Genomic DNA, 64,493 nt, shown 5'->3' with positions numbered 1-64,493 from the left:
AAGCTGTTCACAATGATTTGTCCTCTGGGGTTTGGGAAATCCTGTATGAAATGCTGCAGTAATATAAAATCTACCTCCTTCGCTCAGAGCCAATTGTATTCCTGTTCCTATGTCTTATTGTAACTGGGGAGAGCTGTGGTTGCAGAGTGAGCTGTGTATTGTTCCTGTCACATCGCACTGGGTAAGCTGGGGGGGGGGGGGGGGGATGCATTACGTTGGTGCTACAGACTCTCGCGACCTTTGTTCTACTTTCCCATATCAAGCAGGGAAACTGGCACAGTCCTAATAATAGTGTGATAAACAAGTCAGCCGCACCCTGTGTGAGAGGTGCCCTGCTCCTTATGGGGGTGATTCTGGTTGATTTGCTCGGGTGCGAATTCCCACCCTTGCGAGTCATCCTAACCCCGCCTTGCGAATAGTGGTACGCCGGCCCACCATTCGCAAGGTGCGTACGTTCGCACTGGCCACGAATGGATGTTTTACATAAACATCCATTCGCAGCCTGCGGGGGAACACCCGCATCATTCGATGGTCGGCGACCATCGAATGATGTGGAATGTGCACACAGATCTAAGGTTGCTCAGAGCACATTCTGAGGGAAGTGGGCGGGCAGCTGACATCCGGTGTGGCCGCAAGTTTGGATGCGTGTTCGTGTTTCAACGCAACAAAATGCACATGTGCAAATACTAAACATCGGACGCGCGAAAGGACCTGAATAAGGTCCTATATGTGTCTGCATCTCAAAAGTTAACTATCGGAGCTATCGGACGATCAATATGGCTCATACACACAGAGCACTATCGTCACCGACATCGTTCAGTGACATCACCTGCCCCCACTGCCTCGTTGATGATATAGCATGCAGCACAGACACCTGGGAAGTAGGGTTGTTAAGGATGCACTGGAGCGCTTATCCTTAAGGATAATCAATTTATTATTTATTTATTTGCAGTTTCTTATATAGCGCAGCAGATTCCGTTGCGCTTTACAATAGTAGACAGTGATAAAACAAACTGGGTAATAGACAGACTTGGAGGTTAGAGGGCCCTGCTGCAAGCTTACAATCTATTAGGTATGTGTATACATTATAAAGGATATCGCTCAGAAGAGCCAAAATAAGCAATATCGTTGATACTATCGCTTAGTGTGTGCTTAAAGCTGGGTCCACACTAAGCAATGTCATTAGTGAACGATATCGCTATCGATATCGTTCAGTGACATCACCTGTAAACCCCCCCCCCCGACAATCATTCAGTTGTTGACGATAGAGTCATATATGACTCCATGTTCAGACGACGGGGAGGATTGTTAATGACTCGCGGAAGCGTGCATCGTTAACGATATAGTGGGTAAATTGCACCCAGCTTTAGTCCTGCATTCCCAGAGGTAAAGGGATTTTTGGGTGCAGTATGTGCGTTCTGGGCTCTCCCATTATAGATCTTCTACTGCTCTGCCCGCTTCACAGCACTGACAGGTATATAATGCTTTTATCCTCATCCTGCCCGCTTTACTAGGAACCGGGCAGGATGCAGCAGGGGTGTATCAGCTCCCCTTCCAGGGCTTGGGGGGGATTGCTACTATTTTAGGGAGTCTTCTGCAGAATGAAGGAGGGTAGGCAACCATGATCCAAGTAAGTAGCAAAGGCCTACCGATTACGTCTGTGACCAGCTCGCACGTCCCTGTCAGCAAGGCAGCGGTGAGCGGCTTCCCTGCCCGTCTCAGCTTCAGGGAGTGGGGGCAGCGAGTGGGGGCTGCAGGAGAGGGCGGCAGAGGGCTCCGACAAAACGACTTACTTCAAAAGCACCTGCAGATTTTACTATTGTCTGTGATATGGTTATGGAATTGTGGGTCGACAATGTCAGCATTGACAAGATTGACATGAGTTTTTTCGCAGGGTTTTTGCGTCTTAATGTAATGCGTCACCTTGCATGATTTGCTGCGGACACACTATGATAATCTAACGCTATGCCCACTTGGATGGTAAAGTATGAACAAAGTCGGTATAAAAAACATGAAAAACTTGTTTTGACCTTTTCAGTGTCGACCTTCTGTCAAAGGGCCACAGTAAACACAAAGGGTGTGGATGCCTTGCCTACATATTAGGGAATAACTGAAAAACTGAAACAAGAGAAATCATTGTGGCTCAAAAGAATTTGGGTATGTCAGAGCTGTAACTAGGCGTGATCTCATGTGGAAGGGGCATGGCCACATAATAGTTTCCCCAGTTCAAATTAAGCCACACAGTAGAGGCAGTTATTCATATTGCACCGCCCAGTAGTGCCTCTTACTCATGTTGCACCACACAGAAGGGCCCCTTAATCACATTTTACAGCACAGTGGTCCTCCTTATTTATTTATTACCTGTTAGTTATATAGCGCACACATATTCCGCAGCACTGTACAGAGAATATTTGAACATGCACATCAGTCCCTGCCTCAGTGGAGCTAACAATCTATATTCCCTACCACATGTACACACACATACACATTCATTCTAGGGTTAATTTTGTTGGAAGCCAATTAACCTACCAGTATATTTTTGGAATGTTGGAGGAAATCTGAGTACCTGGAGGAAACCCATGCAAGCACGGGGAAATTATATAAATCCACACAGTTAGGGCCATGGTGGGAATCATACCCATGACCCCATTGCTGTGAGGCAGTAATGCTAACCATTACACCATCCGTGCTGCCTTATTCATGGTTTGCCACACATTAGTATCACTTATTCTTGTAAAGTCACCGTTAGTCACCTTACACCACACCTTCCCCCTTATTCATGGTACACCACACAGTGTTGTCTGTTATTCATGTTACACCATACTGCAATGCCCTTTATTCATGTAATACCACACAGTAGTGCACTTTATTTTAGTTACGCCACACAGTAGAGACCCTTATTTATATTATCCTACACATGACAACTCTATCTGATTCTCAGGGAGACTCACTGAAATCGTAGCTTACTCCCTTGAGTTTAAAAATCTCCCTGATTGCACCTACTCCCCTTACTGTATGTAGCTGTTATATTCTTAGGGTAATAAAGGAATATGGGATCAGTGCCATTTCACTGTATTGGTTATAAGGTACAATTATCCGTATTGCTACATGCATTTTAAAAATGGTTTCTTGTGACCATTTGAATTATCATTGACAAGGAGAACTAACTGTTTTGGGACTCATTTACATTTGGATGCCTCTCATGTGTAGCTGTGCACTTATAGGAGTTCCGTATACAGGGTCCCTGAATGGCTTTTTCAAAATGAAGCAATTATGCATTATCCCACACATTAGTAAACATTATGCTACACAGCAGTACTTCTTATACACATTACGCCACAGAGTAATACCCCTTATACACATTGTCAAACAGTAGTATACCTTGTACACATTACGCCACAGAGCAGTACTCCTTGTACATATAACACCAGAGCAGTACCCTTTATACACATTATGCCACACAGTCTTACCCCTTAAACACATTATGTCACAAAGTAGTACTCCTTATACACATTACGGCACACAGTAATACCAATTATACACGTTAGGCCGCAGAGTAGTACTCCTTATACACATTACACCAGAGTAATACCCCTTATACACATTACACCACACTGTAGTACTCCCTATACACATTAGGCCACACAGTAGTACTCCTTATACACATTATGCCAAAAAAGTAGAACCCTTATTCACATTACACCACAGTGAAGTACCCCCTTTTCACATTATGCTCCTACTGCTAGATTAGTATAAGGAAAGGAGGAATGGAGACATAGAAATTCAACTATTAAATAAAAAAAAAATATTTATTTTATAGCTGAATTCTAATATTCATCCTCCCCCCTCTGACTAAGCCTGATTTAGGAAAACTGCAAGACTGGTGTATTTTTATTGGTCTTTAATTTAGTAGTTAACTCTAATGTGCCGCACCTATCCCTACCCCTATCCCAACTCCACCCCATATGGGGAGTCACTGACAGCACTCACCTGGCTGCCTAGGCAGCCTCTGCCTTGCTGACAGACTTTGAAGCTGGGTACATACTAGGTGATATATCTCGCTAGTGGGTCTTGGGTGTGAACACCCGATATGTCGGTGAACACTGTCATTCACAGACATATCATATCAGGCAGCTATGCAACACAGCCCATGGCCAATACAGCTAATGATATATCATGGCATCTATGTTTGTGTATGGTGATCGTCCAACCGCCCAAACACTTGCTGCAGAGGCTGACGTCACAGCTGGGTGGTCAAATCCAAATGCCTGCCCAGGTAGATAACATCCGGAGTGTTTATATTTAACTGTATCAACTGCAGTGTGATTCCACCATCCTAAAGGTGCCCATACACTGAGGCGATTTGGTCCAATTTCAGCCTATTGCGACCAATCGGGCCGTTAAATCGGACCAAATCGCCTCTCCCTGACATGCAGTCGGGTCCGATGCGCGGTCCCGTGCACATCGGACCCGACCAGGTGGTCGGACCGGCTAGCCGTCCGACCACCCGTTCTGGGACCTCCCTCCGGACGATGAAGTGGGCGGGAAGCAGGGATGCATGCGATGCATCACAACAGATCGCATGCGTCCCTGCCGCCGGGAAGGTCCCAGCGGCTTACAGGGAATCGTGTGTTCGAACACTGCTGCGAGACGTTGCAGCAGTGTTTGGGCACCTGTGTACTCGACGCTGCCACTGTCTGTTCCTGGCACCCAACCATTCCTCCTCAACCAACCTACGTGTAGCTGCATTAAAGTCAAGGGTATGCGACCAACAAAAGACACGGACGCCACTGACGCCAACTCGGAATCAGCCCCCTTGTGCTTGTATCCTATAGATATCCTATATCCTATAGATATAGATATAGATATCCTATAGATATCATTTGCAGTTTTGGCTATAAGCAAACCATCACACCTATAAAAGGATTCAGTATTGAATCCCGGCTCGCCACGCAGCGGGCCCGGTGCCTTGCTACGCTCGGCACACTAATTTATTCTCCCTCCAGGGGTGTCGTGGACACCCACGGAGGGAGAATGTGTCGGCATTTCGGCGGTCGGGATTCCGGCGTCGGGATTCTGAACGCCGGGATCCCGACCGCCGGGATTGTAACTGCATCCCCTATAAAAATATGAACTAGTAATAAATAAGAATAATAGTACTAACAAAAACAATACAAACGACTGAATACTAGAGTAGCACAAATTTGTATTAACACAATGAAAGTAATCTGAGTGACAGTTGGAACCCCTGGCCGCAGTAGACGCAGCTGAATGATATTGCTGTTATCTGTGTTCTTTTCCTCTCCTGCAAAAAGTTTGTGTGAATTTCCACTCCCAGTGACAGAAGAAAAGGGGTGTGTCTTGGTAGATGTTTGCTGGTTATGCACCCAATGAGATCCCTCGGCCCTTCTCACTGGCTACTAAGGCACGAGGGACCCGGTCTCGTACTTGTTTACTGGCTGTGGTAGAGAGCTGGAAAAGACTGTACAAATGTCACTCTCAGTTCCTGGAAATGCCTGTGGACAAAAAAGGGAAAGGCTGGGGGGGGGGGGGGGGGGGTGTTGACGTTAATGATGCCTGATTGCCTAGCACAGTCTGGCTTAGGTGAACTTGTGTGTTGCGTGTTTGTCATTCATGAACTTAAGGTCATCTTGTTTTTGTTACACTGGACATAGTCTTATCCAATGTCCTTGTTAATACTAGTGATGCAAACAGGACATGTTGGACAGATCTATGCAAGCAAAATGAAAGACAACATAGAACACATAGGGGCCAATTCAATTTGAATTGTTGGGCTGCGAATTCGCAGCCTGACCGATTATCAAACGACGAGCATGTGCATGGTGCGCAAGGTGATCGACAGCCGCTTGTGGGTGGCATGTCAGCATTTTCTGGAAGTGTCCGGCCTCGGCCCCCTGCTAACTGTAGCTGGCTAGGGATGACCATTGTTTCCATTGCCATAGATGGTTGCCATAGATGTCAATAGTGCAACTGACCATCGATAGTGGCATACTATGCAATGGATGTCCATCAAAGTTTTTACCTATCGATGGTTATTTATTTTCTTTGACTGATTGGCCTGTGGGACACTTAAAAACATGGGGGCGGGGTTTCATGGGTGTTGGGGGTGGAGCTATGCTCCGTGTCCCGACCCCTTAGGTATAAAAACCTTGTAATCGTGGACATCATACTTGCATTTATCCTATTTACAATCTGCCCTTCCCAGTAATGACTCTCAGATATTTTAACTTGCACAGTTCGCAATCAAAAGTTTAGTGCCCATGATGTTTACAGTATAAATGTTATGATAATGGGAGAGTTTAATGATAACTTGAATGTTTCCACTTTGGATTGATATCAGTTATTTGTCTGTAGACAGTGGCAATAAGAAGAGGCGTCTTGTTCCGCAGACAGAATCAGTATAAAAAGAGGCAGTGCTGCAAGTATTAGTGGTTCTCTGTCTTACTGGGCGTGGCTTTGTCTCATGGGGGTGTGGTCACATATATAGGGGAGTGGCAGGTGGTCTGGGAACTGGTCAGCTGACCCCGATCACTCACATCCCATCTCGCTGGGAGTAAGACAGATATAGGCTGCCAACCAACATACAGGCTATATACTGATGTAGCCATACATACCAGCATGGAGGCGTGAATAGTGTGCCTGCGTCTATGATGCGTGCATTAATGGTGCAATCGCCACCTGGAAGTCGCAACCCAGCATGTCATGCAGCTTGCTGCAATGCATATGCAATTACAAATAGGGTTAGGCTGGGGATGGGGGGGGGGGGGGGGGGTAGGCTGCAGGGGGGTACGGTTAGGGTTAGCCAGCAGGGAAGTGCAGTTATGGGTAGGTAGTAAGGTAGGGTTAGAGTTAAGGTGATTTGGGCCTAATTTTAGCAGATTTCTCAGACCTAACCATCGCAATCGTGCTAAAACTGGCCAAATCACACTAGTGTATGGGGGCCTTTAGGCTGCAGGTAGGGAGGGTCAGGGGTGGGGAGAGTTAGCTGTTGGGATCCTAACTATCACAATGCAGCTGTCAGTCTTCTGACCACCAGCATACAAAGCGCCGGACCCTGATTACCATTTTATAATGAGAATATAATATCAGATTTTAATTTCACATCTGGGAAAACAGTCGGTGGTATTTACTTGTACAAGCCCCCTTTAGAAAAGTCTTCCACGTGATTTTTTGAACACTGTATAAAAAAAAAATAGACATTCATTTTTCGCTGTTAGGCTGTAATCATACATTAGAAAAACCCTTGAATACAATTGGTACAAATCTCCATCTTGTGTACAGCAGCAACAACAACAACATGTAGCAAAATCAATATAAACGTGAGCAGAGGAAGAAAGCAGCTATCAGAACGAGCGGAGCGTTCCTGCCAGCCTATCAGCACGAGCGGAGCGTTCCTGCCAGCCAATCAGCAGCAGTTCACTAGTGTTGGCTTAGCCAATCAACTTCCAGTGTTTGCAACTTCACTGAAACACACAGAAATTATACCTGCCACAGGTGTACAAGTGTCTCTCTGTGTCCCAGTATGCACAATGGCGTAAATTGTAAGCCTACATTGGCCTACTCCCATATTCCCAGATGCAAACAGCCATTCCAGACAGGGTAATCCTACATAGGTAATCCTACATCGCCCAAGATGGCTGCCTCGCCTGGTACCTTGTGAGGGTGGATAATACAACCCAGGGCATTTATTACCGAAAATGCCTGCAACATTCCTGCTGTATGCTTACTCTGCACTCAAGATTGTCTGTATGGTTGTCTATTGCTGTATTACTTACATTTTCTGTACTTAGTGCATTTTGATGCCTGAAAGGCACATTGAGTCCTGTTGGAGAAATGGGCGATATATAAGTAAAATTATTATTAATGTGTGCGCATTGTGCCAACTCGCCCCTAACTCAGCCTCCATCACATACATGTAAGTCCAATAAACACTAGGCTATAAGCTGAATGATATCAGCAGGACTCCCAGGCAAACAAGATAGCGTATACACACTAAATCAGGCATGTCCAGACTATAGCCCTCCAGCTGTTGTGAAGTCCCATCATGCCTTAGTTTTGCTATTAGGGAATTCTAAAACTATGGCAAGGCATGCTGGGTTGTGTAGTTTCACAACAGCTTGAGGGCCACAGTTTGGACATGCCTGCGCTAAATGATATTGATAACAATATTGTTCAGTGATGTCGCCCATCTCCGGCTCCTAACATGTGCAGCACATACTTTTTGAACTGTGCGATGGGATGTGCATGGGAGCACGCATCGCACCTGCAAAACGCACCGTGTATGAGCACCTTAATTCTGACCCTCCCACAACTCTGTGACAGAGACAGGCTGATCGAGGCCGGAGCTGACATCCCCCCATCCCCAATAAAAATGCCTGGGCACTTCTTTGTTTTCTCTAACACGCCCCAAAATGGCTATTTACCACCTGTCAGTCAAATTGTAATGGGATTGTGATTAGATCCATACGCTATTTCTGTCAATGTTTGGGCTGGCACATGCACGCTACAATCTGTATGCATGCGGTCATTCGATAATCGATTGCAAATTGGCAAAACGGAGATCAACTCTGTATCAAGCCCATAGACAAGTTTGAGCTGCATAATCAGACACGGGTGGGGTTGTTCTCGACCCACGGGAGCGCGGACATGCGCGTTGTCGATATTGAACGTACACATTGAGCGATATTACAAATGATATCGCTCAGAAATGAGCGGTATCGTTTGCATTATCGCTTAGCGTGTATGGGGCTTTACACCTGCCCCACACCAGGTACAAGAGGTCCGTCTGATACAGACGTCCCCATGGTTCATGTGCCACTCAGAATAGGACACAACTCTGGCTACATGCCCGCGACACCCCGTGATACTTCTGCCAGATGGTTCTGTGGCCTGCGTCCGCAATGCCACTACTCAATGGATATACGCCCAATTCGCAGATATTATTACTTTATTATTATATTGAATAACGACTGAATGAATGAATGAATGAGTCAGTGTCCAGGCTGCCAGCTCCAGCAATGACCGGTCCTGTGTATTGATTACTATGGAGACAATGGTTGCCCTCAGGGCTGACATATGTGCACTGTGGATGCTGCAGGTGTAATAGGAGATGAGGCCGAGGGATGAATGGGACGTGACTGAGGGGGGCTGGGCTGAGAGACCACCGCCACCAGCTGATGCAGCTGCAGGGCAGGCCCTCCCCCAGAGCGGCAGTGATGGGGTTAATAACACACGAGCGCTCCAATGAGCCGCCCGCTGCCATTACTGTGCCTGGCAACAACATCCCCCCACCCCGCCCCGGCCACGCGCGTCTTGTTTGCGCCGTCTTGTGAATGGAAGGAGCAGCTGTCAGTCCCCGCCTTCCTGCGGAGGTGGGCGGGGATTTCGGTGTTGCACCGCCCCTTGGACCTGAATAATAAGAGTGAGTGAGGGGTGAGTGGAGTTAACAGAGTGCGGGGATATACCAGGACTGGCCGGTGCCGTTCTCTCTGCGGGATCTGACGGGACGGGACGCCGGTGCTGTAGCTGCAGTGTTCGCAGTGGACAGTCATAGATTGCACATGTGTCACCGCCTCCGGTGGTTGCATCATACTGGTAGTGAGGAGCAGCAATAGCGCACCATCCAGCCGGGCACCGAGCCTGCCATCTGCTGTGTGCCACTGACCCTCATCCCACTGTCCTGCTGTGCAAGAGGTAAGGGCTGATCTACTAGGGGGCACGGGGCACTGACCACATTACTGCTCATTAGGAGGCACAGTGCACCAGCCACCTTACTGTGCATTATGGGGGGGCACTGACCACATTACTGTACATTATAGGGGGACACGGGTCACCGACCACCTTACTGTGCATTATGGGGGGCCACTGACCATATTACTGTACATTATGGGGGGACACGGGTCACCGACCACCTTATTACTGGTCATTATGGGGGGGACACGGGGCACTGACCACCTTACTGTACCTTATGGGGGGGGGGGGCACTGACCATATTACTGTACATTATGGGGGGACACGGGTCACCGACCACCTTATTACTGATCATTATGGGGGACATGGGTCACTTATTTATTTATTTATTTATTTGCAGTTTCTTATATAGCGCAGCAGATTCCGTTGCGCTTTACAATAGTAGACAGTGATAAAACAAACTGGGTAACAGACAGACTTGGTGGTTAGAGGGCCCTGCTGCAAGCTTACAATCACTTACCACCTTACTGTGCATTATGGGGGGACATGGGTCACCGACCACCTTATTACTGGTCATTATTGGGGGACACGGGGCACTGACCATATTACTGTACATTAGGGGGGACACAGGGCACCGACCACCTTACTGTGCGTTAGGGGGGACACAGGGCACCGACCACCTTACTGTGCGTTAGGGGGGACACAGGGCACCGACCACCTTACTGTGCGTTAGGGGGGACACAGGGCACCGAGCACCTTACTGTACATTAGGGGGGACACAGGGCACCGACCACCTTACTGTACATTAGGGTGGACACAGGGCACGACCACCTTACTGTACATTAGGGTGGACACAGAGCACTGGCCACATTACTATGCATTAGGGGCTCACTGACCACATTACTATGCATTAGGTGGGCACAGGGCACTGCCCACATTACTGTGCATTTGTGGGGGGGCACTGACCATATAACTGTGCAATTGGGGGGTGCATGGGGCCATGACCATATTACTGTGTGGGCATGTCCACCGACCACCTTACTGTGCATTAGGAGGCACAGGGCACCGACCACTTTACTGTGCATTAGGGGGAACACAGGGCACCGGCCACCTTACTGTGCATTAGGAGGCACAGGGCACCGACCACCTTACTGTGCATTAGGGGGAACACAGGGCACCGGCCACCTTACTGTGCATTAGGAGGCACAGGGCACCGACCACCTTACTGTGCATTAGGAGGCACAGGGCACCAACCTCCTTACTGTGCATTAGGAGGCACAGGGCACCGACCACTTTACTGTGCATTAGGGGGAACACAGGGCACCGGCCACCTTACTGTGCATTAGGAGGCACAGGGCACCGACCACCTTACTGTGCATTAGGGGGAACACAGGGCACCGGCCACCTTACTGTGCATTAGGAGGCACAGGGCACCGACCACCTTACTGTGCATTAGGAGGCACAGGGCACCAACCTCCTTACTGTGCATTAGGAGGCACAGGGCACCGACCACCTTACTGTGCATTAGGAGGCACAGGGCACCAACCTCCTTACTGTGCATTAGGAGGCACAGGGCACCGACCACCTTACTGTGCATTAGGAGGCACAGGGCACCGACCATATTGCTGTGCATTAGGAGGCACAGGGCACCGACCACCTTACTGTGCATTAGGAGGCACAGGGCACCGACCATATTGCTGTGCATTAGGAAGCACAGGGCACAGAGCACCTTACTGTGCATTAGGAGGCACAGGGCACCGACCACTTTACTGTACATAAGGGGGCACAGGGCACCGACCACCTTACTGTACATCGGGGGGGGGGGGGGGGGGACAGTACAGGACTCTGGGTAATGATCACATAACTGCATTTGGGGAGGCACAGGGCACCAACCATATTACTGTGCATTAGGGGAAACACAGAGCGCTGACCACTTTACTGTGCATCAGGGGGCACAGGGCACCGACCACCTTGCTGTACATCGGGGGGGGGCACAGGGCACCGACCACCTTGCTGTACATCGGGGGGGCACAGGGCACCGACCACCTTGCTGTACATCGTGGGGGTGGGGGGCACACTGACCACGTTGCTGTTCATCAGGGAGGGGGACAGTACAGGACTCTGTACTGACGACATTACTGTGCATTAGGGGGGGGGGCACATGGCCCTGGCCATCAGAGTACTCATTAGTATATTTAGAATTCATGGGACCATTAGGGTGCTGGTCTCCCCATATGTAACCAGGATCTTGCACCTACCATGCAGTGGGGGGTGGGCTGACTTCCTGAATATACAATGCTGTATGTGCCTACTACCCTCTGGGGCACACACTTCGTGTTGGTAACCAAAGGCTGACCTCCCTAGTCTAGACCGCTGGTGACTGTCCACAGTAGCAGCATAGCGGTATACCTCAATGATAGTACTTTGTCCTTTGCTATGTTTGGTTATATTACATAATATCCATCTGTGGCTTATTGCACCGTATAACCGCTGTAATGTCCTTTCACCATTACCAGCCAGCTGCAGAGCATGACCCGTTTCCCCATTAATCATTATCTGTGGCCTGCTGGGCTTCTGTACAAGAACATGTTTGACGTTGAAAGTCACACCCTGTTAATTTTGCCTTAATACTCCCGTCCTAATCATTTATAGTGACCTGGGTTCTGAATGATGTTCTACCACCTGGGGCAGTGTTGCATTACCTGTGTGTCACATATTGGCATATGAGCGTTCTGTAACTTTGTGTGTATGTAATGGCTGTGGACTGACTCAGTGCTGCTCTTCTCTCCAGGTGATCTTGCCCATTGCGGTACCACAAGATGAAGTTCGCAAGATTCCTGCTCAAAAATGCTGCTCTGGCGAATGCCCCCAAACAGATAGAGCGGTTCAGCCGCTTCTCGCCGTCTCCTCTCTCCATGAAGCAGTTCATTGACTTTGGTAAGCGTTGACCATTTGTGCTACAACCTATTCAATGTCCGTCCATTTCTGTAACTGTCGGAATAGATTCCAACATAACCTGCCATAGTTCTAGCATACCATAATGCAAAACTATGGCAGGTCACGCTGGAAAGTGTAGTTCCACAGCAGCTGGAGGGCCGCATGTTAAATACCCCTGCTAGAAGATTTTCCAGTATGTTGGAGGCGTTTCACACTTGACCTGGGTTGACCATGAATCCAAATGAACTTTATGGAGGAAATCTGAATAGTCAAACATTTCCAAACATCACGAGAACAAACATGACTATTTCATTCTGGTTACTTGATACTTGCCTACTTCTGAAAAAACATGTCGTGAGAGTGTGAAGGTGACACCTAGAGGCGTTGACGTGTACTGCAACGTCTGAGAGGCGCTTCATACAATCCCTTACATCCACATGTAGATGAGCCCCAAAACCGTTAGTAAGATCTACTGCGCTTGTTGAAGAAAAGACACTGATACGTGTCAGGGCTTGTTCATGTATTGTGTTTTACACGTGGATCCATATAAGTGGCCACGAGAAACCTCATTTAAAATGCATATACCCATAGAGATTGCTGTTCTTTATAACCAATGCAGGGAATACCACTGATGATCCCGTTTGAATGTGTATAGCTCTGATTTATTATTTTTTTCTTCCCACAAATTGTAAAGCTGCACAATGCTGGTTAGGTGAAAACGGGGAGATTTCTAGACACTTCAGGGAGTCAGGGAGATTGCTGCTATTTTAGGGAGTCTCCTGCAGAATGAAGGAGTGTAGGCAAATACGCTTCACTTACTTTGTGGGCTTGGTGAGTTACTATCTGGTCCTAGGTTCTCGCTTCTCCTCGCCAGTGCGTGCCTAGAGCAGAGGTTCCCAAACGAGGTCCCCCAAACCTCCCTTAATGGTCCAGGCTTTAAGTATATCCATGACTCCGCACAGATTCATACCTCCCAACTGTCCCGAGTTACAGCGGGACAGTCCTGCTATTTGGAGACTGTGTCCCCCCCTGCGGGAGACAATGTCCCACGGGTGAGGGGGCAATTAGGGGAAGCCATAGATCAGTGCGATTGCGCATGGCATCTCTGCAGTGCATGGAGGGAGCTGGGGTTGCCCAGTCACTAGGGGGGTGATGGAAACACCCCTGAATTATGCAGCACTAGTCCACACCCCCTTGTGCCATGCCCACTCTCCAGAATGGCTCCGCCCTCTTTTCAGGACTAATACGCTTTTGGTGTGGAAGGTCCTGATTTAAGAAAGTTTGAAAGCAGATGGTAAAATCCTATAAGTCATCTGTGGCCAAGTATGAATATATTTAAAAAACATGAACCATGAAGGTGCCGCGAGGACAGCATTGGGTTCCCTCTGACCTAGAGAGTATGATCTGAGATCAGATATATTAATAGCGCTTTCCCTGTGTTGTGTCTTATTGCATGATGTATTTATAGCTGGATTCTGAATGGCCAGATATATTTGTGTTACATTTCATTTCCCGATTCAGGCTCAACGAGAATAGCTGTGTGGTTCCTTCCCCAGCAGTAACGCCTAATCCAATCCTTTTTCTGGGTGTTTTTAAAAGAAATGAATTTAAAGTATACTGGAACCTGCAATAAAAACCTATTAAGACTAAATGCAAAGCAACAATACAAACGCATTTTTTTTTTTTTCTCTATACAAGTCATTTTTAGGCAAGGGTACAGCTGGGAACGTATGGCTGCCCCAGCATGTTTGGGCTGCTCGCTCCAAGTTGTTTTTCTCTCTTGTCTGCGGTACCAGCAGCGTCCTGTAGTCTCTCACTTTCCACTCCTTGCAGAGTAAACAAGATGTTCTGTGCTGACATCTGCACATACCGGCACAAAGCAGCTTACATTGTCCTGTTATCCTGCACTGTGTTACTAACATTGGTTGTGTTCTCTGGATGATCAGTAACGCTCCTTCTGGCCGTACGAGTAGCGTTTGTTGTCGATACTTTATAATATTCAAGCTTTGAACCATTTTCCAACCACTGATCATTTTGGCTCCGAAGTTCTGGGACCAAGCACACACCAGTGGGGGCGAGATGCAGAATAGTCTCATTTCACTTCTACAAATAGTTTGTCAGGCGTGTCCAAACTGTGGCACTCCAGCTGTTGTGAAACTACACATCCCAGAATGCCTTGCCATAGATTTAGCATTCCCTAATAAAAAAACTGTGGCAAGGCATGATGGGACTTGTAGTTTCACCACAGCTGGAGGGACATAGTATAAACATGTTTTTGTTAATAATTGTTTATATGTTCGAAGGGTACTTGTGTAGTTTCATGGCGCCGTGCGTCTGAGTCCCCTTGCGGGGCTCGCTTCGCTCGCCCGCGCTGCGGGCTCGGTGGCTCGCCACGCTATTTAAAATCAACTCCATGCCAACATGGATAGTGGGGGTATGAACTATCCATGTTGGCATGGAGTTAAGTTACTTTTTTTAACATAGTTTGTGGCGAGCGTAGAACCCGTGAAACTACACAAGTACTGTTCGAACTAGTTCCCAGTCTTGTAAACTGACAAATATCCGTAATGTCAGCGCCGGGCACCATCTAGTGTGAAAAACACTTTAATTCTCCTCTTAGAGGTGAGGAGCAGAGTTTGACTTTCATCATCTAGCAGGCATGACTAAATTGTGGCCCTCCAACTGTTGTGAATCTACAAGTCCCATCATGCTTTGCTATTAGAGAATGCTAACACTATGGCAAGGCATGCTGGGATGTGTAGTTTCACAACAGCTGGAGGGCCACAGTTTGGCCATGCCTGTCATATAGGATGTGTCTATGGGTTTCTATGGGCGCACCCACCGTTTTTATGGGCAAGTACATGTAACGCCTGGTGTCCACCACGGGATGCCCCCTTCCTGTCAATCAGGCAGCAAGGATCACTGCGGGGGTCTGCATTCGCGCCTATGCGCAGGTCCCCCACGATCAGGGACGGGAACTAATTTGATCTGAATCAGACCCTAAAAGTGTTCTAAGACATTACACAGCTGTGAATATTCGGGGGTGAGGGAGGTTTGGGGCGGTCTGTCTGCATGCTGGAATATTTCTTACGGTGGTCAAAGTCCACCTGCAAATGGTCTTATCTGCAGCTTGGCTAGGCGCACAGGTTATCAGTATTCTGATAACACCTCGTCCCCTGGATTTTAGATGTTTGATGGAAGTCAGTTGCGGAGAAGGAAAGTCTGTGTACCCTCCCACAAAGCAGGGACACTCCATCGAAACTTACACCAGCCCGATGGCAAGTGAGATATCCCAGATGAGGAGTTCTGCATCTTCAGACGCAGTCGCTTTTGGTGACAAGCCCCCGTCGGCTTAACCACCCCGTTACCTCTTACAAACTCCACCTAAAAGCCACAGACCCTGCGTCTGATTCTGTTCTGCATCTCTGACCGGTAAAGACTCAGATGCTGACATCACCCGATTGCGTGCAACATAAACCGCTGCAACCACCACTTTATCAGGCCCAACGTGTCATCCGGGGGAGTTTATAGAATGAAGTACGGGAATTACAGAAACCTTTTTTTTTTTTCCAAAAAGGCCAAACCTGGGGTTTTGGGATGGGGAAATGTATAATTTTCCGGCCTGAGCGAGGTTTTACTTAAATAACCCCCTTGAAGTTGTTTTTTTGTGTTTCCAGCTGTACTCTGACTACACCCGCAAATGTTTAACTAGGCAATGATCACTAAATACTTTATTGTGTAAGATACGGTAAACAGTCACGCATTATGTAACCTGCTTTTCTATGAAATGTAATCTTGGCAAATGTTCCAGCCTGGATGTGCTGCTGTGTGTGCAACAGCTCCTTGGTATTACACCCCTATGAGGGCAGTTCTGGAGTTGTTGTATCCCAGATGGGTTAAGGTTAAAAACAGGGTCTGTTTCTTCGAAATCCATCGTTCAGTTGTACTTCCAGCCTAAGGAATGTCCTGACGCTGCTGCAGTACTTGTCCCAAGTTTTCTAGGGAACATTCTCTGCCTGATAAACAGCAGATGTGATTCCCAGCTGCTGACGTTCTCGGATGTGTTATTAAGATCTACTATTCCGGATTTGGTGCCTCGGTAGTTAATAACCGGGCCACTAAATTCATGGTGCTCTGTGCCTCAGCGGTCTGCATGTTCCCTAGGATACTAAGGTGTCTTAGATGCCGCCATTGTTTGCACCAGCCTTATGGTAGGGGGATACGGTCAGTAGGCCGACACTTGAAAATGACGACATGAGTTTTTCGCATTAGCGGGTGGTTTTTCATAATAGTGTGCCAAGCGTAGCACCTTGGACACTGTACCCTCATACGGTGTCCATGTTGACGTATGTCGACATAGACACCAAAAAAAGTCACCACTGTCTACCTATTGTGTCGACCGTTTGACCCTGACGTTATGTCTATTTTTGTCATGTGTCGACCAATAGTGGTAGACCTATTGCCTGTCGACGCTCTGACCTGTACCCATGGTAGGGGCAGACTTTTCGTTTGGATGGATTAGCGAGCTCCTCAGGTAGATTCGGTGCAGTCGGATACGCTCAGTTGAATGTCCAGGGCTAATAGGACTTATCACAAGCTTTCTGTATGTGAACCTGTGGAAGTATCGTTAACGTGTCTTCAATCTCATGAGGTATCATCCCGGCCTCTGACTCCCCCAGCCAAGTGTTTTTACTTAAGGGATTCAGGGTCAGAAGTGCAACAACAACCCTCGCATAAGAGAGATCACAGTTCAAGTGCGGTGCTGGGTGACGGCAGCTATTTATCAAGTTCTGTAGCGGTGCACTGTGGGTGATCTCTCCCGCTATCACTTACTGATAAGGACTTCTGCATAAACACAATACCATAAATTATTGTTTCTCATCCTGTTTGATTTCATAATTCTCACAGTATAATATTGCAGGGTGTGATGAAAAAATAACTCCATAGCTATGCATTTAGGAATACGGTTTGCAGCTGCGGCCGGTCCCAAGCTTTTCCCGCTTTTGCCTTTTTTATAAAAAAAAAAAAAAACATTTCTACATTCTAATGAAATATTGATTCTATTTATATTTCTGCTGCAATCCTTACCTTTTTATAAAAGGCTTTCCTCAAGGCACGCCTAACCTTTCAAGTTTTAAGGGTCTCTATGCTTGAGCACAGATGGGTAACTGAGGTAATTAGTTCTCCTGTGTGTAAGCGTGGAATACCTAAGACCTGGATGGTTAGGGGCGCCTTGAAGACAGGGTGGCAGTATTCCTGGTGAAGTTACAGGCTGGTTTTGAAAAAAAAATGACAGTTGTGAGCCTATGGGCTGGTATTTTATCACTTGCGGTGTTCATTCTAGCACCCGCCATCTTTGACAACTCATGCAGATCTTGTTCCCTGCCTGGAGTGTCGCTGTCTGTGTGTTTCTAGCACAGTGTGGTCTGTATATCAGCACTTATATGCAAGCCAGACCTGCGCTAGAAACACCACAGCAGACAGCGACACCCCAGGCAGGGAACAGGAACTGCATGGGTTTTCAAAGATGGCGGGTGCTAGAATGAACACCGCAATACCTTGTATATGGCTGACAGAATGCGTGATGTGATACATCTCCTTAGAGTCCTCTAATAATCCGGCCGCACAGATCAGGCAAAGATTAGGAGCGATGTCCCCAGTGTTCTATAAATATACAACTAAGCTCTTTCTAGAGGGATTCTTGTCTGCAGCTGGTCAGGTTCACTATTGTTATACCAGTAACATTTGCTGTAATGTTATACGGTACAACATGGCCGTTTTGTGCTTCTAACACTGTATAATGCACTGTAGAAAGTCCGTGGCACATTATATTACAGCATTGAGACAGGTTTCATAGTCTGATCTTATTTGTGTGAAGTTTGGACAGAGAATATAAATTGCACCTGAACCTCTTTTATCAGGGGAATTCCAAGTATACATATACATGCTTTTACTGGTATTAATGAGCCTAGTTATTGATGGAGACCTTTAACGAGCAGCTGCAATGTAAGTAATACTACGTTTGCCCTCTACTGAATGAAAGGTCAGACTGGCCAGACTGTATAGGAAGGGTCCAGGTATTCGGGTTTGAGAAGACCAAATGCTAGTGTGACATGAAATCTGTTCACCTCACCCAGCGCTGGAACATGCATTAGGTGAATAGGGCCCGCGGACTGTGATCAGCCACTGGGCCCAAGTGTAATTGCCCCAAACCAGTATCTTGTGTCTTTCAGGTGTTCACTTAACCACCTACGTTTCTGTCTGTCATTTAGGATCAGCCAATGGATGCGAGAAGACGTCTTTTGTTTTCCTGCGACAAGAGCTACCTGTACGACTGGCAAATATAATGAGGGAAATCTACATCCTCCCGGACCCCCTGCTTGGGACCCCTTCTGTACAACTCGTGCAGAGCTGGTAAGAACAAGGAGCCCACACACTGTATCTTTTCCATTGCCTTGCGCACCCAAAGCGCTGTTTCACTTCCCGTTGTGTTGTGCGGTCTCTCCCCCAATGTAAAGTGCTGGGAGCTCTTTATAAGTCCCACAAGCACAAATCGGGGTTAAGAGTTTGTTGGTCTCTAATTGAACGGCACCAAACCATTTTACCCAGTAAAAGAGCCTGCACCACACGGTCCCAGGGGTTATTGAATCTGCCCCTGCGTTCCACCTCTGGACAGAAAACGTGTGCAGCCAATGAGATTAATGTGTCGCACTACAGGAGCCATTGCATATAAACCGACAGCATTGTACATCAGCGTTCTAAGTTTTATTGATGTACAAAGTTGAAGACTGCACAACATGTTGATCTCATTGTGCTTATGATAAGGTACAGTAACCCGACAGCCTGCTGTAACATTCTTCCACGTGTACATTCCTATGTGACTTTCTAGGAAAGAAAAACACCTTTTTTTTTTTTTTACTTCAAACACGTTCCCTGAAAATGTGATTGGCGTTAGGTATATTGCAAAGAATTTAGTTTTTCACACCACTTAAGGGGACAGACTCTAAAACGCTTGTGGTCAAATACAACAGTCCTCAGTTTTACTATGTTGAACAGTCCCTTCTGGGCATCCGTTGGCGCTGGAGGTCAGGAGCGGTCAGATACATTCTACTCTATGTAGCTTTAGGGGGATATTCAATCTCCCACCGCTATTCCCGACGGGGAAATAGCGGCGGGGCCCTATTCAATGCTGTCTTCCCTGACTGCATTGAACAGGGATCTTGGCAGCACGAGCCCGACTTGACAAGCAGTCGGGCACATTCTGCCGGGAATTGTCGAGCTCCCGGCTTCAGCTCAATGATTTCCAGCCGCTTCTCTTGGCCACGCCCCCTGCTCGGCAGGCGGGACATTGAATCCCGCCGGCCCAGAACAGTACCGCGTCATGGCTAAGATGCTAAGTTACATTATGTTCAATTATTTGATATATATTGCAAAAATGTATCTGTCGAAGCACTTTCATAAGAGTTGTTTCCTGCAGGTGACCGGATTTGTAAGACATGTCCTAGATATGTTGTCCCGTGTATAGGCCTGTATCTTATGTCCTGCTTTGTTTTATAGTGTATGTCATGGTCCCTTTTCGAGTAGCGGTGGGTCCGATCTCCGAATTAATTTTTTGGCCACATCTTATCATGAACCACCTTATTTAGGATCTCAGAACAAATTCACGTTGGGGCTTGCCAATGTTTAAATAAAAAAAAGTTCTAAAATAACTTTAGGGGACATCTTGGGGCCATCGGGTGCTTTCAGTTGGTGTCACTGACGAGTGCGCACTGGCCTGTAAGATAGTGTACGCTCTCACAAGGCAGTTAACTGCTTGGCACAAATGTTACGGGGACAGTTTGTTCCCATTTCCTTATCTCAAGTCTCTGAATTTAGTTGGGTTATGTCCAGGTAAACGTGCCAACAAATTGGCCAAAAAGTCACCAAGGAAGGCTGTCGCTGGGAGGCAGGACAGGATAGGCTGTGGCTCAGTGGGAGGTTTTATTATTGTGAATCCTGTAGTTGGAGACTTTGGACAGTTGGACTGAACCAAGTTTGCACAAGGCGGGAAACTCCTTCTCGTTCCAAAGCCTGCTTCCATTTCTGTGTATGCCCTGTCCTGCCTATACATAGGTCACAATTTACCTCATGAAGTATTGCTATATATTTTATTTCCTTGTAAACCAAGTTCATTCTCATGGTAAACATTAGAGCAATGTGTACCCGGTCGGCATCACGGACGATGCAGGAGAGTGGTGAGGGATGGCACACTGCATTTGTCAATAGGGCATCACTATTGACGTCTTCTGATTGGCTCTCCAGCAGGGACGGTCAGAAGACGTCGGTAACGATGGTGGAGGCACACAGGTTGGCCGTACACACTAGATCAGACATGGGCAATCTATGGCTCTCTAGCTGAAACTACAAATCCCATCATGCCTTGCCACAGTTTTGCAGGTAGGGAATGCTAAAACTATGGCAAGGCATGCTGGGATGTGTAGTTTCACAACCGCTGGAGGGCCACATTTTGGCCATGCCTGTACTAGATGATGGATGTGGTCTATATATCGTTCCGATCAGCCCTGGATCGATCTATTGTCTAGTGCACAGGTTCTCAAAGTCTGTCCTCAGGACCCCTCAAGTGCATGTTTTGCAGGTCACCCGACAGGTGCACTCATTACTGGCTGACACATTTTCTAAGATCCACAGGTGGCGCTAATTATTTCATTTGATTCTGGGAGGAGGATTACAAAACTTGCACGGTGTGGGGTCCGACTTTGAGAACCTGTGTTCTAGTGTGTACCCAACATAGGACCTTATTCTAATTGATTTGGGCTTCCTCGCGGAGGACCGATGGTGTGCAGATGCATTTCTGCGCATGTGCGTACACCGATGGTGAACATTCTGTACACCGGGTGGGGGGGGGGGGGGGGGCGCCGGGCAACACCATTACCCTATGGGAACGCCCAGTGTTTCATAGGCGTTCTCATGGTAATGAGGGGGGTGCGGGGGGCGGCGGGCACTGCGGGCGGCATCCGATGGACTCGCAAGGCTGCGGATTTCGCAGCCTTGTGAGTCAATCAGAATAAGGGCCATAGTGTAGATCTGCACAATGTTACACCTATATCTGTTCACCTGGACAGCAGCCAAAAAGTTGTTAATGCTCTAAATAATCCCTATTCTTCATCGCTGAGGCATAAGGCATTGTGTCACTGCCATTGCTGGTTTGTAGATGTATCCTATTGGGTGAAAAATGCTTTATAAATAACATTATAACTATCCCACAAAAATGGCAGCCTACGCTGCATGCATTATTGCATTTACTTTATTTTTGTGCCTTTCGTCAGGCAACAATGCACACGACAATAACATAGTTAAATACACTTACCCACTCGCCCCTGATCGCGGTCCCAGCCACAACGTCCCCGGAGTCGCGATGACGTGTAAGTGTATTTAGTTATGTCATTGTCATTTGTATTGTTGATTAGAATATTATACTGTAAGAAAACATGCCATGCAATCCACTCCTAATAAAAACATACTACTGTGTATTGTGTGTACTGAGCATTATATGTTTTGTCTCCCAGGTATGTCCAAAGCTTGATGGAACTAATAGAATTTGTGGAAAAGAACCCAGATGACCAGAGGGTTCTGTCTGAGTAAGTGTTTGTGTGTGTGTGTGTGTGTGTGTGTGTGTGTTGTCGCTCGAGGCGCAGGAAATAAAATGTCTCAACCGTCCGCTGGAAGATCAGATTAATTTAGGGAACACAACGTGCTTGTTTACACCACAAGGAAGACATTCATTTCACTTTCTCAGGTTTTCAGAATGTTCCATTAGCCATTAATAGTACATGACAATGCACTGGCGCACAGTATCCATTGCAATGTGTTTGGGAACCTGAGATTAACCCCTTTAGCAAAGTCTCTGAGGTGCTCCACACCAGGACTGGAGGGGTAAGGCAGGCACTTGGGACTCCTACCTTTAGCAGGAGGGCTATTAATATGCACATACTGTGTGCACCAGTTTCAGGAACTCCCAGCATCTAAAGGTGTAAATAATCAGATGGTGAGGAAAGCCCCCCACCCCCTCCCTTTGTGTACATCAGCTACTCTATTTGTGGAACCAATGGATAAACACCTCAGGCGTCCTCTTGGTTGTTAACATGGGAGAGTATTAACATCCCAGCACGTGTGCTAATGTAGGCGAGGGGATTGCATACAATATTAGCTGGCTACCTCTCACTTTTGATTAAACCAAATGAATCACAGTCCTGAATCGTTCAGGTACAGCTGTGTCCTTCATGTTACCAACTAGCGCACCTTGATAGCCAATGCAACCTGGGAGCATACGCACTGACACGGGCACGATTCGCTGCGGACACCTTGCACTTACCATAGATCGGCTGTAAGATGAAGGAGGATACAGCTGTTGTTTCCCATTTTATTTGTTTTCCCAAGATACTTAGATAGGCAATATATTCTACATCCGCTAGTTTCCTGATAATTATCTTATATATTTTTTTCCCCTCTTTAGCTTTACGGAATCTCTGGTGACCATCCGTAACCGCCACAACAACGTCGTCCCTACCATGGCCCAAGGGGTCATCGAGTACAAGGAAGCATTCGGCGTGGATCCGGTGACCAATCAGAACGTCCAGTACTTCTTAGACCGTTTCTACATGAGTCGCATCTCCATCAGGATGTTAATCAACCAGCACAGTAAGGAGGGGTTTACTTTGTGCAGCGGACCTAATTTCACCCATTTGAGCACTTGTTGGAAAATATTGACGGGTTGTCTGGCGTGGCTGCACAAGTTTCACGTGTCTGATCAGATGAGGCTTTTAATAAAGATGTCCGATCAATTTGTGTGTGTGATTGGGCAGTGCGCCACTGTGATAATCATTATGCCCCACTTTTTGCTTAGCAGGGTTACTGGGTATAGTATGCTGGCCCCTAGATGATCTGCATGTTCATTAATATAGCTTGTAGTCAGTGACTTGAGTAACGGTGACTGTATTGGGTTGAGGCATCTAACGTGAGGTAGTTTTTATTAATGTCTAAACCAGGGATGGGAAACCTTTGAGCCCTCTAGCTGTTTTTGAACTACACATCCCAGCATGCCCTGCTACAGTTTTAGCATGGCCAAATAGAAAAGCTTTATCAGGGAATGCTGGGATGTGTAGTTAAACAGTTGGAGGGCCAAAGGTTCCCCATCCCTGGTCTAAACGGAGTTAGGAAAGTAACAATCTGATTGGCTGGTTCAAAAATGATCTGCACATACTCTGAGAAGTGGGGCTTATGGACTGGCTATGGTTCTTACAGTGGGGGAGTTGTATCAAATCTTAGAGAGAAAGTACCACCCAAATCGTCAATTTTCAAACACTGCTTGTAACATATCAGCTAGGAGCTGATTGGTTAGAACTTATTTGCAAGTTTTTGTACATCTCCCCCAGTATGAGGTAAAAACTGTTTACTGTTAATACTTCATATGGTCGGATACTTTCATGACAGCGGCAAGTAAATGATAAAACCTGCTTACATCACCATTGCAGCGGCTATACGCCGAAACAGCCTGCTATGCGGAATTACTATACTGACTAGGGGCATTCTGAGCCTGCCGATTGTACAGTGTCACTGGGAGCAAAGATCAGGAAAACAACATTGTCTGACAGGCGTGTAGAGCAGAGTCCAGCGCACACCCTGCCCTCATTGGCTGGTCTTGCTAGGTGGCTCAGTCTGTTTCCAAGAAGTGTGTGTGTGTGTGTGTGTGTGTGTGTGTCTTAACACGGCAATGAAAAATAAGTTCTGCACCCCATCACCCGATCTGTGCTTGTGCAAAGCGTATCCTAATTAGCAATGCTCAGGTTTGCAGATAAGACTCGCCTGCGCGCATTGCCTAGTTAGTCATTCTATAAAACTAGTTGTTATATATTATTTTCCATTTATTTCAGCACTACTGTTTGATGGAGGAACTAACCCAGCCCACCCTAAGCACATTGGGAGTATTGACCCAAACTGTGACGTAGTGGAAGTAGCACATGGTAAGTTGCAGACATTGGTTTCCTAGGGCAATGAGGGAGTGGTGTATAATACTTGAAAGTCAAATAGGTTTTTTATTTTTTGTTTCACACCATACATTGCCTGCCAACATTGTATTCTGTGACTGATTGGGTGGGTTGCTGGAGGGTTGCCTTTTTTTTTTTTTAAATCTGGAAGGGTTCTTGACATTCTAAGGAAGTAGATCGTTACATTCATATATTCATAAATCTGTTTATAATTGAGTCCAATAATTAGCACTCTATATGTGCAATGATGAGGCCATCATGGTTAACCAAATCTATGCATTTACAGTAACCACCTACATCTAGCCTCCTTTTGTCTCAGACCTCTCTTTTAGTGGCGCAACTCTGTAGCACCAGGTGTGTTTTGTGTTTTTTTTTTTTTTTTTTTACATTAACCTGCATAAGGGGACTCACAAGCAGCTTCTGCTGATTAAAATAATATGCAGCATGCCTATATTCTGTGCGTGACTGCGGCTGTGTCTGCATATGAATTGCTACATTACAGTGTTTTCCAGGTAAATACTGTAGCGTTCCCTTTGTTAAGCAGATACAGTCACACACCGACTATAGGTACTTCGCATATTTTAATCAGCAGGAGCTGCTTGTGCGTCTTTGAAAATGAGACTCTGTAGTGCCGGGCGTCTTTCTATTAAACAGTCACAGGGCACTCCCGTGTTCTGTATAACATGACTTGTATCGCATGGAGGATAGATGTATGTGGACACATTTGTAGCAAGCAAGTTTTCTTACAATATGTTATTTCGAATGCCTTTAACAATAAGTATATTAATATATTTCAGATGCCTTTGAGAATGCCAAGATGCTATGTGACCAGTATTACTTGGCTTCTCCTGAACTGAAAGTAGAGCAGACCAATGGTAAGTTACCTATATACTGTATATGGGGCACTGGGATCTGTACTACATTCCGGGTTTTCCTCTGCTCCGATTACTGGGCATAATGGTTACCACACATGCTAGTTATCCCTCTGTGGCCCCAGCTTTATAAGCTGTAACAAATGTGCCAAAGTGAAATGATTTTTACCCAATCGGGGTATTGTTAAGCAATACCTTAAAGCTTCACTACCTCCTAGAAAATTACCGCGTCGCTCCCCCTTCCCCTCACCTAGCGACAGGCAGCCATTTTGTGGGAGGTACCCAGTTTAATCCCATGTTTACAAATGTGGGGTATGTTCCATTGACAGGAAAATATTCTTATAGGTCAGAAGCTCCCAAACTTTGTCTTCCAGGACAGTAACAATCCAGGTTTGAGCAGTGGTGACGTCATTAGAACTTCAGTCAATTTGATTTAACATTGCTTCCCTTTAAATCTGGGGCTGTCACGATGTTTCGAGAACCTATTTTAGAAACAACTGACTTTGAGGATTGTGTATCTTTAAGGGTTTGCCCATAACCGTGGAAAATGTGCTTTTGGGTCTATGAGGGGTAGAATTATTAAGCTAGCGATAAAGTGTCTGTTTTTATCACCGGCCAATCAGCTCCTACCTGTCATTTTTCAAACCAAGCCTGTAACTTAACAGTTAGGAAATGATTGGCCGGTGATAAAAACCAGACACACTGGGGGAAATTTACTAAGATGTGAAATACACTTCACAGGTCATGTTGCTATGGGCATGTCCAACGTTGGCCCTCCAGATATTTTGAAACTACACATCCCAGCATGCTTTGCAATAGTTTTAGCATTCTCTAATAGCAAAACTGTGGCAAAGCATGCTGGGATGTGTAGTTTCACAATATCTGGAGGGCCAACGTTGGACATGCCTGTAGAGGGTGAAAAAGAAATAAGAAGTAGCTTCTGATTGGTTGCCCATAGCAACATCACATGTGAAGTGTATTTCACATTTTAGTAAATTTCCCCCTTTATCACTTCACCGAGCTTAATAAATCTGCCCCATAGTGAGGGGATGGTCATAACAGTTGTGGCTACTATATGGGGATCATTGATCCCACATGATAGGCGGCACTAACCATGCCATGGATATTTTGAATGCAGCACATAAAACATCATAGGCAATCTCCTCCTGATTTTTGTTTATTCCTGATTTTTTATTTTATGTTCTAACATATGTAATTTTCTATATCTTTTTATTTATTTTTTATGTAGGAAAAGCACCTGGGGAGCCAATAAATATTGTATATGTTCCTTCTCATCTCTACCACATGCTGTTTGAACTCTTCAAGGTATAGTTTATAGTAATTTTAGAGCCGTATAATGTTCTCTGTGAAAAATAATAAGGGTCAATTTCTGGTTGTTTTTTTTAAAGTAAAGAGAATTGTACACCAAACTCTTTAACCCTTTGGGCAGTATTCAATGCGGGTGGGAGTGCCGGCGAGGGGGTTAAATGGCGGGGATCGCAGAGAACCAGTGATCTTCGCCATTTAACCCCCGCGCCGGCCGCTTACCGTATTCAAAGTTCCGGGGGAATCCTCGCTGTCAAAGGACAGCAAGGATTCCCCCAAACAGCGAGGCTCTCGGCTAATACAGGGAGCCCGCTGCATTTAGCCGCGAGTCCCCCTGCTTCTGCGGCAAAATGCGTCGATTTTCCCCCTCGCTCCAAAAAGCGAGGGGGGATCGGCATATGCAGGGGGTCAGTTGAATACCGCCCTTTGAGTGCCAACATCTCTGCGAGAGATGTGTAAAATATCCGCTGAAAATGCCGGCGCCGCTCACATTTGTTATATAAATTCAAATAAAAATGTTTTGTAAAAGATTATTTCCTATATTTCCTATATAAGGTAACATTACAGGTCATTATGGTGAATACAAAGGTTTTCTTGGCAATTTTCACACCTATTTTGACAAATTCACTTGGCACTCAAAGGGCTTTTTGTATTTGTTAGTATAAGGTTTATGCTTTGCTATTTGAGACCAGGCAAGCCATGAGACATGTGGGTGCGGGCGAAGGGAGAGATCTGCAGGAGGATGCGATTTTTGGAGGACGAGGTTTAAATGAAAAATTAATATTTGACAAAATTCTAACAGCTTGAGCGGAAACGCTGATTCTACAGTATTTAATTGTTTTGTTTTTTTAACAATATGTCTGGTGCAATCCAGCTCGTCAGCTGCTGTGATTGTGTCATAGATCGCTCTGATAGTACACCGTCCCTATAGTAACCCCAGAGAAATGCTGATGTTCTCTCTTGTGGTTGGCGGGTGGTGGCTAAATTTAGTACATGGCTGTGCAGAATGTTATATGTCCGTAATAACCCCACAGAGATCCGTTCTGGGCGTTTCCCGATATATTTGTTACTAGTGCTTGTGGTATTTGCTGTAAGTTCTGTGGTTTTGTTCTACTCACTGTATGTAATATATTGCTATGCCTACAGAACGCCATGCGGGCCACTATTGAGAATCATGAGGACAGCCCCTCTCTGCCACCTATTCAAGTCAATGTCGTCCTAGGAAAAGAAGACCTCACTATTAAGGTATCTATTATAATGTATGTACTTAGTGCTGCTCTATACAGAGAATGTGTCACCTCTGTCCCTGACCCATTGGCGCCTACAGTCTAAGGGACTGATTCAAATTGCTGTTCAGCAGGGGTGGCCAAACTGGTCCTTTAGATTTACCAACATTCCATGTTTTCTAGGCCAGATGTGGATCTGTAGAATGTTGCATTTAGTAATGACTACACCTGTGCACCAGCTAGGGAGTCTGGGAAATGTGACCGTTAGGAATGATTGCACCTGTGCACCAGCTAGGGAGTCTGGGAAATGTGACCGTTAGTAATGGCTACACCTGTGCACTAGCTAGGGAGTCTGGGAAATGTGACTGTTAGTAATGACTACACCTGTGTACCAGCTAGGGAGTCTGGGAAATGTGACCATTAGTAATGACTACACCTGTGCACCAGCTAGGGAGTCTGGGAAATGTGACTGTTAGTAATGACTACAGCTGTGCACCAGATAGGGAGTCTGGGAAATGTGGACGTTAGTAATGACTACAGCTGTGCACCAGCTAGGGAGTCTGGGAAATGTGGACGTTAGTAATGACTACACCTGTGCACCAGCTAGGGAGTCTGGGAAATGTGGACGTTAGTAATGACTACACCTGTGCACCAGCTAGGGAGTCTGGGAAATGTGGACGTTAGTAATGACTACACCTGTGCACCAGCTAGGGAGTCTGGGAAATGTGGACGTTAGTAATGACTACACCTGTGCACCAGCTAGGGAGTCTGGGAAATGTGACCGTTAGTAATGACTACACCTGTGCACCAGTTACGGGGTCTGGAAAACATGGACTGTTTGGTAGATCTCGAGGACCAGTGTGGCCACCCCTGCTGTTACAGGGATTATTAGGATATACAAGAGCTGTTCAAATGTGGTTCATGCGTGTCTAGGTCACAGGGTGGTACTTTGTAACTACGTGGAACTTTCCAAAAATCTTCCAGGTTTGTCCCTTTTTGTTTGTTTTCTTGGCACAAACAAGCTGGATCTTTACTCCACCTCAATGGCGATAAGCTACTGGTGCTTCCAGTGCAAATAAAGTTATTTTTATGCCAACAGTGTACACAGGAAAGCAATATCTAATATGGTACTTGTGTACTAGCACGGCGCCCATCGCATCGCAGACCATAAGGCATGCGATGGTATGCGATGCGACGAGATTGGCACCCGAGGGTATACAATTTAAAATTGTATACCATTGTATATGGCATACAATGCGATGCGATTTTAAATTGTATAAGCACCCTAATGGGGGCATACAATGTTAAAAGCACCCCCACTATGAATGTGAACCCGAAGCGTGGCGAGCGCAGCGAGCCCGCAAGGGGCGGCGGTACGCGTCCTACGACCTTTTCATACCCCTACTATCCACGCCGGCATGGAGTTGATTTTATATAGTGTGGCGAGCCACCGAGCCCGAAGCGTGGCAAGTGGACGCAGAATACATGTAAAGTAATACGCGTCCCCGCCACGCTTCGGGCTCGGTGGCTCGCTGCGCTCGCCACACTATATAAAATCAACTCCACGCCGACGTGGATAGTGGGGGTATGAAAAGGTCGGAGGAAGCGTACCGCCGCCCCTCGCGGGCTCGCTGCGCTCGTCATGCTTCGGGTTCACGTTCATAGTGGGGGTGCATCTAACATTGTAAGCCCCCATTAGGGTACTTCTACAATTAAACATCGTATAGGGGGCTTTTACAATTTCAAAGTCGCATTGCAGTGAATCGGGTATATGGCATGCAATGCGATTTATATGTTGTGCGTCCAAATATCGTGGGCGCCGTGCTAGTACACAAGTACCTCTAATATGTATATATTTATTCAGATAACAAGCTTTGAACAGTTAATGAAGTTGCTTTGATACCGGTGGGCGGGGCATTAGAACACGTGGGTGTGGCTTAGACGTAATTACTGAAATGGCGGCCATTTTTCTATCCCAGTTTTCCCCTTTTAACCTGTATTATTCATTCTGTTTTAGATCTCTGACAATGGAGGAGGTGTTCCTTTAAGAAAAATAGAACGTCTGTTCAGCTATATGTATTCCACCGCTCCACGGCCGATGATGGACAATTCACGCAATGCACCACTGGTAAGTGACTTGTGGTCCAGTCTTGGGCCCTTATTCTGATCTGTGCGGCCGGAGCCGCATACGTTGCTCCGGCCGCACAAACCAATCCCCGCCTACAATACGGATCGCCACGGCCGTCCGTACGCGGACGGCTGGCGATCCGCATGAAAATGGTGGGGCGTACGCCTCCACCATGGTGGGAGCTGCCCCCTGCATTCGATGGTCGGCGACCATCGAAGGCAGGGCCGCACGCTCCACCAGCTCCCGCAAGCTTAGACCACACGGACAATCGTCCGTGTGAAAGCTTGTATGGGGGCGGAGAGCTGACATCCGGCGATGTCAGCTTTCCGCCCCCATCACTGGCGTCATAGCCTCATTACCATGCATACGCCCCGCGTTTGCATGGGAACGCCCATGAAACGCTGGGCGTATGCATAGGGTAATGAGGCTATTAAGCCCCTCACGCCCCTATACGCCCCCTTTGCGGCGTATACATTTTTTGTGCGGCGATTTCCCCTGCACATGCGCAGAGTGACCTCTGCGCATGTGCAGAGTGAAAACATCAGCGGTACGGCCGCACGCGGGCCGTACCGCCGAGATCAGAATAAGGGCCTTGGTTACAAGCGCCTGGAGTCCTGTTTTAGAAAGTGCGCTGTATAAATTAAACTTCCTTACTTACATAATTCATTGAGTAACTTGGGCGATCTCTGTCCTGTGTAATGGGGCACAGCTGCCTCCTTGCAGCCCGACCCCCTCCCTGACACATTGTCTCTGTTGTAACGCTAATGAATTGTCCTTTGTAGTCCGGGAACATCTCTGTCCATAAACCTAGTGTTTATCTGGGATAGGGGTGCTGAGAACGGGCCAGGAACCACGTCACTTCTGCACTCCAGAAACAAAGGCTTTTTTTGTATATTATTAAAGTATACAGCATAGTGAGAATATGTCCTTCTAGACCAGTGGTAGGTGACATCTGGCACGCCATCTGCTGTAGAACTACACATACCAGCTTGCCTTGTCACCGTTTAAATGTTAGGGAATGTCAAATCTGTGGCAAAGCATGCTGGTATATGTGGTTCCAGAGGTGCCAGACTGTGCCTGCCTCTGTTCTAGAATTCATTGGTTATTTGTGCTGTAAAACGATAATCGCTCACTGATGTTTTTGATCTTTTCAGGCTGGTTTCGGGTACGGTTTGCCAATTTCTAGACTTTATGCAAAGTACTTTCAAGGGGATTTAATGCTGCATTCAATGGAAGGCTTTGGGACAGATGCCGTAATATACTTAAAGGTAATTTAATGCGTTAATGTGTGTCTTTGGATGTTTTGTTATCGTTGGGTATTTCCAGGGCTATGAAAGATTAAAGGGGTGATTCAGGTTGGCTCGCTGTGAGCTGAATTCAGTCCGGGGACTGTTGTTGCGGGTCTGCTCGTGCGTATGGGAAAAAAATACGCATGTGCAAACGCCTTCGGCGAGATTTACACTCGGGGTGCGGGCCGGTGCAGGGAAACTCACAGCCCATGAATACACTGGGTGTTCCCCCTAGAAACAGCACCAGCGCCCACCCCCTGTTAGACCATCTCTGACCCAGATAAAAACAGACCATCAAATGATTTTACGCCCGCATGCGAATGTGTCAGCGTACACATCCATTCGCATGCCGGGGGGGACATTTGCACGGCGAAGGGGGGCGTGCGTTTGCTCCCTGGCTGGTGGCGGTTCAGCGCTCGCTAAGCAGGGAAATTTGCTTCTTGCTGAGTTAACCTGAATCACCCCTAAATGTAAATTCATTTAAATGCAGATTTATAAACGTGTTTAAATAGATGATCGGTCCACTTTCGGATCATGTGACCAGGTGTTTGTAAAAGTTCCCCTGGCTTGTTTTGTTCTTCGTTACACATTAAATAGCTGGGAAGAGTAAATGAACTCTCTGGCTCTCTGTTACCCTTGGCAGTCATAGAACAGAATAGCAGGATTGCCGCAAGAGCAGTATGAGATAAGAAAACAAAAAAACATTTCTTTTTATAGCGTAATCCTGATTCAGCTGGTTTCAGGCTATCTCCAAATCCAAACCTTCACCAGGTGTAGTTTGTGTCTGTCGCTTCACTGACTGTTACCTGATAGCAGCTGCCAAACCTCCACGTTTTACAGGAGGAGGGGAGAGTTTGCAGCTTCTCATTGGCGGGATGGGAGGGGTGTAGTGTCGGCTGCATCTCCTTTCCAATCAGATGCTCATTAACCTCTCACAGCCCATTCCTTTCCTTGGTGACCAGAACTGAGGTTGTCCACAAGTGCCTTGGGGTTATCACTGCTTCCTATATAATTTAATGATGTGCATCCGTTTGCTTGAGTATTGACCAATCCCTTGGTGGAAATGGGGTGTGCCAATATGACTCTGCGATATCATCCCACACATCATCGGATGATTAATACTATGAACAGGCGAGTTACTTAACCAATGGTGCTGGTTTATTGATGGATAGCTGATACAGCCGTACTCACTGTTACATGCACAGTGGTCATGGTACATAGTTTGAGTGGATCAGGGTGAGTGTATACTGCAAACGGTTAGTGGTGCTGGGATGCTGGAACAGCTTTGTGGATTTTAGGTGACCGCGAGTCTCTTGCATTAACGATAACCCCTGAATTTGCTCAGTAGAGATCTTGGCATCCATCTTGGGAAAGACCATGAAGCTTCCCTTTTAGAACATTAAGACTGGAGTATGCGCGGTAGGGAAATCCTCTTAACAGCCCATACTCAAAAAGGTACATCCATGATTCACTTAGCTCCTCCCGTCACCAAATGCCACAGTTTTTCACACCCATTACATTTTGCCCTTGCATTTCATTGGGTGCAACACTAGGAGTGTGACTTATTTAAACAAGCAACCAATCAGCATGTGCACTGCATTTTTGTGAATTGTTCTCCTTGGCTATTTACAGGCGCTGTCGTCAGAGTCTGTTGAGAGGTTGCCAGTCTTCAACAAGTCCGCATGGAAACACTATAAGATCTGCATGGAGGCCGACGACTGGTGTATTCCAAGCAGAGAGCCAAAGAACCTGGCGAGGTAAGAGGACGTCCCTGAGTTTTGGCGAGGAGCTGGAGAAAGGGATCAAGCACTTATTGCACAGGACTATTACCTGCAAGTGTTACGTGGCCAGGAGGACAGAGGCAAACTGTACTGTGCTGGAGCTGGCCAGGGATGCAACACTGGAGACTGACGAGCCAGTCCTTTGTCACAAGAAGATGGAAACTTCGTAGCTAGTAGTTGTATATCTTCACAATTCTTCAATATTACCTATTTCTGGTGCATCAATGTCAATGACCGCAACAACAAAAATCAACTCATGATGATCACTGAGTATTCGTGGCCTATTATGAAAACCGCAGATTCAGAATTCAGTTCTTCTTACCGCAGGATCTTTTATCCAGGATTCATCTGTAATTATCAATCACTTTTCCAGCAGAACTTTTATCCACAAACTTGAGACTGACCAGCTGAAACACTACCCTCTATCCATAGGATAGTCCGTGTCCAATAATACATTCTTTAATCTGCCACTCTTCCATAAAGCACACACGTCTTAGGGAAGGTTTGTTCGCTATTGCCAAAAATACCAGATTGTGTATCCTAGATGGCGGATCACAGATCGTTCTGTGATCTAGTCCTCTCCGTTCTGTGATACAATCAGCTCGTATATAAAACGGGAAATTGGAGAGCAGTAAGAGGGAACCTGCATGTTCGACTTAAAGTTGCAAGCAATATTACTAGCGTTTGCACCAGTCCTAGTATATTCTTGTACTGCCGGCTGTGCTATAAGTGGCGTATGTATTCCATGTCTAGCAAACTACCAAGCGGGAACGCTTGAGTGTTTATGTCACTGTCCGATTATTTCACTCGCACATAAGACCTTGGATGGTGACGATGGTGGACACCTGTATTTCGTACTCTAGGTCATTCTATGTCCTATTACGCCACAGGGTCATCTGGCACAATCGTAAAGTGTTTTTTTTATTTCTGTATTAAGGGTGATAAAAACCGGAATGGTTCTTTGTTTGCTCATTTTATTTAGAGTTTATCAAATGTGTGAAAATCCAGTTTTTGGGAAAAAAACACAAATGAAGAGAAGTTACGTTATAAGAAAGTTCTTATTTGAGAGTCAACATTTCAGGGGGTGGCAAGACTTGGTTCCATAGGAAGATATAGAGTTATTTATTTATCCCCCTCCCAGGCGCATCAGACGTCCATATGCTTGGGTTATATAAAGACAGCGTTTGGGGCCTAGAATGAGGTATAAGTGCACCTGCCAAATGTCTTTTTGAGATTTTTTTTTTTAAGTTAAAATGTAAAAAAAATGCAAGACCTGTATCCACCCTTTTTTTTGGGGGGGGGCTGATTTTAGTTGCAAGCTTTAGAGAGACTGACGGGCTTGGCTCTATGACTTGTGAGACGGGTATATATATTTTTTTTAGCTTCGGTGAGGTGGGCGTAAGCATTTGTCAAGCCAGGCCAGTCTGATCTGAAAATACAAGTACCAGCATGCCCCGCCACAGCATTGCCATTAGGAAATGCATAAAGTGTAGCAGGTTATGCTAGGATATGAAGTTTCGCAATAGCTGGAGAAACACAGGTTGACCAGGCCGGATCTGTTACTCAGAGTTTTCCGCATCTCTCTTGAGGCTAAGTAGGCCGTATTGGGCTTGGATGTGTAGACCACGTTGCTGGATAATCAGAGGTGAGCGTACGCAGAGATGAATCTGATTTCAGACTTAACTCCAGAACCAAGGACAGAACTGGTGCCGTTACGTCCTGATTGGTATGACGGCTGCTCTCGCACGCGGATGTGTAGGGGAGGTGCTGTTGCACAGATGCGCCCAACTCTAAATACAGAAGATCTGTTTTAATTAGGGGCACACCATATGCCCAACTTGTGTACCACCCCCGACGTGTCAACGTTAGTCCTTATCGGTCTCCATTACACGTTTTATTGTATTTCATCATTTAGAAAATGAGCCCCACTATGCATTATTTCTTATTGTTTGTTTGTTTTACTACCCTTTTAATTATTGTACAAGGATTTCTGAACCTTTTTTAATTTATTAAAGACCTCACTTCCAGCATTCTAGAGACCTTGCCTCTGTTTTGCATATCCAGATAGGCTTCCTGTGTTGTAAAATGTCCTTATGCTTTGTTATGCAATGTTTTCATTAAAAATCTAAAAATGAAAACGAATTGAAATGGTATGTCTGTTATTTCTGACTTAGTGGTCCCTTTTGTTGTGGACCTCAATCTCCATCCCAAACCCTACGAAAAGCAAGTCAGTCGCATCACAGATGTTTAGTTATAATAAGTAAACCTGTAGTAGCAATTCATTGCTAGTAATGTGGTCACGGATCACGCGGTGCGATTTCTTCTGCCATGTGCAGGACCGCCATTGTTGAGCAGGTTGTCCTCAAAGATTCCCCTTCAACGTTGCTCGAGATATATTGCTGACCAAACCATCATAACGGGCAGTAAACCTGGCAATCGGTGTCTGCTGTGCGATACATATATCTGTGGCAGCATGGTTGGCAAAGTACTAAGCATTACTGTCTCCGACATAAGTTCGGTTCATAGCCAAAGCATCAGCTGTATGGAGTTTGTATGTTTTCCCAGTGGGTTTCTCCCACACTCACTTTTTAGTCTTGGTCACTTTGTTAAAATTTGACTAATACCCCGTCTCACTGCAGCCAAATTCCAGGGTCTAGCACGTCAACCCAGGAATTTGCCTTTTAACACAGGATTTTTGGCAGTGTGAACGGGTCGCATACCCGGATCTCATACACGGGTAAAACCCTTCTTTTTACCCGTGTCTGAGATCCGGGTATGCAGACACGGGTTGACCCGTTCACACTGCCGAAAAAACCCGTGTTTAAAGGCAAATTCCCCGGTAGAACTTCTTCACCCGGGAATTTGCCTTGCAGTGAGAACGGGGGTCCAGCGCGGCAGTCCCTGGCATGTTAATGCCGGGTAAAAGCCGTGTCTTTCTCATTCGCAGTGAGAACACGGCATAAATTTAAAAATTTCTCATTTTATTAAGATTTAAAGCCCATACGCACTGGGGGACTTCCAGTGAAAGCCGCCCGGTTCACTAGTTTGAGCTGCACAGTGTGTACGGGGCAGCAGTGAGCGCTGATGCGCGCACCCATATCGTCACTGGACCGGCCGCTCATCTGGTATTACCGGCAGATGAGCGAGGAAGTAGACTGCGTTCCATAGCGTCCTGTTATGGAAAGCCTCCACCCCGGGGAAAAATCGCTGTAATGGCCAAAAAATGCGATTATCAGCCCAGCGATATTCCCCATCATCGTTATCCATACAGGCTGGGCAAAGACGCCCATTGTGTAAGTCTTTAATGGATTTTGACTGACGTAATTTTTGTCAATGATTTAGTCCATAGCTTTGCAGTCACAGAAGACAATCTAACTACAACTTCTATACAAACTAACTTTTTTTTTTTTTTATTAAAGAAGGGTCTAAAAACAAAGTTTACCCTTTTGGTGTGTACACACGGTCGATTTGGCTTGCTATTCGATCCCGATAGGATCAGATCAAGTCGCATGGCACGCCCCCCCCCGACATGCATGCGATTTGGATGATGTAGTGCAGACCTGCATTATATAGTCATTATGGTATAAAACAAGACTGACTCCTGATAGACAGTCATATGGTCGACCACTAATGGTCGATATTCACAAGGTTGACAGGTCAAAAGGTCGGCATGGACAAAGGTCGACATGAGTTTTTAATGTTTTTAGGGTGTCTATGTTGACATAGGTCGACATGGACACTGTCTTAGTGTACTGCGTCCCCTTGCATGGCTCACTGCACTCGGCACACTATTTTATTCTCCGTCCATGCCCTAGTGGATGGTAGGGCATGAAATACCGCCTGTCGGCACATGTCGGCTGAATATTTTGTAAAAAAAAATTGCATGTCTGCCTTTAGACCCCGTCGACCTTTAAAACAAGTAAACCTTTTGACTGCCTACCTTTTGACCGTCGACCATATGTCTATCATGAGTTAGTCTATGTTCAGTCTTTATAGCAGTCATTGCTGCCCTGTCTATCTGGGTTTTGATTTGTGCTGTCCCGGGAGCCGGCATCAGGATCGCAAGGTAAAACACTGGTTTGCAGGAATCTATGACCTGCAAACCGGATTTGTTCTAGGGAACAGGATTGCCACCTAGCAACAGCAGGTGGGTTAGGCAGCAAGCCTCCCGAAAATGCTGAGGGAGAGAAAGTGAAAAAAATTTCACTTACCTCTACAGCTACAGCGCCGCTGGGGGCGCACGCGTGCTGCGTCACGTGCACGCGCGCGCACACGTGAGCGCGCCCCCCAAGCGCTGGTCAGATTTTTTCGGAAGCTTACTGGTGGCAACCTGTCCTCCAAGAATACAAGAAGGTATTATGACCTTCCAATTGGTCTATTCTTGGCAAATACCTAGGTAAGGAACGACACAAACCAGTAATGCCTTAAAACCAGAAAAAAAGGTTTATTAAACTGAAAACCGGAAGCCGTTCTGAGTAACCGGGCTAACTAAATTGATTAACGATCCTTCTGCAAGGAGGATTGAATTCCTTAAGACTGAACTTGAAACCGGTAAGAAAACTGGTGAAGCGAGAAGATTAACTGCCGACTGTAGGATGTAGATTACTTCTGTTCCTTATTGGCAGCTGCTTGAGGCTTCTTTTGGTCCCTCGGTGCGCCTTATGGAAGGAAAGAAGGGAAACCTTTTAATATCCAACAATTTATAAGAGGAAGCGCCAGACCTAGCGACATTTGGTGCAAACCAAGGGTGGGAGCTGTTGCTAGGTGGCAATCCTGTTCCCTAGAACAAATCCGGTTTGCAGGTCATAGATTCCTGCAAACCAGTGTTTTGTTCTTCGTGAGGCTTGCCACCTAGCAACAGCAGGTGGGCAGACTACCACATACCTGGTGGTTGCTCTGAGAAATTCGATCTTTTGAAGATCGGTTGGTCTCCAATAGTGCTTTGCAAAGGTACGGGCAGAGGACCATCTTGCTGCTCGCATAATTGATTGCAGAGGAATGCCTTTAGCAGCTGGTCTAGTGGCAGCGGCTCCCCGCAGGGAATGGCTTTTGAATTGGTCAGTGTATATACCCGCTTGTCTCATAGAAGCTGTTATCCACCCTCTGATGGTAGAGGGTCTAGCGGGACGGAAGGGTTTCCTACAGGTGATGAATAGCTGAGCGATGTTCTCTCTAATGGGTGCCGTTAAGGCAAGGTACGATTCTAGACATGATGATACGCAAATATTGGGGTCGGTGGAATCTTGGATGACGTCAAATTCCACTATTGGGGTATTAAAGGAAGAGGTTTTTGTATGCCCTTTCAGGATGATATGGAATCCTGTTGGAGTACGTGACAACCATGGATCTTCGATGTGTATGAGGGTTAGCTCGGCCCCTCTTGCTACTATAGCCAGGGCTAGTAGGGATGCTAATTTACGGGAAAGTAAGCTGATGTCGTCAGTTGTATCCTGGGAAGACCAGAAAGTTAAGAATGGCTCAATGTCCCAGGTATTAGAATATTTTGGTGTGAGTGGTCTGGAAAGGTGGATACCTCTTAGTAGTCGGAGGTAAAGTTTGTTACTTGTTAGGTTAGGAACCAAAATGGCCAAAGCTGAGCCATATGACCTTATGGTAGCTGAAGCTAGCCCTGACTGATATTTGGATGCCAAGAAATCTAGGGCTAAGTGGAGGGGTGAGCCCCGAGTTTGTAAGATACGTTGGCCTCTCCAGAGATCGAATTCTTTAATAATTGCACAGTACCTGGATCTAGTGCGTGGTCTTAAGAATGCATTAATTAGTGCCCTTGTGGGTGATGCTAGGGCTAGGTCGGTTAACAACCCAGTAATATTGCCATCCACATGCATTGGGGAAGAGTCTCCAGTATGTCTGGGGTTCCCTGGAAGCACTCCTTGGATAGCCCCAGGGGAATCTTCGGGCCTATTCGTAGTTGGTTGACTAGGGGAAACCACACTCTGGATGGCCAAACGGGGTATACCAAGACTATACAAGGTACCCGGTCTTCCCTGATCTTCTGAAGGACTTTCAGGAGTAGGGCTGGGGGTGGGAAGGCGTAAGGGTGAGGAAGGTCTGTCCATGGAAAGGACATCGCATCCATCCTCCAGACTCCCTCGGTCCATATCCTGGATACGAAACGTGGAGTTTGGGCATTTGTGGGACAGGCGAAGAGATCTATTTCTAGGTCTCCGAAGGACTCGCTTATTTTTGAAAAAGTTGTCCTTTCAGAGCCACTGAGTCTAGGGAGATTTTTTCTCGGGATAGCGAGTCTGCTAGTTCGTTTAGTTGGCCTGGGATGTAAGATGCCACTAGGATAATCTCCCTCTGTGTTGCCCATTCTCAAATCTCTAGGGCTTCCCTGCACAGGGAAATTGATTTTGTGCCGCCCATTCTGTTTATGTACGACACCGCTGTCGTATTGTCTAGGCACAGCTGTATGCAGGTGTTCGTCATGTGGTTGGGAACTAGAGCTTTCATGGCAAGTTTCGCTGCCCGCAGCTCCAGGATGTTATAAACATCTGGGCTTCTTCTGCTGACCAGACTCCCCGGACTGCTTTGTCTTGTGAGAAGCCTTCCCAACTCGTTAGGGATGCGTCTGTAGTGATTGTCATAGACGGTGGGGGATCTATCAGAGGACGAGGAGGAAGGATAGGAAGAGTGTTCCAATGGGACAGCTCTGTCTTTGCTTTCCTGGACAGGAATATCGTATCTGTCCACGTATAATGTGCGTGTAATAGGGACCTGAGGAGTCCCTGCATCTCTCTGCACATCAGGGGAACATGGCGAAAACCCGGGGACATGGCTATCATTTTCCCAAAAATTGCAGCCAAATTCCGTAGGGATAGTCTGCGTTTCTTTAATGTATTGTGGATATAAGTCTGTGTCTCCGACCATTTCTCTGGAGGGACTGCCAGGGAGAAAGAATGGGTATCCAGGTTGAACCCCAAAAATGTTATCGTTTTGGTGGGATTGAGGATGGACTTCTGGGTGTTTATAGTGAAGCCGAAGGTGGACAGGAGAGATAAAGTTATGTCCCTGTGATTTATTAAGGTATTGATTTCCTAGTGCATCAGTAATATGTCGTCTAGGTAGACGATGCACAGTATGCTCCGCTGGCGTAGGTGGGATATAACAGCCTTCATGACCCGTGTAAATGTGTAGGGTGCACATGAGAGGCCAAATACCATGACAGTCCACTGATATATACTGTCTCTCCAGACGAATCTGAGAAATCGTCTGTGGTTGGGATGGACCGATATAGAATGGAAAGCCTCCTTCAGGTCTATCTTTATGCAAAAGCAGTCCCTTGTCAGGATATATGGAATGTCTGATATGCCTTCCATACGAAACCTTTTGGTTTTTAGGTATCTGTTTAGGCCTTTGACATTTAAAACAGGTCTTACAGAACCGTCTTGTTTTGCTATAGGGAACAAGTGGCTTGTCCAGCCTGCAATTGCTGGGTTTGCTGGTTCTATTTTCCCCTGGCTCAGGGCTAGTGTCAAAACCTTGTCTAGTCGAGGGCTGCAATTCCTTGAACAAGGAATGTGACGAAACTGGTATGGGAACCGAATTAGAGGGAGGTTCAGCCCAAGTCGAATCGTTTTTAGCAATCATTTGTCTGAGGAAATGTTTTCCCATTCCGCATAGGACTGGCCCAGTGTTTTGTGAAATGTGGGGTGTGTGGTTACACTTACCGTAATTTCGGCCTCTTTTGGAGTTGTTCCAATTATTTATTTGCCAATGTTCTGGGGTTATCACCGGATCTGTTACTGAAACCTCCAGTGTGGGTTCTTCTCGTGCCCTGATATTCTCGGGATGGACCTGCGGGTCTCGAAGTCTGACCCCCTTGGGGAAAGGGCCTCTTGAAGTGTTCACTCCCTTTTTTGAGGTCAGAAAAGGATTTACGTGCCTTATGGCGAATTTTTACCTCTTCTATAAATTGGGGCCCGAAAAGGTTGGCGTTATCTAGATTGGGGAATTCTAGTGACTTAGGGGCCAAGTCTGCCAGACCCGCTCTAGTGAGCCATCTGGATCTGCGGGTATTAGTAATATGATTAAAGGTTTGACCTATAATCAGTGTTGCTCTGCTAATAGCTTTCAGAAGAGCCATTTTAGATGCTACCAGCGGGCCAGCTGCGTCTGCAATTTTATATTGTATCTTTTTTAAGGTACGGTCAGTGGTGTCATTCTGTCTTTTTTCACCCACTATGGACATTAGTGCTGGGTCTATCCCAGGCGCAAATAGTGCGGGTACATCTGGTAACCCTGTGTGAGAGCGTAACACTAACTCATCTTCCTTAATCAGTGCTGCTCTGAATGCCAGCTGAGCAAACTTCTGTACCTCAGAATTTTGTTTTAGTGCCCAGTGTGTAGCATATAGCTTAGGTGGAGGGGTCTTCACTGCAAGGGCCACTCTAGCCATTTGAATGTCACTATATTCCCCCCGCTTTGAAGAAGCTGATGTTCTGGTTACTTCTTCTGACTCCCAGTCCACTGAGGGAGGAGGGTTACGTTCCCTATGGGCGTGTGCTTGTTTTACAGGTGACCCTTTATGGGAGTGATGTGACTGTTTTACAGGTGACCCTTTATACTGGGAACGGGTACCTTCAGGCTGTATGCTACGGGCAGGAAAGTTTTGCCAGCTACGGGCAGGAGAGTTGTGCTTGCTCCGAACACTATCAGGTTGCCTGCTACGGGCAATGCCAGGAAAGAGGGGTTTATTACCTCAACCATGCCTCCCAACTTTTGACCTGAAGAAATAGGGACACTCGCGCGGCGAAAAGGGGGCGGGGCGTATGCAAATGAGGGCGCGGCTTATGCTAATTAGCCGCGACCTCATTTTCATACGAGAATAGACGCTGTGCACATGCGCACAGCGTCTATTCTACTAGATTGGGGGTCTCCCAACTGCCACCCCCCGCAGCGGGACAATGCCTGCCGCGGGTGGGACAGCGGGACAGGACCCGAAAATCGGGACTGTCCCTCTAAAATCGTGACAGTTGGGAGGTATGCCTGAACAGGTCCCCTTATCAGAAGACTTACGTTTATCTGTCTTCTTGAGACTTTTCCTGTGTGGAATGGGGCTCCGCTTCTCGGCCTTTTGGCTAAGATCAAGTGTAGTATCTGTTCTTATCAGTTGAGTCTGGACCGCCCCCTGGCAGAGAATAGAGAAAAGCAGTACCGCAGTATCTTGCTACTGAGCATGATGTGATTAATCCACCTCATGTTCTGGGCGAGTGCTGGTAATGGCTGAGTATCGATGCCCTGCTAGGGAGGGAATACCATTCTTTACCTGGTAGGGAGGGGAGAAGCATCGGGCTTTGAGATGGGGCTCTTGTTCAGGGGTCTTTGCCTCTGTGGGAGGGTCACCCGAAAAGCCCGGTCTAGTATCCACTCCCAGGAAGAAGGGAAAAGCTGGGACCGAGTAGATTGCTCTCTGGTCCGGGGGTAACATGTCGCCCCCGGCCAGGGAGACAGCGAAAAGCCCAGCCCAGTACTCAATCCCTGGGAGAGGTGAAACGTCGGGACTGAGTAGGTGGTTTCTTCTTCCTCAGGTGGTCTATTTGGGCCTCTGCGGGGGAGACTCACCGAAAAAGCCCGGTGGAGTATCCATTCCCATGCCGGGGGTCAGAAAGGGCCCACTGGCTGAGCGGAGAAACACTTGGTCGGACGCTGACTGGCTGGCTGCTTGGAGTCCGAGGCTGCACTGTGCCCCCGGGGAAACTCGGGGGTGCCGAACATGCACGGGTGATCCCAAAATCACCATGCACTAGTAAGCACTAGCACTGCGCACTTTCCCTCTAGGTATGCGCTTCACATCCTTACCTCGTCCTTTTGGATGGGGTAGGACAATTTTTCACACCCCCACCCTGGCCTTCTGGCTAGGGTCCTTTATTATTTATTTCTCTTCCCCCTCTCACGTTTGTCACTTTTCACGTTCCTTGTTTTTTTTTGTAGTTTGTCACGTTTTTTTGGGTAGTGTGGTCGACTCTTTCGGGCCTTCCATTTCCCCAATGTGCCGAAGCTCTCGCCTTTTGGGGAGAGCTTCGGTCCCCCCGAGGACGACCCCGAGCCGCAAGGCAGAGGGAAGTCCACTGCGGGTCTCTCCAAACCATGGGGTGCGGAGGACCCACCGTCCTAACCCTTTCGGGGGTTGAGGAATGAGGGTCTCTCTAAGCTTCGGCGAAGAGGACCCACCGTTCCCTATTTTCCCCTCTTCGGCCTTATGGTTGAGAGGGGTTAGGGGAAAAACGGGGCCCTGTCTCCTAGGAGACGGACCCATTCGATCGCACGGCCTCCTTTGCACGTGTTTAGGCACAGCACTGGTGGTGGGGAGCACACCTCGGGCTCCTGAGTTTTTTCAAACTCATGGGGCTCCCTGAGGTATAGGGTGACCCTGCTCCCTCCTGAGGAGACTCATTTACCTCAGAGTCAGAGTCAGTCTGTGTCACTTTTCTGACTGACTTTTTCTTCCTTTTGTCACGGCCTGCCACAGGGGGACGCTGGTGCAGCAGGGCATACCTGTGAGGGCGCTCTGGAGGGGTCCCACTGGTGGAGGTGCAGGGTGCTGGCGCTGGTCCTGTGTGGCTGAGCGATCTTCCAGCATGCTGACAAGGTTTGGGCTGTTTAGAGCCAGGAATAGCTCTCTGAGCACTGGACTCCTGCGGCACCATCTTGGTTATGGGCAAACAGACCATTTTGCCCTTACTTCGGTCCAGGAAGTCCCACTCAGATGGGAACCGCCCTAAGGGGTATTTAGGAGGAAGGCCTGGTACAGGAAGTTGCCAGTGCAACGTCTCCACAGTCTAGTACTGTGGCCACTAGTTCTCTGTGCTCCGTTACTATTTCAAACAGCTATTGGATTCCAGCACAACTACCGGTTCAGCTACCAGCTTCTGCTGAAGTCCTGTCTGCCAGTATAATCCAGCCTGCCTATTCCGCACTCCAGGTGGTCCTCCAAGCCTCTGCATTCCGGTATTACCCTCCGCCAAAGTGCCTACCCTCGTGTCGGCGACGCTGACATACTTGCAAGTGAACTTCCTGCTGCTGTCACAGTTTACCATCAATAAACCCATTCATACAACAGCCGCTCATTCGTCCAGCACGTTTATTATACAGAGGTCCAGGCACTCCTGAAGTTCCCGTGTCCGTACCGGGTCCACAAATTTCCCCAGGCGTGACAGTTTGCACTGGCCAGATGGATTCGGGAACCGGCCAGGGAACAAGTCCGGAGATATTGCATGGCATCGCCTCCCGATTGGAAGGATTAGAGGGGTCCCAGCAGCGGTTGGCCCAATGCCTGCAGGAAATCTCAGCCCGCCAAGACACCATCCAGGCCTCCTTAGTGAACATGGCTGCAGTCCGCCGGTCCGAACCTCCGAGCCCTCCAACTGCTTCCGCCCCAGCTGTGGTGTCTCCATCTTCACTCCGTCTTTCCACTCCCAATAAGTATGATGGTACTCCTAAGCTGTGCCGTGGATTCATCAATCAGTGCGACATCCATTTCACCCTCCAGCCCTTCAACTTCCCGACTCAGAAAGCAAAAGTTGCATATATTGTATCCTTGCTCACTGGACCCGCACTGGAATGGGTCTCTCCCCTATGGGAACGGGAAGATCCTCTCCTAGATGACTATTCCGAGTTCCTTGATACGTTTAAGAGGATCTTTGATGAGCCGGGTCGTTCTACCTCTGCCTCGATGGAGATCATGCGCCTTCGTCAAGGGAATAGGCCTCTCGGCCAATATATTGTACAGTTTCAGACTTACGCTTCAGAGCTACACTGGAATGAGGAAGCACTGATCTCAGCGTTTTGGAACGGCCTCTCAGAACGCCTGAAAGATGATTTAACAACCCGAGATGTACCAGCCAAACTGGACGAATTGATCTCCCTGTGCAATAAGGTAGACTTACGCATTCGCGAAAGACAATCAGAGAAAAACAGAGGGGATCGATATCGCTTTCGGCCATCCTCCTCCAATCCAGTAGCTGTCCCAGCTTCGGCTCCGCCCGACGAACCCATGCAAATCAATCGAGCTCAGCTTACCCCAGAAGAACGTCAGAGACGCCGCCGCGAGCATCTATGTCTCTACTGTGGTACCGCAGGGCATATGGTGGCAAATTGTTCTCAGCGACCGGGAAACTCCCGCTCCTAGCCAGGGAGACACCAGGTTAGGAGTATTATCTCAGTCTCCAAGTATAGTAGAACCAGTTATGTCCATAACATTAGACTCGCCTCTGGGTCCTAAGACTGTGCTTTCTCTTTTAGATTCTGGAGCCGCAGAAAACTTTATTACTGCCGAGTTGGTTCATCAACTAAAGATTCCCGTCAGAGACCTCTCCCGAAGTATTTCCTTATCTGCCGTGGATGGAAGTCGAATTTCTTGTGGGTCGGTGACTCAGCAGACTTTTTCCCTTCCTGTTTATGTTGGAGCCCTCCATAGGGAACAGATTCAGTTTTTAGTTATTCCGAAAGCCTCGCATCAAATAGTTTTAGGTTATCCCTGGTTAAGTCTGCATAACCCCCATATTGATTGGCAACGGATGGAAATACTGTCGTGGGGAGAGTGTTGTTCTTCCACATGTTTACCCAAGATTCAACCCCTTAATAAAGTTTCCATCACTCCCTCCTTGCAAATTCCGTCTCCATATGTCTCTTATTCCGATGTTTTCAGCAAGCGAGCAGCAGAGGTTTTACCCCCACACAGGAATTGGGACTGTCCCATCGACCTCCTACCAGGGAAAGATCCCCCGAGGGGTCGCACCTATCCACTCTTGTTCCCGGAGACCAAAGCAATGTCCGAATACATCCAAGAGAATCTAGCGAGGGGCTTCATTCGGCCGTCAACCTCACCAGCAGGGGCAGGATTCTTCTTTGTGCAGAAAAAAGATGGAGGCTTGAGACCCTGCATAGATTACCGGGGCCTAAACGCAATCACTGTGAAGAATCGCTACCCACTTCCTCTTATTACAGAACTGTTCGATCGGGTTAAAGGAGCAACGCTCTTCACCAAATTAGATCTCCGTGGTGCATACAATTTGATCCGGATCCGGGCCGGAGATGAATGGAAGACCGCGTTCAATACCCGTGATGGACACTTTGAATATCTGGTCATGCCATTTGGACTCAGCAATGCTCCTGCTGTGTTCCAGAATTTCGTAAATGAAATTTTTAGAGACCTTCTATATAAATCAGTCATAGTCTACTTAGACAATATCCTGATCTTCTCTTCGAATCTAAAAACCCACCGACGTCATGTACGAGAAGTCCTCCAGAGGTTACGAGAGAACCACTTGTACTGTAAGTTGGAGAAGTGTTTCTTTGAACAATCCTCTATGCCTTTTTTGGGATATATCATCTCGGGACATGGGCTAAAGATGGACCCGGAAAAGGTACAAGCCGTTCTAAACTGGTCTCGACCAACAACCCTGCAAGCCATCCAGCGATTCCTGGGCTTCTCTAATTATTACCGGAAGTTTATTAGAGGATTTTCTACCCTGGTAGCACCTCTCACTGCCCTCACCCGAAAGGGTGCAAATCCAGCTCAGTGGACCCCCGAAGCAGAATCTGCTTTTTGCTCCTTAAAACAAGCATTCACCTCAGCTCCCATCCTGAGACAACCAGACACCAGTCAACCCTTCTTCCTGGAGGTGGACGCATCCTCGGAAGCAGTAGGCGCAGTCCTCTCTCAAAGGAGCGAGGACCTCAAAATGCATCCTTGCGGGTTCTTTTCAAAAAAGTTCTCTCCAGCCGAGAGAAATTATGCCATTGGAGAACAAGAACTTCTTGCTGTAAAATTAGCCCTGCAGGAGTGGCGTTACTTGTTGGAGGGGGCTACTCATCCAGTCACCATTTATACCGACCATCGCAATTTGATCTTCCTAAAGAACATCCAAGGACTCAATCCTCGCCTGGCTCGATGGGCCATGTTCTTCACCCGTTTTAATTTCACCTTAACCTTCCGACCAGGATCACAAAACCAGAAAGCAGATGCTTTGTCCCGTTCTTTATCTTCCGACGAGCAGATACCGAAGGTTCATCCGGTCCTAGAGTCCAAAGTGTTTGCCGTAACTCAGCCGCAACCGCCGACAGGGAAAACCTATGTCGCTCCCCATCTCCGAAGGAAACTGATTACTTGGGCCCATGCCTCCCGATTCATGGGTCATGCCGGGGTCCACAAGACAGTAGACTTCCTAAAAAGATCCTATTGGTGGCCCACACTAAAAACCGATGTGACGACTTACATTTCCTCCTGCGTCAAGTGTGCGCAGCACAAGGTGTCCAGACAACCACCAGCTGGAGTTCTATTGCCCTTACCCATTCCTCATCGTCCATGGACACATCTATCGATGGACTTTATTACTGATCTGCCTGCCTCCCAAGGTTACAACACGATTTGGGTCGTCATTGACCGCTTCTCAAAAATGGTCCATTTTGTCCCATTAAAGAAATTACCCACCGCGCCTGAGTTGGCTCAACTCTTCATTTCCGAGATCTCTAAGCTACATGGGATTCCTTCCGAAATCGTGTCTGACCGAGGTGTTCAATTTGTTGCAAGATTTTGGAAAGCCCTCTGTTCAGCACTTCAAATAAAATTACAATACTCTACTGCCTATAACCCACAGTCAAACAGTTCTACGGAACGTGTAAACCAAGACCTGGAAACCTTCCTTCGCATCCATGTATCCTCCTCTCAGAATGATTGGGTGGAACATTTGCCATGGGCTGAATTCGCTCATAATAACACTTACCATTCGTCTACCGGATTCTCACCATTCCTTATCGTCTACGGAAACCATCCTAAGGTTCCTGGGTTCCCTGAAATACCTGCATTGGATCTTCCTGCAGTGACAAAGTCATTGAAGCACTTTTCAAGAATATGGAACAAAGTGCTATCTAATTTAAAGAGATCTTCTAACCGTTACAAAAGATGGGCTGATAAGAAGCGCAGAGCAGTTCCGAGATTGTCCATAGGAGACCAAGTATGGCTATCTCGCTTTATCGGGCCATTCCCTGTGGTAGAAGTCATCAATCCAGTAGCCTATAGGCTCAAGTTACCTCCTTATCTCAAAGTCCCGTCATCATTTCATATTTCCTTGTTAAAACCTTTAGTTCTTAATCGGTTCCGAAGAACTCTACCTCGCCCTCCAAGAATCCTTACAGAGAGAGGAGAAGAATTCGAAGTTAAGGAAATATTGGACTCCCGTTTTCGTTATAGACGTCTACAATACCTTTTGGACTGGAAGGGATATGGTCCTGAAGAAAGATCCTGGGAGTACGCCTCAGACATCCATGCTCCAGCATTAATTCGTAAATTTCACAAGGAACACCCAGAGAAACCCGGTAAGTGTCCTGAGGCCACCCTAAAAGGGGGGGGGTACTGTCACGGCCTGCCACAGGGGGACGCTGGTGCAGCAGGGCATACCTGTGAGGGCGCTCTGGAGGGGTCCCACTGGTGGAGGTGCAGGGTGCTGGCGCTGGTCCTGTGTGGCTGGGCGATCTTCCAGCATGCTGACAAGGTCTGGGCTGTTTAGAGCCAGGAATAGCTCTCTGAGCACTGGACTCCTGCGGCGCCATCTTGGTTATGGGCAAACAGACCATTTTGCCCTTACTTCGGTCCAGGAAGTCCCACTCAGATGGGAACCGCCCTAAGGGGTATTTAGGAGGAAAGCCTGGTACAGGAAGTTGCCAGTGCAACGTCTCCACAGTCTAGTACTGTGGCCACTAGTTCTCTGTGCTCCGTTACTATTTCAAACAGCTATTGGATTCCAGCACAACTACCGGTTCAGCTACCAGCTTCTGCTGAAGTCCTGTCTGCCAGTATAATCCAGCCTGCCTATTCCGCACTCCAGGTGGTCCTCCAAGCCTCTGCATTCCGGTATTACCCTCCGCCAAAGTGCCTACCCTCGTGTCGGCGGCGCTGACATACTTGCAAGTGAACTTCCTGCTGCTGTCACAGTTTACCATCAATAAACCCATTCATGCAACAGCCGCTCATTCGTCCAGCACGTTTATTATACAGAGGTCCAGGCACTCCTGAAGTTCCCGTGTCCGTACCGGGTCCACAAATTTCCCCAGGCGTGACACCTTTTAGGAATAAATATATCCTCAGAAGAGGATGAATCAGTGGAGGAGTGAGGCAGTGCCCTCTTGTGGCCTCTCTCCCCTAACATACTGCCAGGCTTGGAGGACATATAAAGTGAGTCTGTGGCAGACACAGAAATACTGTCCTCCATGTCTGCTGACAGAAAAAATCTGACCAGCGCTTGCACGTGACGCAGCGTGCGTGCGCGCGCGCGCCCCCAGCGGCGCTGTAGCTGTAGAGGGAGAGGTAAGTGAAATTTTTTTCACTTTCTCTCCCTCAGCATTTTCGGGAGGCTTGCTGCCTAACCCACCTGCTGTTGCTAGGTGGCAAGCCTCCCGAAGAACAAAAACCCTGTGAGATCTGCATGTGATCCTGATGACCATATAGTCAAAGTGTCATGCTGGATTGTACCGTGTGTACACAGCATTTGAGTACATGCAAATTTGTCAAAATAGGTGTCAAAATTAACAAGCAAACATTTTTATTCATCATGATGACCTGTAATGTTACCTTATATAGGAAATACTAGTCTTAAGGATGGGCATAAGTTTATGCTTATGCAATTCTTGTTCCACCTACCCTTCCCAACCACGGCAGGGCAGAAGCCGCTGCAGCAGGCACAGCAAGTCCCTAACTATCCGCCTTCCCAACCATAGCAGGGCAGAAGCTGCTGCAGTATCCAGAGCAAGTCTCCAACTATCCACCTACCCTTCCCAACCACAGCACGACAGAAGCTGCTACAGCAGCCATAGCAAGTCTCCAACCATCCACCTACCCTTCCCAACCACAGCATGGCAGAAGCTGCTGCAGTATCCAGAGCAAGTCTCCAGCTATCCACCATCCCTTCCCAACCACAGCAGGGCAGAAGCTGCTGCAGCAGACACAGCAAGCCTTCAACCATCCACCTTCCCTTCCCAATCACAGCAGTGCAGAAGCTGCTGCAGCATCCAGAGCAGGTGTCCAACTATCCGCCTTCCCATCCCAACCACAGCAGGGAAGAAGCTACTGCAGCAGCCACAGTGAGTCTCCAACTATTCACCTACCTATCCCAACCACAGCAGGGCAGAAGCTGCTGCAGCAGGCACAGAGCGCCTCCAACTATCCACCTTTCCTTCCCGACCACAGCAGGGCAAACAATCGAGAGAGAAAAGAACTAACTTGGGATTGATCCCACAACGATATCTACAGTGTTAGTTTCACAGACCACTCTGCCGATGAGTCGCTTATTTCAGTTTGTCAAAAGTTTTGTAAATTGAAAATGTTTTTAATTTAATGGACCCTTGTAGGCCTTAAGGGTCCACTTAAGGGAGTCTGTTTATTGTGTTGTATTCAGAAAGTCATAAACTTTCCAACTACATATCACAATGCATGAAAACAACAGAAATAGCATGGACCCTTATGACCGCGCCCTAAAGTGCTCGTCCGATTAAACCCATCTTAAGCCCTGTACACACAGGGCGATATATCGGTCACGCTGAGCGCTATATCGCTCGGTGTCCCGTTTACATCAGCGACCAGAGATGGTCGCTGATGAAAAAGAAACTGCCGGGGGAGCCCGGCAGTGGAAATCAGCTGGTCGCAGGAGCAAGCTCCTGCGACCAGCGATCACTACGGGCAGAAAATGGGAGCGCGCACCTGGCGATTTATCGCTGGCCGGTGCACACTCCCATCTCTGGCAATATGGTCGCTCAGCGACCATATTTCGAGCGATTTTTGCTAAAATCGCCCCTGTGTGTGTGTACACACCTTTAGAACTTAGATTGTCCCTTGAGATGATAAGCTAGTGTGCAAAGTTTGAAGACGATTACCTACAGCGTTAAAGTTATCGTGGAACATCCATCCACACACACACACACACACACACACACAAAAACATTGTTCAATTCTACTTATGTAGATAATTCGGTACTTGTTTCCTAGCACTAATTAAGGTATGCGATGGGACGCGATGAGACCCGATTTTCGGGTTGAAACACATACAATAAAATATTGCATCGCATCGCATGCCATTAAAATGGCATGCAATGCGATTTTTAATTGTACAGGCATCCTGATGGGTGATTATTATGTTAAATGCACCCCATTGTTAACGCTACCCCCACTGTCAACGCCAACCCGAAGCGTGGTGAGCGCAGCGAGCCCGCGAGAGGCGGCGGTACGTGTCCTCCGACCTTTTCATACCCCCACTATCCACGTCGGCGTGGAGTTGACTTTAGATAGTGTGGCGAGCGCAGCGAGCCACCGAGCCCGAAGCGTGGCGAGGGGACGCAGAATACATGTGAAGTAATCCGCGTCCCCTCAAAGGGTTAAACAAGTTCTAGGCAACTGCAATTTCCATGAGGCTGATCTCAGACCTTTGATGGCCAAGTAGAAGGTTTCCGTAGTGTGAACGCAAACCCCCAGAGTCCCCAGCAAAAGGAACTATCTGCCCATATCCTGAGCCACTAGCATCTATTCACCACCCCTCTCTTCCGTCTGCATGAGTGCCCATCACCGGCACTTATACTGTGCCTAACCTTCACTAGGTGCAGGAGAGCAGAATTTGCTACTGTACTTGTAGAATTTGGCAGACACTCTATATATACGCAGGACTCCGAACAACAAGTGACTCTGGCTGCATGCCCAGGACACACCCACTCGTGTGTACTTTCACACTGATGCCACCCAGCAGCGTCCATTCAGAAACCATAGAGAAACAACAAAGATAAGTACATTGCCAATGTCTCTGCTGCCCAGTACACATGCGCAGTGTGCTAACACCCAGATAGATGCGGCCACATGCGGTAAAGGTGTCCGAATCAGATCCTCAGTTCTGGAGTAAATCCTGCATTCACTAATTCTCCTGTAGCCGTATGACGTACAGGGAAATGTTGGCGTGACTGTGCAGAGACTCCGGCAGCCCTGACATAATTAATGTCTGTAAGGAAGGTAGACATTAAGCACGGCATGTAGCAATGCTGTTTGATGTGTAATCACCTGATCACCTTAAGTAGGCCAAATAACAAATGAAAATGAAGCCGGTGTGTCTTATACTTCCGATGAAAGTGGGAAGGAACGCCGTAATCAGGTGAGTCATATAACTGGTGGTATTTGCCCAGGTTTGGCAGGCACCCTTGTTTTGAAGGCTTGGTACACACCATTTAGCGAGAACACTTAGGTAGAAGCGCTCAGTAGAAAACAAGTACACCAATAACTCGTTTGGAGTCTCAACAATGATTATTCTGTAATTGGGTTTAGCACATTTTCATACCTGACTATGGGATTATATGATGGGTTGGAGAGAGGCGTTGTATAGCTGGCTCCGCTAAGCAACACCGTCCTTTAAACCCCCCCCCCCATCAGCTCCGGGCACTGCGGGCAGGGGGAAAGCCGCTCAGTGTGTATGCACTGAGCGGCTTTCCCCGCAGCGATGAACACTATCATCGCTGTCCATACACACTGGGCATAGTCGCCCAGTGTGTATGGACCTTAAGCATGAAGTCAAAGGAATTGTCTGTAGATCTCTGAGATAAGGTGCGTACACACGTACAGATTTTTCTATCTGATCTATCTGGTGGGAACAAAAACCTGGAAATGTATGGGAGCAAATGACAATCAAAAATTTCCACCCAAATGCAGGAAAACCAAAAAATAGGTACTTATGTAATATCTGGACTCCCGTTTTTCTAATGAGACCGCGTCCCCTCGCGGGGCTCGCTGCGCTCACCACGCTACGGGCACGGTGGCTCGCTGCGCTCGCCACACTATATAAAATCAACTCCATGCGTAGTTGGATAGTAGGGGAATGAAAAAAATGGGGTGCATTTAACATGGGAGTCCAGATAATACATAAGTACCAAAAAATATATATGCTTTGATAAATTTGTTATATCAGAACGATTATAACAATTTGACTGGTTGTCATTTGCTCCCATACATTTCCAGGTTTTTGAGGTAAGAGGCTGGAGGGATAGGGCGGGGATGAGCCAATGACCAATCAGCCTTTACTTACCAACTTACCAAGAAATGATGGGTGGCCTAAAAAAACCAAGAGTGAGCCAGGCTGTAATATTTCTGTTGCCAGCCATGTGTGTCTGCTCCTTTCTTCTTGCCTGTGATCCCTCCTCCAGTGTGCGCTGCACATTTGTCATTTGTGTAAGATTTTCTTTGACTTGTTTCCTTTTATTCAGCTTGGATTCCCTGTAGTCTGTCCTAATGTTCTTGGCTGTGTCTCCATCCTCTTTCACCTGCACCTGATTACAGTGCAGTATGTCCACCACAATAGAGGTCACTTTTAAGCACTAGCCACTAAATATAGCTATCTGTTACAGGTATGGTCCAACCCTCCGACAGTCCGGACGGTCGCTTCTCAGACATCAGAATCCCGACTGTCAGGGGTCCGACAGGGGGGTGAGTGCATTTAAGCCCCTATTATGGGCTCGCTGAATTCGACAACTTTTCTGATACCTCCTTGCTTAGAACCCAAAAAGTCAGAAGGATCATGAGGTCTGTATTCACACTGAAAATCAAGATCAAGCAAGCTTTTGCCCTTCTATTCTTCCGTCCTATGGGAGTCGTGGACCCCCACATGGGAAAATAGCCCCTGCAAGTTGGGATTCCGACTGTCGGACTCCTAACAGTCACAATTCCGATGTTGGGCAAATGTCCATCGGAATCCCGATGTGACTTATCCGGCACCCGTCTGTTATTTAAACCTTCTGTCAGATACAGTAAGGCATGTCATGGGTGCAGATCACTTAACCCAGGCATGGCCAAACTGTGGCCCTCCAGCTGTTGTGAAACTACACATTCCAGCATGCCTTGCCATACTTTTAGCATTTCCTAATAGCAAATCTGTGGCAAGGCATGATGGGACTTGTAGTTTCACAACAGCCTGACTTAAACTGTGAAATAAATAATGACACTGAGATGTAGTTTTTGGCAGAGAAAATGTTAGCTATTTATTGAAAAGGAAATTATTATTATTTTGGATGTTAAACATGTATGGGGACAAAGAATGGATGGGCAGGAATCATCCCTCTGAAGGGATGCGAACAGATGTGTATGCGTCCACATCCATTCACATGCAGTCGCACAGAGGATAAATAATTTGATGATTGCTCGCAGCCAGGAGTAACTCGGCGGCTGCACGTATCAATGACCCGAACAGACAGACAGCTTTTCTATGGGCACGCCTACCTTTTTTTGTGGGCACGGCCATGAAACGCCTGGGATCCACACCTGTCGGTCACCCATGTAGCAGGGACAGCATACTTCCACATGAAGATAATGTGGAGGATCTGGTCCAGAGCAGCAGCAGCAGGGAAACTGATGTGATCAGGGTCAGGCTGTTTAGCAGCACCAGTGCTCTCCTGATATAAGGTTTTCCAGGGCAGAGTGTCTTTGCTCTTGATGGGCTACAGTAGGGACTACTGGAGCTTTCTGAAGAGTTTGTACAATGCTGTGACATCTGTATGCTGCAATGCTGTAACCTTCGTTGCTTATACTGATTACCCGGTGAGCTGTGTACCTGCTACAAAATAAAGACCAAGACCAGTATTAACAAAGTCAACGACGGGAGAGCATCTCAACTGAAAAAATAAATAATTCAGCCATACTGGGAACTTGCCATCCTTTCTCACTGCAAATGGCCAATGTAAAAAGACCCACAAACTTCAAGAAAAGGGGAGGAAGGGAGGGAAGCCTGGAAGTAGAGAGGCTTTGGCTTAGCAAAAAGCACTATGCCCCTACACCAGGCATTCCCAACCACGTTCCTCAAAGCACACTTATGGTCCATGTTAGTTATATCCATGCTTTAACACAGGTGAATTAAGTAGTACTTCAGCTATTTTGATTAACCACCCGTGACCCCGGTTAATTGCAGATGCTTAGGATCCTGGAGTGAAATCCCGGGAAGACCCTTTTAGACCTACGCTAGTCCCGGGTTGATGCGGGTTCATGTGAAAAAAAACTGCTATTTTCGGGTATGACTGAAAGGGGTATTAGTGTGCCTTGAGTACCGAGTTTGGGAATTCCTGCCCTATACTATCATAGGCTACTCCAAATGGTGTAATCAGTACCCATGCCAGATGCCATCCTATAGGTTAAAACCACCTCTTATCTAATCATTCGTCAACATTAGCCAATGGAAAAAGGTCTGTTTTAAACACTAGCCAATGGACACAGAGCCGCTATAAACACTAGCCAGTGAATATAGAGATCGGTTCAAAAGGCCCCCATACACTAGCCGATTTTGGTCAGATTTCGGCCAGATCAGTCGGATCTGGCCGAAATCGGACCAAAATCGGCTAGTTTTGATGTCCCCTCAGATCCGATGCGCGGTCCCGTGCGCATCGGATCTGCGTCGGGTGGTCGGACCTGCTGCACGTCCGACCACCCGACTTGGGACCTAGTGGGGCGGCGCGGCGGTGGAGGGAGCAGGGGGGGCTGGGGACGCTGCGGGGGACACAGGCGGCATAGAGCCGGGCAGGGGGAGCCGGGAGCTGTCAGTACTGAATAAAAAAAAAAGCCCATACAATGAATGGGCGGCCTGTGATTGGCTGAGCGCTCTCTCAGCCAGTCAGCAATTGGCTGAGAGAGCGCTCAGCCAATCACAGGCTGCCCATTCATTGTATAGGCTTTTTTTTCTAGCACTGACAGCTCCCGCCTCCCTCTGCCCGGCTCTATGCCGCCTGTGTCCCCGGCAGCGTCCCCAGCTCCCACCAGCAGCCCTGCTCTGTAGCCCCCCCCCCCCCCCCCTGCTCCCCGGGTTTTTTACATGTGATAAATCGAGACGATTTATCACATGTAAAAAATGGCACATCAAGTGCCAATCTAATCAAGCTCCCCCGGGGAGCAGCCGGGGAAGCTCAGGGGGAAGTCGGGGGCGACTTGTCCTAAGGACAAGTCGCCCTAGTGTATGGGGGCCTTAAGTACTAGCCACTGCATATCATAGGTCAAATCTCAGATCTGCATTGTGTACTAGCCACCAGATTAGGTGTCAGTATCGTATGCCAGTCACAGGTTTAATGTCTACTGCAGTGGTTCCCAAACTGTGTGCCGTGGCTCCCTGGGGTGCCTCGGGACACATGCAGGGGTGCCCTCAGAGGCGTAACTAGATATTCGTAGGCCCCATAGCAAAAGTTTGTAAGGGCCCCCTATAAAGCAACTGATGGCGATAAATGTATGCAAAACATATTAGTTTGACAGCATAGATGGGCCCCCTTCAGCTCTGGGCCCCATAGCAGCTGCACCCCCTGCACCTATGGTAGTTACGCCCCTGGGTGCCCTGGGTTGGTAGTCCAGGACCAACTCAAATTATTAATGGTTAATTATTTATGAGCAAAAGCAATGCTGGTGGCTGCCATTAATAAAATGTGTACAAACAGAAGCAAATCCTGTCCTTTACCACATACCTGACCCAAAGAATCACATATAAACCCAATCTAATAAATTTATTTTTGGCCTAGGGGTGCTGTAAAAATTTGTTGATACTCTAGGGTGTTTTGAATGGGCATCTGGCCCTCTGTCTGCTTTATACACTAGCCACCATAATGGACTGTGTGTCAGTTGTAGTTTAGAGAGAATTCACTAAGCTACATGTACTGGCGCTGGGCTGTGTGTGTGTGTGTGTGTGTGTGGGGGGGGGGGGGGGTAATTGGTAAATGTGAATGGATAACCCCAGTCATCTGACCCGGGGACCCATTTCCACCAATAGGGGAGCCCCAACCTCCTGACTGCAGCATACTGCGGTCAGTCCGGAGGTTTGATGAGCCGTAAGACTCCAGATAATGGACATGTTGTTAGTGCGAATGACCTGTTTTTGTACGTAAATACCTAGTACATAAATACACGGTGTCCGCTAAGTGCGCATTTGTTTCCCTGTAATGTTTGGGACAACTAATTCGTGGAAACTATCAATCCATCCATTTTAATCAGGGTTAATGTTGCGACACAGATTGCACCCGTTTTGGAGGAATGTCCTCTTTAGCACAGAGAATATGCCCCGCGCACCTGTTCATCACAGAAAGGTCAGCAGATCTGTCTTCCTAAGCGTGTTATTCCATTAGACGACTGTTCATTGATAACGCTAATTACAATAATAGCTCAGAGGCTGATGACTGTACCAGCTGCCGAGCACACAAAGATCTAATGCTCCTAGATTTACTACTGTGTACTCTGCCAATTACTTTTACCCTATTGGGCAAATGTCCATCTCCTTGTTAATGTCTATGTTATGTGTTTCTATGGCAGTGCTGAGGTCATTGTAGAAGTGTATCAGCTTGTAGGGTACATCAACAGGTGTAGGTCCCAATCTGCAGTGCAATGAATGCAGTTAGATTATACTGAACCATAATAAGGTGTTCAGCCAGGGCCGGATTAAGGTCTGGAACAACAAAACACCGCATGTGGATGCAACGCAGCCAATGTAGTTTCAAGTGGTTGAAATGCAGCAATTATGCCCCATACACACAGGACGATACATATCGTTAATGATATGTATGACAGCGATATCGTTCATATCGTCTAGTGTGTAGACTCAATATTGTTACTGATGCATGCCCATACTTGCTTACCTGACTCTCTCCATGCGGGAGAAAATGCTCTGTTTCTGGACTTCCCTGGTAATGTATGATTGCCATCACCTGTGGGAAGCTAGGTAAAGGCGTTTCACCGCAGGTGATGGCAATCATACAGGGAAGTCCAAGAACAGAGCATTTTCTCCCGCATGGAGAGGGTCCGGTAGGCAAGTATGTGCATGCCCCCTTGCATCGTTAATAACCACTATGGCCCTTATTCAGATTGACACGCTCTGACACAACTTCACTCGGAAAACGTATTTGTGCCTACTGCTACGCGCATGTGCAAGGGCTGGCCACCGCGCTCACACGGGACGCAGTGAACACAAATTCCCCTCCGAGCACAGTCGGCCAGAGTGGGCGTTATGTGGGCGTATTGAAGGGCGCGGTTACAAAAGTGGGCAAAACTGGGCGGCAACCGGGGCCTATACATGGGTGGTGACCAATAGTGCTGGGCGGTGGCCTCACTCTACTGAGCGAGCATTCGGGCCAAAAAAAACAGGTGTTAAGCCTCTCAGCCCAGCCAGCTTTGCTGGTCCGTGTTCGCTCGGCCAATCCGCACTCACCATAACGAAAATACTTTCACCTGTATGCAATACTAACCCATGCAATGCTCAATTTGCTGTCATTAAACAATTAAGCAACTGCAAGCCACTCACACCTTAACCACACATTTCCTGGTCAATTTTACACACTTCAGGGTCAACACATTTAAACCATACTTGCCTACTTGCTGGCCAGCTCAGTGAGGCAAGCGGGCGGGCTGCTGCTGCAAGTGGAAAAGGGAAGTGTCGGGGGCAGAGGCAGGCTGCCTTGTGGGCGTGTCCAAAGTGGTTGCGACATTCAGCCCCGCCCCCACCGTGTAATGCCAGTATTTCAGGCATTACACTGCAGTGGGTGGCGCTAAAATGACGCGATACGCGTCATCTGACCTACGGACCCTCCATCAAGGGGGAGGGTTCCTGGGGTCAGACAGCTTTCCGGGGAGGGGGGGTTGCCCCCCTTTCCAGGAGGCTGGGAGGGGTACCCGATTTCCGGGACCCTCCCGGACATTCCGGGAGGGTTGGCAACCCTGATTTAAACATTAAGACCTACAAACATAACTAACTAAACAACATTTATTGCACCTTTAAAAAGTTTTTAACAAAAACAGACATTGGCAGTTATTATGAGAAGTGACACATTCACAACACAATCAATTAACAGGTAATAAGGGTTTATTTATATTGAAATTAGGGAATGTAATTATTCAGTGGAGACCAATAAAGTACATAATTTCACGCTGAACCTGTTTGGCTGAACGTACGCCCGTCCGCTCGCTCGGACTACGAGCGCTCAGCCAGAGAACCGTATCAGCTCGGTAGCGTATGTGCATTAGCACGCCACTCCCCATTTTGTGTGGTTCCGACTGTGCGCCACCCTTGGCAATGTAGGCATAGCTTCGCTCCCTGTGTGTGCGATTCGTTCGGTCAAATACGTGCAAATGTGTATCCTAACGAGGCAACCAAAATAACCACCTATATCATCAACTATGCATGCATGTTATGTCACCGAACGATAGTGCAGGAGCATTGGATGTCATTGTCGAAACACGTTCGAAATGCACTGATGTCTTCGTTTTGCACTGGAGAGTAATTGCCAAGCAATGCTATTCTGGGATTGTGAGGACAGAAAAATATCCAGAAGCAAGGACTATAAGAAGTTATTTCACTGTTGCAATGGTTTTGTGAGTGTCCTATAGGAAAAGGTTGGGAGTTCCAGAGGTAGGGAATAGGTGTAATGGGAGAAGCAGAGGGCCTGTTGATGAACATTAACTGAAGAAACAAACAGACTCGTCACCACTATACTTGGGCTTCAAAACAGGCAGGCATCTGTTGCTGGATAGGTTACACATTACAGACATATGTGGTAAGGGGATATGTTATAAAACACATGAATGATAATTATTATCAAATATTATTATTTATGGAAATTCCATCAAGTTTTTAACATTTTTTATCAGTGGTAATCTAAATAATAGTATTACTATCGCTATCATATTAATAAGGGAAAATTCGGAGTCTGTTTCAAATTAAGTAGTAACAAAATATAATATTTTTTTTACATTATTTTTTTTAAAAACATGCAGTTTAAAACGGTTTATTATTTTTATTTGAAAGAGTTTTTGGTAATGTTGTTATACCAGGGCCCAGGTGCCTGAACATGACTCAGCCCTTACTGGGTGCCCTGCGCGCTTGAGAAGAGGTAGAGAACGGTATGAAGCTGGCGCGCTGTGTCAGTGGCGGATCTGTATTCTGTGCTTGCAGCTTGTACTTCTCCATAATTACTATCATCCCAGAGTAACGCTTTTCACAGCCCAACACCCTGTAATTAAACATCTGCTTGTTTTGACCTTTAAGAAAAGCGAACAGACATCAGTTTAGCAGTTTGCGTTAAAGTTGGATGGGTGACTTTGGGCCAGATGTATCAAGTTGAGAGTGATAAACAGAGCCAATCAGCTCCTGTCATGTCACAGGCTGGGTTTGAAAAATGACAGGTAGGAGCTGATTGGCTGGTTTACCACTCTTCACTTTTTGAAGCTTGATACATCTGGCCCTTAAAGTGTACCTGTCCTCTTTCCACCTCAGTGGGGGCAGCCATTTTGTGCAATCAACTGATTCTCATGATAATTCAGTCTGTCCATTCATGAGAGACCATAAGATTGCAGACAATATTAAATTTGTTGGGGGGGGGGGGGGGGGATTGGGCACAGTGATTGCAATCCAAAGTAGCAGCATCTGGGGGGGAGGGCCCCAATTTACTAGTTTTGCTCCAATAGAGCGTCCAAAATGGTTCATTAGAATGTAAATTTCCAGCCTGTCCAGATGGCGCTAGGCAGTTGCTTATAATGCCTATGCCTAGGGAAGTCTCTGAATGCTACCTCAAAACTAATTGATTGCTATAGGAAGCAGGGCAGTTTGCATACAATATTGCTACCAGTGCGAACAAATCAAATATGCACTCCTCCCACCGGACACATTTAAAAACTGAAACATTTGCACAGGCAAAAGGGGTGTGGCCTCACTGGCATGGCCTTGTAGCAAAAGACTACAATAGACCCCAGTGTTGCACCCTGCACCCCCACAGGTATAAAAAAAAAAACCTGATTCACACTTCTTTTATAGTAATGCTCTTTGCATAAAGGGGTAAAATAGAAATGCAATTTTAATACTTGATTTATGGCCAATCATGTGGCTAGCTGGTGTCCGGGGCCGTAACTAGGTGTGTGCCAGCAATGCCTTGCCCACAGCGCATCTGCACTGTGGGGGCGCACATGCCGGCACACACCTTGTCCCCTCCGGCCCCTCCCGTGATTCGCGGGACCCCCGCAACCCCCCCTCCTGCGATTCGCGGGACCCCCCGCAACCCCCCTCCCACTATTCGCGGGACCCCCGCGACCCCCCCGCCGCAATTTGCAGACCACCGCCCCCTCCCGCGATTCACGCCACCCCCTCCTGTGATTTGCGACCCCCCTCCCGCAATTCGCGCCCCCCTCCCACAATTCTAGACCCCCCCGCGCGATTTGCGGACCCCCACCCCCCCCCCCGTGATTCACGGAACCCCCCATAGTGCCCCCTCCCGCGATTTGCGGACCCCCTTGGCACCTCCCGCGCCCCCCCGCGATTCGCCGACCCCCTGCGATTCACACCCCCCCTCCAGCGCCCCCTCCCACAATTTGAAGACCCCCTCCCGCAATTCGCGGACCCCCCTCACGCAATTCACGCCCCCCCTCACGCAATTCATGGCACCCCCTGCACCCCTCTCCTGCGATTCGCAGCCCCCCACGGCCCCCTTCCCGTGATTCATGCCCCCTCCCGCGATTCACTGACCCCCGCGCCACCCCCCCTGCGCCCCCCCTCCCTTGATTCACGGCAGCCCCCGCCTCCCTCCCGCGATTCACGGACCTCCACAACCCCCTCTCCCGCAATTCACTGACCCCGACAACCCTTTCCCGCAATTTGCAGACCCCCCTACCCGCGATTAAAGCCCCCCCGCGCCCCCTCCCACGATTTGCGGACCCCCGCCCCCTCCCGCTAATCGCGGATCCCCGCACACCCCCCTGCCCTCCCGCAATTTGCAGACCCCCCTGACCCCCTTCCGGCAATTCCACCCCCCCAGCGGACCCCCTCGACCCCGCTCCCGCATTTCACGTACCCCCGTGAGAATGGGGGATCCTGTACCTCCACAAGCAGGTGCCACCCCTAGGTGGGAAATCCGGCCCCCACGGTCCTCTGCACCAGCACCACAACTTTTATCAATGTCTTGCCCACATACCACTATTATACAGCCTCCTGCTCTCATGCACCCTCACTCCCTCCCAGTGGGAGGAGACGCTCACCCACTGCCGGGAGCTGCATACTGTCCCCCACCCTCCTCCAGTTCTAGGGATGCCCATCGACCATCAATGATTTCAAATAATCAATGGTTTATGGCCGATGTTGAATACTTTTGCCATCGATGTGGGAGGACCAGAGGGTTTCCCTACATCGATAGCAAAGGAGAACCAATCAAGTTTCAAATTTTTTTAAGGTGCCGGGACATGGGGCATAGCTCTGCCCCCCACACCCGGAAGTCCCGCCACCAAGTTCTGATTGACCCACGGCCTATTGAGTCAGATATAATGGATGACCATCGATAGCTACAACAATCGATGGTTATCCAAGTAATATGTTACTACTATCGATGGCAGGGTGCAAAATCGCCATCAATGCGATGGCGTCTGCACCAATGCCTATCCCTACTCAGCAACAGCCAAAAACCTTTACTACCCCTCATGCCCACACACCTCTATCACTGCCCTGCCTCCTGTTCTCCTGCCCCGCAACTTCCGCCAGTGGGGACCCGCTCACCCTGTGTTGCCCACATTCCCCTATCATGCTTTACCACCCAGCCTCCTGCTCTCATGCACCCTAATTCCCACCCAGTAGGAGGAGACACTGACTGAGGGGCACCATCCTGTGCGGCCACTCTGGACCCTCACCCACTGGCAGAAGCTGCACAGTGTCCCCCACCCTCCTCTTTAGTCCCCCGTATGCCCACACACCTCTATCACTGCCCTGCCTCCTGTTCTCCTGCCCCGTAACTTCCGCCAGTGGGAAGCCGCTCACCCTGTGTTGCCAACATTCCCCTATCATGCTTTACCACCCAGCCTCCTGCTCTCATGCACTCTAACTCCCACCCAGTAGGAGGAGACACTGACTCAGGGCCACCGTCCTGTACTCCTGTGCTGCCACGCTGGACCCTCACCCACTGGCAAAAGCTGCACAGTGTCCCCCACCCTCCTCTTTAGTCCCCCTTATGCCCACACACCCCTATCACTACCCAGCCTCCTGTTTTCCTGTGTCGTGACCACAATACAAACGTTCACAAATTAAGGGTGCACAGCCCCTTACGCCGGTGTGAAGAGCGCCCGTAGGGCGCGATGAATCACCTAGTTAGAATGTACAGATGGAGCCGGCTCCATCATTGCAAGGGCTGGCCAAACTACCGCCAGCCCCCGCCTCCCGCCAGGGGGCGTGCGCGCACTAGACTCTCGCGCACCCCATGGTGATGGAGCTCCCTGCCGCCTACCCCACCTGCCCCCTGGTCCGCATCGCTGCCAAGAGAGTGGGACGCGTGTGCGCGTGAGACTTGCACGTGTCCCCGCCACTCTCTGCCGGCGCTCGCTAGAGGGGATGATCTGGCGGGCGCCGGGATTGAATGACAGGCGCTACATCTGTAAAATACAAACATGTAATGAATATAATAAAATATTCACCTGTGTCCAGCTGTCATACGGAATATGATGGAAAACAGTGCATGGAGGGCTGAAATGTATGAGGTCCCAGAGGGAAAATAGTATAGTAAAGTATAGTAAATACTGCTAATGCATGCACTATAATGCACCAGATTAAAACAGCAATGCACTGTAACGAAAACACACCAGGTGTGGTGGGGTGGCGCCCTGGTGCCCCTGCGCTCACCTGCTCCAGTGGGGTGGGGTAATGTGGCCGCCGCCGGTATGCTCTGTTGGGGGCGGGGGGTGATGGCCGCTGCTCCAGGGGGGTCATTGCGGGCTCCAGTGCGGGGGTAGGCTCACTCACCTGCTCCCAGGATGGTGCTTTCCCCCTGCTCTCCTCGGCGCCGGCGGGAGTCAGGACCCTTCCTGCTGCTGCTGCTCCTCCAAATGCCTAGAGCTGCCTAGTGGTGGCGCCGGCCCTGCGAATACATCATAGTCGTGTGCAATATAATGAAACTTATGTATAATGTATAACTCATTTCCACAGTCTGGATCCTGATGATTTGGAGGTGGGCCTCCAGGCAGTGGGGCCCACCGGGGGTTTCTCCTATACCCCTGTGGGCCAGTCCAGCACTGAATGTAGGTACTCAGACCACATGAATCAGACAAAGAAAACAAAATAAGACTGCCCTAAAATATAGACCAATTTAATAAAATATATAATCGATCCGTGGTTCCCAAACTGTGTGCCGTGGCTCCCTGGGGTGTTGCGGGACACTTGC

The 64,493-nt window shown here is 47.8% G+C and overlaps 1 protein-coding gene and 1 pseudogene across 1 annotated transcript; both read left to right on the top strand.

The window, feature by feature from the left end:
- The first annotated feature begins 9,438 nt into the window (after nucleotides 1-9,438).
- On the top strand, nucleotides 9,439-35,456 carry PDK4 (pyruvate dehydrogenase kinase 4). Its single transcript, XM_083189464.1, has 12 exons — nucleotides 9,439-9,714; nucleotides 12,503-12,648; nucleotides 18,921-19,062; nucleotides 22,215-22,286; nucleotides 23,162-23,346; nucleotides 24,579-24,668; nucleotides 25,490-25,567; nucleotides 26,814-26,890; nucleotides 28,037-28,135; nucleotides 30,134-30,244; nucleotides 31,399-31,512; nucleotides 33,166-35,456. The coding sequence occupies exons 2-12, from the start codon at nucleotides 12,531-12,533 to the stop codon at nucleotides 33,292-33,294; spliced, it is 1,215 nt and encodes a 404-aa protein (XP_083045590.1). The 5' UTR covers nucleotides 9,439-9,714; nucleotides 12,503-12,530; the 3' UTR covers nucleotides 33,295-35,456.
- Nucleotides 35,457-42,395: 6,939 nt separating this feature from the next.
- LOC146006099 (U2 spliceosomal RNA) lies at nucleotides 42,396-42,536 on the top strand (annotated as a pseudogene).
- The last annotated feature ends 21,957 nt before the right edge of the window (nucleotides 42,537-64,493 follow it).

The sequence above is a fragment of the Crinia signifera genome, chromosome 5 (assembly GCF_055691185.1).
Source record: "Crinia signifera chromosome 5, ASM5569118v1, whole genome shotgun sequence".
Taxonomy (NCBI): domain Eukaryota; kingdom Metazoa; phylum Chordata; class Amphibia; order Anura; family Myobatrachidae; genus Crinia; species Crinia signifera.
Note: the sequence above shows the minus strand (reverse complement) of the source record. Positions and strands in the feature narration are given on the sequence as shown.

Coding starts and splice junctions, on each gene's coding strand:
- PDK4 (XM_083189464.1), top strand. CDS start 12,531: ATGAAGTTCGCAAGATTCCTGCTCAAAAATGCTGCTCTGGCGAATGCC. Junction 19,063..22,214: donor GTACAACTCGTGCAGAGCTG/GTAAGAACAAGG, acceptor TTTGTCTCCCAG/GTATGTCCAAAGCTTGATGG. Junction 26,891..28,036: donor TGCTGTTTGAACTCTTCAAG/GTATAGTTTATA, acceptor CTATGCCTACAG/AACGCCATGCGGGCCACTAT.